The sequence below is a fragment of the Morone saxatilis genome, unplaced genomic scaffold (assembly GCF_004916995.1).
Source record: "Morone saxatilis isolate NCDOM2014 unplaced genomic scaffold, NCSU_SB_2.0 Contig2, whole genome shotgun sequence".
Taxonomy (NCBI): domain Eukaryota; kingdom Metazoa; phylum Chordata; class Actinopteri; family Moronidae; genus Morone; species Morone saxatilis.
The window spans coordinates 12343574-12401719 of record NW_023339762.1 but is presented as its reverse complement, the minus strand read 5'-3'; the positions used below and the strand labels follow the sequence as shown (position 1 = coordinate 12401719).

At 39.5% G+C, this 58146-nt stretch overlaps 4 protein-coding genes across 5 annotated transcripts; 1 reads left to right on the top strand and 3 right to left on the bottom strand.

The window, feature by feature from the left end:
* Positions 1–470: 470 nt before the first annotated feature.
* taf3 (TAF3 RNA polymerase II, TATA box binding protein (TBP)-associated facto) lies at positions 471–9207 on the bottom strand. The gene is made up of 7 exons (XM_035664743.1): positions 8838–9207; positions 8135–8377; positions 5802–7624; positions 5633–5715; positions 4633–4906; positions 4321–4427; positions 471–1586 (listed from the first exon to the last, which is right to left on the bottom strand). Exons 1-7 carry the CDS (start codon positions 9001–9003, stop codon positions 1472–1474), a joined length of 2811 nt encoding a protein of 936 aa, XP_035520636.1. The 5' UTR covers positions 9004–9207; the 3' UTR covers positions 471–1471.
* A 1460-nt stretch (positions 9208–10667) lies between these two features.
* tasor2 (transcription activation suppressor family member 2) lies at positions 10668–29537 on the bottom strand. Of its 2 annotated transcripts, none has more exons than XM_035665214.1 (22): positions 28983–29537; positions 28519–28667; positions 28080–28175; positions 27914–27986; positions 26466–26557; positions 26227–26364; positions 25796–25929; positions 25644–25660; positions 25362–25461; positions 25163–25257; positions 24936–25042; positions 24263–24335; positions 24096–24167; positions 21822–23933; positions 20669–21401; positions 20015–20471; positions 14275–19158; positions 12634–12756; positions 12401–12554; positions 12195–12300; positions 11571–11752; positions 10668–11445 (listed from the first exon to the last, which is right to left on the bottom strand). In XM_035665214.1, the coding sequence occupies exons 1-22, from the start codon at positions 29014–29016 to the stop codon at positions 11348–11350; spliced, it is 10029 nt and encodes a 3342-aa protein (XP_035521107.1). In that variant the 5' UTR covers positions 29017–29537; the 3' UTR covers positions 10668–11347. The 2 variants fall into 2 exon arrangements, with proteins under 2 accessions (XP_035521107.1, XP_035521108.1); XM_035665215.1 differs by having other exon boundaries at positions 20669–20969; positions 28983–29536.
* A 3192-nt stretch (positions 29538–32729) lies between these two features.
* On the top strand, positions 32730–40190 carry LOC118330601 (ankyrin repeat and SOCS box protein 13-like). Its single transcript, XM_035665213.1, is given in 6 exon segments — positions 32730–32925; positions 33867–34066; positions 34147–34297; positions 35042–35176; positions 35559–35750; positions 35853–40190. Coding segments are annotated over 6 exon segments (870 nt in total). The 5' UTR covers positions 32730–32882; the 3' UTR covers positions 36002–40190.
* Positions 40191–40323: 133 nt separating this feature from the next.
* On the bottom strand, positions 40324–49486 carry LOC118330600 (neuroepithelial cell-transforming gene 1 protein-like). The gene is made up of 12 exons (XM_035665212.1): positions 49183–49486; positions 46506–46572; positions 46188–46247; positions 44789–44896; positions 44518–44685; positions 44356–44418; positions 44169–44265; positions 43993–44069; positions 43587–43844; positions 42894–43064; positions 42600–42786; positions 40324–41644 (listed from the first exon to the last, which is right to left on the bottom strand). The coding sequence occupies exons 1-12, from the start codon at positions 49326–49328 to the stop codon at positions 41313–41315; spliced, it is 1734 nt and encodes a 577-aa protein (XP_035521105.1). The 5' UTR covers positions 49329–49486; the 3' UTR covers positions 40324–41312.
* Between the last annotated feature and the right edge of the window lie 8660 nt (positions 49487–58146).

Sequence of the window (58146 nt, the reverse complement as noted above, 5' to 3'; positions counted from 1 at the left end):
TATTATATTCTATTTCTGCCAATAGATCCTCCTAAATGTTACACACTGGACCTTTAAGACGTAAGCAATCATCACAAATCCACAATAAAACTTCCCTGTGCACTGTTACTCTGTGTCAAGCACTCTCCCACATCTTATGTAGGTGAAGTACTGAATGACAACTCAGCAGAATAGCTCCAAATCTAGGCTAATGCATTGCACAGACTGCTGCAAGGGAGGATCCTAAACTTGATCTGCATCCAACTGCACACTGCTTAGACAAAATCAACTGATGAAAAATTGTTTTGTCATCAAGTCTAAAATGAGCAGGAAAAAAATTCAACATATGAAACTGAGTTTGTTAAAATATCTCCAAGCTACTCTATTCGTTAAACAAATGCAAACAAACAAGCTACTGAAATGTGGATAAATGCAGAGATGTATGTCCAGGTTGAAAGTAAAATTAGGAAATGTGGGTACAATTTTGATGGTAATGAGCTTTACATCTTAAAGTCTGTGAGTACACAGACTGTTCATCTTTAATATTGAAATATCAGAGAAATGAATTACATTACAAGCACAGCTACAGTATACCTCCAGGACAAATCCATATGAAGAAAAAATAAAAATACAAACTTTTAAATTTAAAAAATATACAGAAATTACAGAAAATCATTTGAGTTAAAAACCAATATCTGAAAATGGATTTAACAATTTAGAATCCTAAGAACAAAATGCACTTGGCTTGGAAGTTGATATTGACACATTTATACACACCTGATGCCATCATCATTATATACATGACATTTCAATGACACTGCAGAAAACTGGGGAAAGGTTAGAGGTAATTCAAGAAGGAAACAGAAATAAGGACGATGGATGTTAGTTGTTCTCTGGTTCTGCTTTGTTGAGCTCTCATCTTTGACAACTTGTCATGATCATCTTATATAAGATAATAGACCCTTTTCACAGCAGCCATTCTGACATGAAAATAGTTGGGTAAACACGGATGTTACCAATGATACTAACTGAGGTTCAATTCCATTTAGTGTAGCAGAGCCTTTTCCAGTGAAGCAGCATGCACAACAGCAGCACCCTGACTCTGTTTGACCTGAATGGAACGAAACCATGAGTAGTATCATTGGTAACGCCTGTGTTTACCCTACTATTTAATGTCAAAATGGCTGCTGTAAAACAGGTCTATTGTCACGATCTCCTGTGACTGGACATCCAAAACAACAAGCAAACAATTTACAGGTGAAAAGGGAAATCCACAGAGCCCACATGAGAACTAAGGCTGGACATGTGCTGGTTAAAGCCTTTTTTCTTACCAACTCACAAAGCATCATGGCTGACATCATTAAAAAAATCATCAGGTGTTAGTATCAGCCATAGTTTTAAACGTTGTTTTTTTATTTTACAGCAGTGCCACGAGTGTTCAGTGATGGCTTTAAGTCCAAAAAAGTCCAAAATATGTGCTTTTTGCATAGTCTCAATGCAGTTTGTGTTTCCTTTTCTTGTGTTTTTTGTCCTTCTTCTTGCTGGAACATTTAACACAGAACCACTGCTGGTCCTCGGGAGGGGCTGTAAGGATCCCAACACAAGGCCTGGACAGACAAGAAAAGAAGTTCAGGTGAGTAAAAAAAAAGATGAAGAGGAGGCAGGTATTTTTCTAACACCACATGTATTAATCAGTTTGGTATGCTTAAAACAATTACTAATTTAATAAGATTAATACTTAAACGGAACAAACTGAAGCATCAACTGTTAATCAGTGCCTGAGGAGCCTGTTAAGTGGTCTAGCCATGGAAAAGCTGACATAAATAAAGGCCACATATTCTAAAATATGTATGCATTACTTAGAGATAGGGCTAGGATTTCACCATTATAATACTGTCAAATTTATATGTAACTTTTTCTCCTTTTTGGCAAATGAATTACACTCAAAATACGAGTGTAGGGAACTGGAGAGAGAAAGAGTATGTAACCAACTGTAGCTGAACCAATTGTACAAAAGCATACATAAAGAACAATTACTCCCAGTGTGCGAGAACAGAAAGAAACTGAAAGGATTTAAGAGGTGCTGGATTATTTATACAATATCATCATGTGTGTATTATTAACATGTTATCAATATTTCTTCTTTTAATTCCAGGATATTGTTTGGATTTTTTCCCCCCAGTTATTTATTAATTCATAGTTTTTGTGTGTATATGTATCTGTGTTGTGTAAACATTTTTTTAACCAATACTACAATAAATCAATAGATAGATAAATAATGTTGTCAAATTGAGTTTATGTCTTGGCGAGTGTGGGACATTTCTAAAGTGTGAGAGTTGCATCTGGACAACTTGGGCGATGAGACAATTTATGAGAAATGACAAACAACAAATGAGAAACCAGAGCTGGAGGATGTTGTTTAGATCTATCATTTGGAAGCATTTTGGTTTCCCGGTACAATGACAAAGAGTAGAATGGACAAAAAACTGTGGCAACATGTTGAATCAAAGTTAAATGATGCTATGTCTTTAGAAACATAAACCAAAAAAAGCCATTGCCAACGGCAGCACATGAAGTCATCTATTACAGCGCTTGAGCCTCACTATAATGATCCTTTAGATGTGCATTTCTATCAAAGACAAGCTGTCATCCAGGAATTATCCAGTACCCTAACTCAGATATTCTCATTTCTGATGGACGACCTCTAGGGGCCTCATTTATAGGAGGTTGCAATGCCCAAAAGGTTGCCTAAAGTTATAATTTATAGAGAAATGATATGTAGAAAAAGGTTGCTACTCATCCTTTGAACGCATGCTTAGAAACCTTTTCAGACATGGGAATCAGTGATCGCCAGATCGTGAGATGACGAAACAAAGCTCAGTCCTCAGATGAAATATAAAACGCACATAAACACCACATTCCAGTATATGCCTTACTCTAGAGACCAGACACTGCACCAATAACCACTGTGTCAGTGTCTCAATGATGGCCATTTGTTTTTTGCCTCAACCTTAATACCAACAAAATGTTAGAAAATAAACATAAGAGTTCGAATTACACTAAAGCTCCCTGCGCCTGGGCAAAATATTATGCCAAACAACTCCCTTTAAGAAATTTGACATTTTAACAATTCCTTACGTGTCCATAAAAACATTACTTTAGAAACACAACAGTCTTCTTATCAAGGTGGTATCAATATAATCCATGAAGACAAACTGTATTTGTGTACAAACTTAACATTTAGATTTTTGTAGCCTCAACTTGCTACAAGTCTCTGTTGGCTAGCTGTGGTTTTTTAGTGGGAGAAGACTGTAGGAATGAAAACCTTTTCAAAAATTAAGATTAAGTACTAAAATAAGTGCTGGTTTGTAGATCAGACATATGCAAAATTAAACACAAAACATTTACTGTCTATCGTGTGAGTTTATTCAGCCTTTACCAAAGTAAGTACCCGTTTTCTGCTTCATTTGGTGCTGGTGAGAGCACACTTACTTTCCAATAATATTCAACATTAGCTGCTCTGTCTTTGCCACATTTGATTGTTCCAACAAAGGCTCATTAAGCACATCGGCATATTCATAACCTATTTAGCATTGACCATTTATGGATGATTGTGGGAACACACTGGAGTACACGCACACAAGTGGGTATTTTATAACAAGAAGACAGTCTACAGGTGTGCGTGACACTGTTTTATAGACGTGAATATTTTCTTGCGTGAGTTGATAGTGAGGTTTGTAAGTATGCATTGTTTTAGGAAGGAATCTACGCAGGGTTTTATAAATGAGGCCCCAGGTCTACGGAGAGTAAATGTGTAAAACTAAAAACAGAGTGAATGCAGCCTTGAAACTGTTGAACTGCATGTTAGAAAACTTTAAAGTGTACTGCAGGCTCTAATAGTTGATTTAACTTCATTATAAATACAATAAACGTAAATGAATGAACTTTGAGTGAGTCCTTTGTAATAAGAATGGTGCATTACTGTCATATTGACATATTTATTTTTTCTTACTGTATTTGTCGGTGAAAAATCATTCTTACATTTTTTAAAATAAATAATAGAAATAAATATTTTTTATGTTTTCAGTACAGCAGTGAAAACAAAAAAAATATTCTTTTTATAAACTGGGACTCCAAAACTGAGGTATGTACTACCACACCATAAATTGTGTGTAGCATTACCGGTCGTCCGCACTGAGAACAATAACTAACGATAACGGCGTGTGCATCCACACTGATGAATGAACACAGTAAACCGAGGCTGTAATCGACGGTAATAATTGGAACTAACTTTGCTATAATCTTTTATAAAAAACACAAAAATGAAAATAAGTCTCTTACCAATGATACCAATCATCACAGTCATCGCACCCTATCATGGGACTGCCATCATCGGCTTTGTTGCATCCAGGGCAAATCCAGATCTGGTTTCCCCATTCATCTCGGATCTTGGGTTAATACACATAACAGAAAGCTTCAGCAAAACACCACTCAATAACAAAACAGCTGGTACAGAAACAATCCAGATTAGTGGAAAACGGGGCAGATATAACACGAATAACCAGGTAGCCCTTTTAATCGTAGCTGTAATTTACTTACTGCCCACCTAAACACACTGTACCAGTTATCAATAATCAACAGTAGAGCACTCACCACGTAGGTACTGACGGTCTCAGTCACCACGCTGCGGACCGGTGTTTTGAGGGATGCGGCAGGAGAGAGCAAAGGGCCAGGAGAGAGCAACGCCGAAGGAGCAGGAGCTGGTGGATGTGGAGAGGCGGGTGGGGGCAGAATGGGTACAATTGGGGCGAGTACTGTGGGGGGTGGTGGGGGCGTCCGAGGGCGATTCCCAGGTCCGGACTTCGTGGCGGGCGTCTTGGGTATTGGTGTCTTGGGCTCTGAATTTGGAACCACCTTGCTGATAACACTGATGATGGACAGAGACAAATACATTTTAACACAAACGGGGGACTTTGCTATCTCTGTGGAAGTTATATAGTGCAAAGAATATAAACAAATGTCAGAGTAAATGTAACCACTATGTGAATTAAATATGGAGTAACAACAGCACGGTACCCTTGGGGCACTTTAGGCTTTTAAATCTTACTGTTTTAATATGTACTTGTTTATTTTTTACTTTTTTCATATTTATTAATTAATTTCAGGTTCTGCTTTGTATAATAATTTTTAATATTCAGTATAGTGTATTATTTGTTTTATATGTACTCAGGTAGAGTAACATAAACATGCTTTATCGCACAAAACCTCTTTTTTATGTAACAAAAGAAGCCAAACTTTTTCAAATGTTAAGTTTGAGAACTTTGCCTTAATTAAATTGTCTGGTGACATTCTGACTTTAATTAGGAATCTTATCAAAGCTTGACAATGAATCTGAACAGGCATTCAATTCAAGTTTAAGGTACTGGAAAGTTTGCAATACTGTTATAATAATAATGATAATAATTAAAAGTAGAATTCTACAGACACATTTTAGTCTGCACCAAAAAAAGCACAGAGGTTCGATGCCCTGCCGAGCCCCCCAATACTGCTGCAGTTTATTTTTTTTTAAATAGTACAAGAAAAAGCCTCAAATAGCCTGCAAAGAGTTCATGGAAAGACACATCCCTAGAAACATTCATCATTCCATGCTTACATTTTGTCCTGGCCTGCTCCCACCCTGAGCGTCAGTCTGGGGATGACTGGAGACGGTAAAGCTGCTGGAGTGTCTACTTTCACCTGCGGACACAGGAAGGTAACCAGGTCAATTTGAGTGACGCCTCAAACACAGACACATAGTGACACACCGAACCAAAAAATGATACCTTCTCCAGTCGAATTCTCTCTTTTTCTTTCTCCTTTTCTCGTTTTTCCTTTTCCCGCTCTTTTTCTTTCCTCTTCTCTTCTTTCTCCCTCTCCTTTTCTTTGGCCTTCTCTCGCTCCTTATCCTTCTCCTTATCTTTCTTTTTCTTCTTCTCCTTCTTGTCCTTCTTCTTGTCCTTCTCCTTGCTCTTTATGTCCTTATCCTGGAGGATCGGGGCCAAAGGAGGAAGCATGGAGGGTATGCGCAGGCAGGCAGAGGGGCTGAACAGTGGTGGGACTTCATTCAGAGCGAAGGGGGCTAAGGCAGACTGTTTCTGCCTGTCTTCCTTGCTCCGGTCTTTACCCTTGTCCCTCTTATCTTTGTCCTTTTTACTTTTTTCTTTATCCTTCTTCTTGTCTTTGTGTTTCTCCTTCTCTTTCTTAGGCCCATCTCCATCTCTGGTTTTTATCTTGATGGAGCCCTCAGGCAGAGTAAAGTCTCGCTGAACGAAGAGCTCGTCATCCTTCAGTCCAAAGTCCTTCCAGGCCATCTTGCCATCCTTGGAAAACTCCTTGTTTTTATCCCTGTTCTTATCCTTGTTCTTCTCTTTCACCTTGCCCTTGTCCTTTTCCCGGTCTTTGTCTTTCGGCTTGTCTTTCTCCTTCTTCTTCATTTTGGTTTTGAGCTCCTTCTTCAGCTTTTTCTTTACGTCCACTGATGCCACAATCTTGTTCTTCTCCTCAAACACCTTGAGCAGAGGTTCAGGAGTAGGTGGCGAGGCTGATCCCGAGGACACGTATTCTCCTTGGTTTGGCGGGGGTGCGGATGGACCCCCTTGGTTGACCTTTCGGATCACCTCATTGATTGAGTCATCCATAGTCCAATTTCCTAAGCCTGGGTGTGCCTGTAGGTGAAGTGGTGTAGACGTGTCTTTTATGGAATTGCTGGCACCAATCAGGAGTTTCGGTGTAGACGGCTCCATGATGGTCAGCCTCCTGGGGCTGGAGAACCCATTGCTGTCCGAATCGGAGCCCGAGGAGAAAGCAAAAGGATCAGGCTCCCGCTCGGCACACGCTCTGGCAATCACAGCATCAATGGAGTCATCAATGGCTGTATTATCAGGCTCTAGTTTCTTGAAGGGGCCCTCGGCTAACTCCCTGTCCTCTATATTTAGACGCATATGGATGTTCTCTTTGCCCATCCTCTCACTCAGCGCAGACAGCGGCAGCTTATGCAAAGCTTCTGTCTTGCTCTGGGGTTGGGATGCTTTGGCAGAACCCATCTTTGGGCTCTTAGGGCTTTTAGGACTCTTGGTCCTTCCTGGGGATTTCTTCCTTTCCTTAGACGGTTTTGGAGAATGGATGGGACTACCACCCACCGGAACAGGAATGACCCCTTTAGGGGACTTAGTCCGTTGTCTGCCAGGGGATGAGACCTTGGGCTTTCTTCCTGGAGTGGTGAGGCCCTTTTGATCAGAGTGTTTTGGTACTACCGGCAGAGGTCTGAAGGAAGGCAGGGCTCCAGAGGGTGTTTCAGGTGACAGGGGGTCAAGGCTATCATGAGAAGGCAGCATGCCTGGGGGGACACGTTGAGGGTTGAGAGAGGTGAGGGGCTCCCTGGGCTCAACCCCCCATTCTGGGCTGAGGCCAGGGTACATGCGTGGTCTCTTGGAGGTGGGCATCATGCCCATAGCTGCATCGGGGCTGTCCAGGTGCCTCTTCAGTGGGTGGTTCTCATCGTTGACCGTCTCATCTTCGTCCATTTCTTCCTCATCCTCTTCCAGCGCCACCTGCATTGCTTCGGCTGAGGTGCCCATGTCAGCAAGGACCTCCTCCTCTTCCTCTTCTAGAAAGCAAAGGTACACAAATTTAGTTAAGCTCTGTTTTCAATGAATCCCCAAAGATTTTCACAACCACAACACATCTTTTAACACACAAACACACACACACACACACACAGGTTAGTATGGTGGCACATTCATAAGATAAAGTTTTATACTCTCAGTTAGCTAAAGCTAAAACCACAGTCTAATACGATCTTACTTTCATGAAGGTTATAATGTTCCGGCTATGTTGATTCAACTTTTTGTGTTGCTATTAAATTGTATTTGTTATGCTGAGAGGTGTTTCTGATATTTAGTCCACCCTCGTTGATATAAATATAAGAAAACAACAACAAAATAAACCCTTATGAATATAGGATCAATTGCAGGGTTGCTTTGGACTGCATTATGTATACTCCATCAACTTTGGATTAGTTGAGAACATGTTGTGCACCAAAAAATAAACTCTCTACCTGTGGGAAACACACACGCTGACACACTAAAATGTGCACATAGCCATCACATGTACTGACCTTCTTGTAAGGAGACCAGGGGCGGCAGGTAATCTGGAATGTAATCCTTCCTTTCCTCTGCATCTCTTGCTCCAGGCTGGGGAAACTGCAGGACATTGTTTTTGCTAACAGGAAAGAGCGGCGTCTGACTGACGAAGGGCACAGGCTCCAGGTTGTGGACGTAGTCCTCCAGTTCGCTCAGACTGACCCCCAGCAGCCTGAAGGCCTGGCTGACATCATCCAGCACTGGATCCGTTCTTCCATCTAAAACGAGCATCAAAACAAGACATTAAACCCCGACACACACTCTGCACGCCTCTCATTCACTCAACTACACTGCTAGGGTTGGGACTGAAGTTTTGAGGACATGCTAGTGATTGTGCTGCACATGCAAGGAGGTTCTCTGACTGATGTTGACACTCAACCTGGAGCAAGAAGTAGTACTCAACAGGTACCAGAGAGACTGAATCTCTCCACAGATACTGCAACACTTAGGTGCTCAAGCATGTGACATCACTGCTCACGATGTGATGATCACAGCTGGAAAGCATCATAGCCACAATAACGATAACACAAGGAAGCAGCTTCGCTCTGGACTCTACTTTTTTGACACATCAACCTTTGCTAGGGGGCGCCAGCCACAGAGCCCGTCAACAACAACGTGATCGACTACTTCAGGTTAACGGCTTAAAAAAGTAATCGGGGTCCTAAACAAAGCACTTACAGAGCTCAGAGTACCGATGGCAGGCCCTGGCTAACTGCTGGATGTACCGATGCAGCACATCGGACAGCAGATCGCACGCAGTGAGCTGAACCGCATCCCAGCCCAGAGCCTGGCAGATCTGCGCCACCGAAACACGCAGCAGCGAGCGGGCATAGCTCTCGCACATCTCGCTGACTTTGTTACGGTATTAATCCCGGTCACTTCCTCTTCCAAAACATGCTCCCGGTCTTCATGATTCACGGAACCCCCGAGGGGCTTGAGAAGAGCCGCTACCGCGGTTAATTTCGGACATCTACTTCAGTAAATATATTGGCGCTTTCGACCGGAGTCGCCATCTTGATTCCATCGATAGACCCATCCCCGAAATCTCGCTCGCACATGCGCACAAGCCGCCGTCTGACTACACAGCGCCGTTGTGTTCGAGCGGGTCATCACCGCCCGACGACGCGCAGCAGCTGCGTTTGTTAAAGTGGTTTAATCATTTAATTAATGTCGCTATAAAGTGCACAGACAGCAGGACGAACATGTCGGATGTGTAATGTGTTCACTGTATTTATCAGGTACTTTAATGGCGTTAACAGCGACTCACTCAGGAGGATTTAACATACAGAGCTCACCGGTGCAAAGTTCACTACCGGTGTGTCGCGGTGCAGCTGTCACTATTTCTCTCGCCACCGCAAAACTGTTTTAATTCAAGTGAAACAGCCTTTATTTGAGGATTAATGTTGCGCAGTGCGTTAAGAGAAGCTGATCTTAATTAAACAAATTTAAATTCTTTTTTTTATCAAGAACGGCAACACAGTGGGTTCAGTTTCATTTCCTGTGGTGTTGTTTTCGATATCAAGCAGGCAGGAATGTGGACACATTATTGCATTTGGAAAGGCAATTCATTTGCCGGGTTGCTAAAAATGTCAGTTGATCTAATTTAGTGTCTCATCATGGTCGCAGATTACCAAGCAGTGTAAAATAATATCAATAAACCTTCAGCAAAGTCTCCAGGTCTCAACTATAAGGTTCATTATAGAAGTCAGTAGAGCTGCACAAAATTATGTAACAAAGTCAACAAACATCATGTAAAGTGTGTAAAACATTACTGGAAGATTTGTATTCATTATTATTTTATATTTTCTGTAATAAATGTTTTGTTAGGGTTAAAATCCTTTCATAACCTGTATATGTTTTCATATATATGTTAGGTCACAGTATATTTACTGTTATTGTATACATGTTATATTATCTTTCTGATCACATCTGCTCTTCAAAAGATAATTCATTGTGAGTCTGACCTTTTAATGTTTTGTAACCTGTTTTATCCAGCTCATCCCTTAGGTTGTTGTTCTCAGTGAGGCCCTCTCCTGGTTAAGGGAAGTTCTTAACTTTTACATTTCATGCATCATTTTACACACACACACACACACACACACACACAGCTTTAACATTAACATTTAACTGGATTTACAGAAAACTACTGTTGTGCAGATTTCACATTGTTTTCATTCATTCACTCTTAGTTTTAATTTCTGGAATACAGTGCTGTTGCAAATCCATAACAGGAAATACCATTATGTATAGAGTAGTTTAAGATGATGGATTTAAAGTTGACCTTGATTTTCCTTGCCAGAAATAAAATCTACAAGTCTTTTTTCTTCAGTTTAATAAAGAATGCTATTTGAAACAGTTTGATTTAAAGAGCAGACCAGGTCATTCTTTTATCTTAAACGATGTCCCAGGCCTCGAAGGATGTGTGAAATAACATAATGTAGTGAGTAGAAACAGTAACAGTGCAGCTTTTTCAACCAGTATGGATGGGTTTTTTTTAAAGCAAAACAATAAAATAAACTGCTTTATTCTCAGTCATTTTGTCATACAGTCATGAAAAATATACATATTTAGCACTTAGTGATAATGTTAAATTGTTGTGCTCTTACAACTTAACACTCAAGAGTTAAGAATCACTGTCAGTAACAGTGTACATTAGTATATATCAATAAGTAAAATACACACGGCTTGAAAACAACCTAATTTAGCTTTGTTGCAAGGCTTGGGCAAACTACTAAAATCAATATGTACTAAAGAAAAAAAGAAAATCTTTGAACTGTCTTTTGTGACCACAAACAAAGAATCAATAAAACACTAATAACGATTGTACTGCAAATATATAAAGTCAGGATTGTAATGAAAAAGGCCAAATATACACATATGATACACATTTGAACAAGTTTACAATACAATTTACAATAAAACTATAATACGATGCAAAATGCATACAGTATATACAATAGACTTGCCTAAATACACTATTAACTGAATGATAACTTAGTTTACAAATTTACAACATAAATCAATAATTATTGCTTGAGAAGAAGCTAAAGTGATGTCCCAAAGAAAATAATCAAATGTAGTATTTTTGAAATCACCATTCCTGGTGAATTACAGGTTTCTCCTCACATCCAGTTTCTGTTTGCTGTGTACTTGAATCAGCACAACTTTGTCCATCTGACGTTTTCAGGTCAGGCTGTAAATGTTTCGCTTGGAGAACACGTCAGGAAAGAGTTGAAATTCATAGTTAAAATTCCATTCGTTCCAAAGGCAATGTCTGTTGTAGTATCTGTAAGAATAAGAAAAACATTAATTTTTCACTGTACAATAAGTACAACCTTTACAGATTAACCCACAATAGCACAACCGCATGTGCAAAAGTAAAATTAATGTATTTGTGCTTTAGTGTCTCACCGGTTATAAAAATAGGGTAGCGGGCAGATATATTCTGGACCTGCAAACGGACCAAACATGTGAGATAGTCCGGCTGATCTCTTGACATGAGGTCACACTCATGGTAAGGTAAGGCCTCCAATATTCCAACTTCTTGACACCAGTTTATGAAGTGCTTCTTCTCTTTTGCCTCTGCACTCAACCTGGATATGGGTGGAGAAACATAATGTTCAGATAGGCAAAATCTTAACAGAGAGGCTTTTATAAAGTGCACACTCAGCAACAGTCTTATTTAAATTATGGCAAATATACAATATATTTTAAAAAAACATGGTGGATGATGCCAGGAGGTCAGTTAGAGATGCAGTGGACTCATGAATGATAATCACCAATAGAAGTGTCAAATTAAGCATCTACTTCTCTTCATTTAAAGGAGCAGTAAGTTGTGGGCGTAACATAGTAACATTATACCCTTTTTCTCTACATTCACTGATTTGTCTTATTTCACTTGTATTAGTTCCCTCTGTATGCCCAAATTTGTTTTGCTATGTTTGTTTTGTTACCTGTTCTGTATTGTTTAGAACACCTGTTATCTGCCTTAGAGGGAAGTGAGAATGTTTTTTTTCCCCCAAAGTTGACCCTTACCTTGCATTTTCTTTCAGCCGACGGCTGTCTCTGTAGTGCAACATCCACTTCCACTTCCCTGTTCGGCTTAGGTCTTGCAAGATTTCTGCCATTTTTTTCATGTTGCCTTGAAAATTCATTCAAAGTTGGCATTGTGAGTTAAACAATTATAAGCTGCAAAACAATCAAGTAACAAAAAGTGGGTATTTAGTTAAAAGTGCACATACATAGGCTGAGGGACTCCAGCGCTGCTCTGTCGAACATTATAAAACCACCCCTCATAAAGAGCTCCTGGTGGGTGAGATTCACAACATCATCTGGTTCATCAATTCCAGCAAACTGCACACTTGGTGACTTCTTCAGCTCGAGCAAATGGGGGACCTGAGATCAGAGAACAGTCATTAATTTGTGATTATCTATTGCAAAAGTCCTGTCGTTTTTTCAAAGGCTGATCAATTACCTCACAAATGTGCTCTGCAATGTCTTCATTCTTGAGGATTATAAGTAGAGATGAAGAGCTATCATCACCAAGGAAGAAGTCAGATGGTTGTACAGCAGTATGGCCCTCTGCCTCTAACTGTGCCTTTAGAGAAATCAAGGAGAAATTACCCAAACTTTAAAAGCCATTTCCATTTAGCAGGTCTCACACTGCTTTGACATTAAAAAATAAGTCCCTTGTCTTGACTTGCTATCATATATGATACCCCTGAATTCAGCAGGACTTTAATATGATCTTCAAGTGATATGTTAACCTAACTATGGCTACTGCTTTTGTGTTTATGCACAAAAGAAGAAAGCAGGTGCATGCATTAGAGCATTTTGTTATCCTGTTTTGCAGTCCAAAATAATGTCAGTGTTTTTTTTTTAATTTACTGCCAAAAGTTCAACTTGACACGTTGATATCTATATGTGATTAACAGCAGATGCCTGGCAGGCTGAGCCCCGGCAGGGGAATAAGAGGCAAAGTAAGCAAACTTGCGCTACAGCTTACATATTATTGAATAGTAAGGATCAAACCAGCATCAAAACAGATATTAGTAATATTTGCAGGTACATTTACATGTTGTTTGATTTATTACAGCTGGCTGATGAAAATATTACAGTGGGAACATACTGATCATACAGATAGACAGCAGTGAAATTCATTGTTCTACATGGTGGATCACAGTTTAGCTCGTAACTAATCATGGATGTATGCACCCGCTACATTAATGAACGTGACTACGTAGTGGGCTGATATCAAAACAAAAAAATCACAGGAAATGCAAAAAATATTTTCAATTATATTTAAGTGATTTCATAGTATTTTAATTCAAATTTGTTTAGTATTTTGGTAGTATTAGTATTGTGTTTCTAGATTACTGAATTACATTTTTTCAAAAATATACTTTTTCCTCTGTGTACCACTAGTGGGAGCTTGAGTACAACCATAGTTTGAGAACCAGTGGTATAAATAATCAGTGCCTGAACTGGACCAAAAAGGTGTCAGTACCCTAATTCAACACAACCCTAACCCTCAAAGGTCACAAAGCTTCCATGAACACTTTTGTACACTAATATGTTTCACTGAAGAGCACTGGCTGTCATTAATAAGAGTTTAGTTTTTAATGGTCAGGCTCATCATTTGTAGATTTTTAGGATATAATTCTAATTGATTTTGGTCTCATCTGCCTTCTGAATGCTTGATAATTGATCACCTGACTGAAATTCAAAATTTAAGATCTGATACTCAAATGATAGACAGCAGTGCCACCTATGGATGTCCAAGATTTGGATTCATACGATACACTTAAACATCCAAGCTACCATTGACACTCAGCAGAAAGTAAATTTTTTGAAGGATTCCAAGTTGGATAATCTGGTACATTCACAATTTGAAAAACCCACACGTATTCTGCTAAACCCCGCCTGTGCAATTAAGAGTGCGTACCTAGACCCACCAGGAGGTGGCAATACACAATAAGAAGTAAGGGTACTCATGAACAAAAATCAGAAGTGCTGGTACTCAGTACTGGTGAGTACTGGCCCATTTTAGGAACTGTGAATAGTACATAGCTAATAAAAATATTTTATTGGAAGTTTCTTAAAAAACGTATCTTACCTTGGTTTCCTCAAAGAAGGCATCATCTGACGTCACCAATATGTAGAATCTGTACTTTGTTTTACAGGATTTCTTCACGACAGAATTCAGACTATTGCGAAAACTTTCATCCATCTCTCTCTTCATTTGACCACAGAAGTCAAAATGGTTGCTTTGTTCAGTCTTTGAGTACCTTCGATCCATTCTAAAGTGCTTAGGTCTAGATGGGACCTTTTTCACAGCACAAACATCATTCATCATTGCTGTGTACTGTCTGGCATATTCTGCAGTCAGACCAGAAACTCCAGCATTTTCCATTTGGTTGCCTGTTCCTTCGGATAAGTTTTGAGGATGCAAAGCATTTCCTTCATCTGCGGTATCTGCCAGATCTTTCCTGTCAGACATGTCTACCTTAATTTTCTGTCCTACAAGTGACGGTGCATCCAAGTGATCAACTGAATCTTCCTGCTCTTCTAGACTGGAAAAGTGCACAGTCACAGGACTAGAGCAAGACAAATTCAATTTGTCATGTTCATCCAGTTGGTGGACGGGTCCCCTCTTACTCCTTTTCAAAAGCTGCTCCATTTGTTGTGAGAAGATAAGGCACTCCTGTTCCATTGATGCCTGAGTGAGGTCATCTTGTAGGCACCTCTGAGAAAGCTGCTCCAGAAAAGAATAACATCTACCCTGGCCAGTGTTATAGACTGTACATGTGAGTGAGCTTTCAGGTCCCAGGAAGAGACTGTCGTCTATTGTGCTATCATCTTTGTAATCCACAACTGAAGTTGATGTGCCTGGGCAGTTATTCTGATCCATCTCAATGCTCTCTTTAGCCATTTGCCCAACTTTCCCATCAAAACTCTTTGTCAAGAAAATTTGGTTTTGAACAACAAGTTTAGAGGACGTTTTTGCATATTCAAAAGACTGCATGGGGAGAAATGATGAGGGAATGTCCCTTCCTTTGTATGAAGGATCTTGAACACCAAATTTAGATAGGTCTGAGTTAGACAGCTCACTGGCCTCTTGCTGGCTGTCATCAAGTCCTTCAGAATTTCCCTCAAGACTTTCTGTCTTTTTCTTCAAGAGCACGGGAGCTGGTGTGGTGTAGGGGACTACGGGGCTTTTAGTCGGTTTATCTTTAGAAAAAATTGACATGACAGAGTTTTCACTTTCTCTGTCTTTCGAGATGCAATCTCCTTGAACTTCATCGCTCTTAGATGGTTTCACAGCCATGACAGGACGCTGACTGTATGAACGTGGTTCATGACTTAAGTTGGTCTGTAAAGTTGTTTTATGCCTTTCTTGGTCAACATTTGGTTTGATGGCTTGCAAACAGTCAATAGAGGAAAAAGATCTTTGTGGATGACAAATGTCTTGCCCTACAGAGGTTTCTTCATCCAGTTTACGTTTGAGTCTAGATGATTCTGTTTGCAGTTCTTGTGAGGTACAGGCTGACACGACCACTGACTTTGTATTGCTTATTTTCTTGCCCTTAAAGTCAGCAAAGATGTGGCTCGGGGTTAGGCAAGTGGGGATATACTTGCTGCTGGTGTTAGGGATTTGATCAAGAGAGTGTCTCACATCACCAGTTTTAATCTGGCTGGCATTGTCAGTGTGGCTTGATTTGAACAGGAACTTGTCTATACTTTGTAGAACTCTTAGAGTTCTTAGTTCAAGATCAGGGTGAAGACCATAATGAAGGTTGGGATCACTGTTAACTGTAGACTTGTACTTTTGCTCGAGAGGCATCTTATCCTTCAAAAATGCTGAGCTTCTGCCAAGACATTTCTGAGTCATGTTTTTGCCAGTTTTACTACCACTAAAGACAGAACTACTACTATGGCCAGAACAAGCTACATACTGATATGGCTTCTCATCCATAGTTGGGGTAGGGCACCGGTCATCAGACTCACTTCCCGAGACCTCTGGCTGGTTGGTTTCACTTACATCAAGAAGTTTTAGTGATATTTTGCCATCAAACAGTTCTGAATTTTTACTGTACAGTTGAGATGTACTGCATATCTCTGTGGGTAGCACAGTTTCAGGGTAAGTAGTGTCACTGATAAATGGTATTCCTTTTTGGCCTTGAAATTCTTCAACCATGCATTCTGAGTGTGAGTCATGTGGTTGTACTGCATCTTCTCCACAAGTGTCTATTCCAATAAATGGAATTACAACCCGACTATGGATCTTTTCCAATCCTTTGTTTATTGTATCACTTTTGAGAGCCATTTCTTTAGGCAAAGCCACTTCAGCTTCATATTTTGTTACACCCTTACACTCAGGTAAATGAGACTCTTCCTCAACTGATTTAGCATCACGATCTTCATGATCAGCACTACATAGGCTAAAGTTTGCCATTACTTTGTTTGGGCTTCCTGTTTCAGCACTGTCATTTATCTGAGGAATAGACCCATCAGCAGAAGACCCATCTAATGAACAGGTTCTCTCATCAGACGTGGGTAATGCTGCCTTCTGATAATGTGCCTTATCTGCCAAAAAAATACCGTTTTCTGAATTTTCATCAGCTACAGTTTCATTATAAATTTCTGATTGAGTGTGAGGCGTTTTTTCGGAAATAGTATGTTCATCTGTCAATGCACTGCCATTTCCACACAGCTTTCTCAACTCTACATCATGGCAGGCGTGTTCTTCATTGTCTGCTTGAGGTGGTTGCTCATCCAATGGTTCTTGGTGATTACACTCTGTGATGCAATCCTTCTTTACTGAGTCTGGGCTATCACACATCATAGGTATTGGTTGATCATTCAAGTCTGCCAAACAAATACCATTTTCTGGATTTTCCTCAACTGCAGGCTTATTATGAACAGGCTCCATTTCTGATGGAGTGTTTTCTGAAATGGCATTTTCTTCTGTCAATGCACTGCCATTTGCACACTGTGTTCTCAACTGCAAATCATAGTAGGCATCTTCTTTGTTGTCTGTTTTAGGTGGTTGCTCATTCAATGGTGCTTGGCGATTACACTCTGTAATGTAGTCCTTCTTTACGGAATCTGGGCCATCACAAATCATAGGTAATGGTTGATCATTCAAATCTGCCAAACTAATTCCATTTTCTTGATTTTCCTCAACTGCAGGCTTATTATGAACAGGCTCTATTGCTGATGGAGCGTTTTCTGAAATGGTATTTTCTTCTGTCAATTCACTGCCATTTGCACACTGTGTTCTCAACTGCAAATCATGGGGGGAATCTTCTTTGTTGTCTGCTTGAGAAGGTTGCTTATCCAATGGTGCTTTGAGATTACACTCTGTGACGCAATCCTTTACAGAGTCTGGGCCATCACACATCATAGGTAATGGTTGATTGTTTAAATCTGCCAAACAAATACCATTTTCTGGATTTTCCTCACTTGCAGGCTTATTATGAATAGGCTCCATTCCTGTTGGAGCTTTTTCTGAAATTGCATTTTCTTCTGTCAATACACTGCCATCGGCACACTGTATTCTCAACTGCAAATCATAGCGGGCATCTTCTTTGTTGTCTTCTTTAGGTAGTTGTTTATCCAATGGTGCTTTGCGATTACACTCTGTGATGCAATCCTTTACTGTGTCTGGGCCATCACTCATCATTGGTAATTGGTGATCGTTCAAATCTGCCAAACAAATACCATTTTCTGGATTTTCCTCAACTGTAGGTTCATTATGAACAGGCTTCATTCCTGATGGAGCGTTTTCAGAAATGGCATTTTCTTCTGTCAATTCACTTCCATTTGCACACTGTGTTCTCAACTGTAAATCATGGGGGGTATCTTCTTTGTTGTCTGCTTGAGCAGGTTGCTTATCCAATGGTGCTTTGAGATTACACTCTGTGACGCAATCCTCCTTTGCTGAGTCTTGGCAATCACTCATAGGTAATGGCTGAATATTCAAATCTGCCAAACAAATACCATTTTCTGGATTTTCCTCAACTGCAGGTTCATTATGAATAGGCTCCATTCCTGGTGGAGCTTTTTCTGAAATGACATTTTCTTCTGTCAATGTACTGCCGTTTGCACACTGTGTTCTCAACTGCAAATCATGGGGGGCATCTTCTTTGTTGTCTACTTTAGAAGGATGCTCATCCAATGGTGCTTTGCGACTACACTCTGTGATGCAATCCTCTTTAACAGAGTCTGGGCCATCACTCATAGGTAATGGTTGATTATTCAAATCACTGTGAGCTTCTACATCTGAAATGCAACAATCTTTCCTATCAAGTCCATCTTCTCTTCCAAAGTGATCATCTTCTATCACTTTACCTTTATGTACTGTAAAGCAATCCACATCTTCATTAACATTTTCAGTCATGTCTGGTGAGACTGATTTAGGTTCCTCCCTAGATGACTGCATCTCATTCTCCAAAATATTTCCATTGCAGACCAAAACTGGTTCTTTGTTCGTTGACTCATCACCTATATGAATAATTTTTTGAGAAAGTTTCATAGTGCCTTCTCGGTATGGCTTCTCTTTCACTTCCCTGTTTTCCCCATCTTTAGATACAATTTCATCAGGCTCAGTTACATGAACCACATCACCTGCTTTTTTGTTGGAGTCTTTGTCCGTCACAGGTTTTAAAGAATCCCATCCCTGTTTTTGCACTAAAATCATCTCTTTAGCTTGTGAATTTTCAATGCCATCTTTCATATCAGTTTTCTCATTGTTGCATCCATCTAACACATGGCCAATTCCTGAAGCAGTCTGATGGTTTCCTGGCTGACCTGATACATTTTCCATATCTTCCTGAACAGAAATAAATACCCCACCACCTTTAAATGGTGGTACATAAGTGTGCTCCAGGCGGCCAACTTTTTGCAAAAGGGTACAAGTCCTCTTATTTGCAGTGGTGCTTCTGACATTATTCATCTCATTGATACTCTCAGTGGCATGTTCACTCTTTCTGTAGCACTGAAAAAAGAAAGATAAAACACAATATAAGAAATACATAATAAATTAAATTAAAACCTGTGACTTTTGTTTTTCTCTGGCAATTTATCTTTTGCCATGATTCTTCAAGGTTACTTTTGCTATTGATGCACCAACAATTCAATGAATGCTATAAATCACAATTAAAGGTAACTACAGATGTTTTATATTAAGTTCAATACTAACTAGAAATGTGTGTCAACATTAACAGGAGTATAAGTCCAAATAGTTGCTGCCTGACATGCAACTATTTGCCCTAATACAATAAATAGGATGTATGAAGGCATTTCCTCTCAGTCCCTGCAGCCATCATACAGTACATCAGCAGCAGTATGTGCAGTCCATCTGGTTGAAGTGCATTACACGTCAGTACAAATTATATGTAGTTGGGATCACATCTGTGCCCCTGGCTAGAAGCTGGACTCCTTTTCTGTAGTCATCCAGGGTACTCGCCTTGTGGGTGTGAGGATACTCCCAAGTACTAGTTGTATACTAACGTGTTTGGTGTTTCCCCTGGACAATAGAAGGGTAACATAAATGTGACTGCATGTTGCAAACTTAAGGTTCCCCATGTTTTTTTTGTGCCTATGTGCCAAATAGCATTTCAGATTCCTGGTATTAGATGGTGGTGAAAACTGGTAGATTGTCAGAAATGTCACTTCCAACTAACCCTATTTTCTTCAATACTTCTTAATAAGTAGTACCTTAATTTTGCCAATGATTTTATGCCTATTATTTCATCACAAGTTCACAAACCTTGTCCCTAAATTATCCTATATTCCAAAGACTATCAGAAAATCATGACAAAAACAGCGTAACAATAACATTAGACCCAAACCTGAAATGTGCTTGCGTTCTGTGGGTCCATGGATGACTTGAGTGAGTTCAATGTGTCACCAGCTTCTTTCTGTTCAGACACAAAAGTCTTTTTTTTGTTGACTTGTGGATCTGAAGTGACGATCTCTGCATTGGAGTTTCTCAGTGACAAGTCCAAAATCACAGATCCTTGGTCCAAGACAGAGTATTTTTTTTTGCTGAGGTCCAGAGCTTTTGAAATCAAAGTGTCTGTAGTATCTGTCACATTCTGGAAAGGAGCAAATGGATCAGCTTTGAACTCAGTCTGAGCTGGGGCTGACATCATTCCATGTGACTTTTCCAAAGAATCACTTTCTTCTGAAGAGTTTGAGTCAACATGAAAGAACCTGGCTGTTGACCGGCTGTAGAAAAGACCTATCCACATGTGGACAATGAGCCGCACCTCTTCATTGGTATCTTGAACGGTGTAATCCCATGGGCTATAGAAGGGGTAAAGTAAAACGTGAGCTCTTTCAGTTAAATATTTAATGTTCATATTATCTGAACTAAAAGTCAACTTACTGCATATTGCCCACCACTAGATACAAACAAGTACAGCACTGACATTATGTGAAAAGATACATTTTTACTTTTATGTTGAGGTTCCTTGTATAAATACGTAACACAATGTACATACCCATGTAAGGCTCGGATGATAGCTTTATCCTTTGAGTCACAAGTAAACTTGCTGTCTAGATTGAAGTCATAGTTTTCTTTCCATTGCCTTGTGACTTGGATAGATCCATCCTTGTTAACAAAGGTACGTGAGTGCCTGAATTTTCTTAGGCGCACCATGTGTTTTTTGAGCCTGTTGTGTTCACTTCCGTCTTCCTGATCGACACAGGGATGTAGTGTTTTAATTCCATCTCCATACATTGTCTGGTGATGGTGCAGCAGCCTGGTAGAACCACTTAAAGGGGATACCTGGAAGGGTGTACCTGACAAACCCAACAGTAGAGAGGAAGACGGGGGCAATGAGTAAGCATGTTCTTTAGATACCAAACCAACCAATTCACTGCCTCCCACAAGATGGCTTGGTGAAGGAGACTCATGAGGCTGAATGGGTCTAGCAGCAGGCTGTCTAAGCAGAGCATGAAGAACTGACTCTTTTTCAGCACTGGTAAGCGTAAGGTCACACTTCTTCAAACTTGTCTCAGGTTCTCTCTCAAGTGCTGGCTCTGGTTGTGGTGGAACCTGGTCATTACTGGCACTGAGTGCCAAGTCAGCAAGTAAGTTCAAAGCATCTGTAGATGAGCAAGCACTGCTACTTTTTTCCTTAACAGTCTTCCTGACAGAATTATCCCTAGTACACTCTTTGTATTTGAGTTTTTCACTGGCAAAACAAGCTGGGGTTTGAAAATGCAACCACCCTGTGAAGACAAAACAGAGGAGAAAAAAGAGAAACTGCATGAAAATAGAAAGTTGCACATTGAAAGCATTTGAAATGTACCAATGTATTGCTATTAGGAACTTGTCACCAACATAGAAACTATGTGTTTCAAAAGGATTGGTTTATTAATAATTCCAATAATTTCAAGTTTTGTTCAGATGCATAGGACTGGCAAAAACGCAAGCAAGAGAAGAGCAAAAGCAAACTAAGAACTTGCAAATACTTAGCAAAGTGCAGTGATAGCATGCTGAGGGCAGTTGCAGAAGTGACAGAGCCAAGAAAAGGGTTAGTCGGTTTCAATGCCATCCACAATACAATCATGCACAATAGTGAAGAGATTATATAAAATTTATACAAAAAACAAGCATTCCAAATCTCAGATTTTTTAAATATGACTTACATTTCTTTCGAACATGTTCTGCAGATACGCCTTGATGCTTTTTGAGTGTTTTAATCCTACTCCTTCTTGGGAAAATTGATAGAGGCCTTTGTATGATTTGAGGTTGTTTATCTAAAATGGTTTGTTCTTGTGTCTCTGATGAGTCTTTCCTTTGTTGAGTATCCTGGCCCTGAGATTTCTGAATCGTATCTGCTGTCTCCCTAGGAGTCAGGCCTAGAGCAAATGCAAAAAGAGGGTCAACTGAAACAGTCTTTGAAACTTCCTGGACGCTGGGGTTAATTGCTTCATTACTCTTCAGCGTCCCAGAGTCTGAGTCAACTTTGCCCTTCTTGAGACAAGGCTGAGTGTCTTGGGCAGTATCTGCAGTTGTTTCCTCTGACACAATGATACTTGTTTTTCTCTTTCCCCTGAGAAGAACTGATTTTAGTTTACTCAACAGAAATTCACCCTTTGCTGCACACTTTCCAGAGGAAGGGGTATCAGTGTGTTTTTCTTGAACTGTTTTGAAAGGAGTGTTTATGCCATCATTCTTTGAATAATGCTCACTACTCTCCGAATTCAAAGTTAACGAACCACTACCATCTTCCGACTGTCTCAAAATGCTGTGTTCAGGACTAACGTTACTGACATCAACGTTTTGAGGATGGTTCCCTTCACCCTTGGATGTTGTGGCCTCTGTTTTGTCCACTGCTGTCTCCAGAGCAGTGCTAGACTCTTTCTCCGCTTTGACTCGGTCCTCAGCATTCACAGGGTCATCAACCAACATTTTTTCAGGGCACTGTTTATCTTTTGTAGATTGACTCTTATCTTTCAAAGTTTTAATCTGATCACCAATATCTACATATCCATGAGGTACCAAGATTCTTCCACATGTGCTGATAACTGGCTTTAAGTCCCAGCGCTCAGTTTTCTTTCTCAGAGGACAAGGATCAAGTTCCATTACAATAGTGCTTTTAAAGCTCTGCTGTCCGGGGTCTGATTTTTTCTTCTCTGCTACTGCTGCAATAATAGCAGATTTCACTTTTTTATTTTTTGCTGACAGTTTTCCAAATATGCGCTTTCGCCTTCGCACTTTCCTCCAGTCAATATTTGAAGGATTACTCAACTGTGGGTGGCCTGATGATACCTTGGCCTGGTCTTCCTTCTGACTCTTCAAGTTGTCATCTTCTACTTGCATATTAACTGTTATTAGCCTTGTTGTTAAACTGGGAGTCTCATCGCAAGCTTTAGATACATGGTTCTGACCTTTGGAATGTTCCTTGTGTAGTTTCCTACCATTTGTTTTGGTGAGATTGGTGACCTCAGAACAATCAAAAACCTCTTTGGTTTTAACAGTCTCATCAGCAGACTCAGTACTGATCACACTCTTAGCAGTGAGAGTTCGCTCTGCTGAAGTGATGCTGACAATTAGCTCTGCAGGGAGGTCATCTGATGTAGAGGGAGTCAGGGAATTTTTTGTCCCCATATCATCAGCTTTGATCAGCACTGGCAGGTCAGACTTTCCAGTGTCTTTGGTGGCATTGCCAGCTTGCAGATCATCTGGTACAGCATTTTGAGAAACAGCTGTTAAGTCCACTTGTGCTTCAGCACTTGTTATAGAACTGTCCACAGATGTCTCAACATTTACACCATATTTCTGGTCTGTCAACTGGTCTTCTGAACCCATGCTAACATGATTGGCTGGCACCTCCTCAGGAGATGACAGACAAAAGTAGACATCATCATCAAGGTCTTCTATTCGCTCCTGCTGTCCAGCTGCCAGGATTTCTGAAGCCTTGGACACTGGCAGTTGAAAAGAGTCTGGTTTGCTCAGGTATGACCTAAAGCTCTGCCATGCCCTGTTATTCCACTCTGGAGATGAGTAAAGGTGCTTGTGGGCATCTGGTACATCATACTGGTCTGGAAAGATGCTGATGTCCCTAGAGGGACTTAATGCCAACCCAGGATTTATCAGTGCTGCGTAACTCTGCATATGCTGTGCAAATGCCTCACACAGTTCTTCACTTGGGTCAATGGGTGTTTTCTCAACTTCGCCCTCTGCATAACTTAGTACTGGCAAAACCCGCAGGATTTCCGATGACAAGGCAGGCTTTCTCTGTCCACCTTTTGTGCCTGTGATAAATCGAGAAATAGTATTTGTTTAATACTCTGCTTTGTATTCATAAAATGTCATTAACGCTAAACAAGCACAAACTATTAGTGCCCCTGAGCAGAGCCAATGTCATTTTATTTAAGTAATGGGAGAAACGTGTCAAATGAAAATAATGTAATCACCTCTATATATAACTCGTGATTCTGGAAACACAAACATGCCTTGCAGGACCTCAGCTGCACTGGACCCAGAATCTGGAAAAATCACAAAGATATATGGCTCATATGAAGCTGAATTACAGTTTTTAACAAAGATTTTGTTGACTGACAACATAGTTTTCTTATCTTACCATCATATGTGAGGAAATGGGAGGAGTGCAATAGGATAAGAAAACCACCATCATTCAGCGGAACAATGAGAGCCTGTACACAAATTAGCAAGTTTGTCAGGTATGGATTTCGGACATTGGACAGCAAGTTCAACAACACATTACAATTTTTAGTAGTTTCCCCTACATGCACAGCTGCTGCAGATTTTTTGTATCAGTAGGCTGCACATGATTTTCACACAATATCACCCTATGGTTGGCTAGCTCCCTCTCCTCATTTTTCAAAGGTCCTTAAAAGTTCCAGTGTGTAGGATTTAGTGGCATCTTGCAGTGTAATTGCAGATTGCAACTCCCTCGCTTCACCTTCCCCTTCCAAGCTCAAAGGAATCAGTGAAGTTGCTCACATGCTTATGGACATTTGGCACACACAACAGCACCACTGCTGAAAAACATTCTAGGGGAAACACTATTATCGTGCATTGTAAAGAGATATACAAAGGAAGAAATGTTGTAATGCATAGGAAATTTCCAATGCTGAAACTATTAGCTGATCAATTGACCAAATGTTTCTGACTGACAATGAATAAACCACCACTTTGGGCTCTGATTAATTGTGATGGGTGTGGTCATTTTTGACATTTAAAAGAAGTAAATGACAAAGCCCTTGAAAAGTTGATAATAACCCAAAACTCACAACATCTTTCTCCTTGATCTCCCACAGAAGCAGAGAGAGTGAGCTGGTTTCTTCCGCCTCAGAAGAAACCATCTCATACAGACTGCAGTGTAAACCATCCAGAAAGACTGAAAGACAGAAAAAAAAGCCCAATTCATCAATGATAGGTTCAATAAATCCAGGAATTGTGATTAAATGTAACTCCTGCATAATAAAGCAGTTTTTTGTAACATTTTCTAACAGCACACCTTCACCAGAGAGGCAGGTTTCAAAGACCGTCCTGGGCAACAGCTGTCTCAGATCTAACATGGAAATGGCTCTGTCAACTTTAACCACTGGTGGCCTTAAATGTTAAAATAAGACAAAGCACAGAAAATAGGTTATATAATCAAAATTAACAGTCATTTTAGAATATAGTATATATTTCATTGTATACATTTAACTTACAATTCTGCAGGGATCAAAGCCCCTGCAGTAGACCTCAGTCCAACATCATAGCTATGCGTGCCTATTTGAAGTTGACCACTCCACGGAAAGTAATGACAAACTGGGAAAAAAGTAATACAATAAAACAATTATTCTTAAAAATGAGGGGCATATTCATAACAGTAAATTTTCAGTACATTAAATATGATTCTTGCTAATAAATCATTTAAATATAGGTCAATGACTCCTTTATTAGTATAATGCCGTGTATTTGTCTCGTACTATTAATTACATGTTACTTACCTAGTTTTTTCTCCTCACTAAAAAGAGAAATCAGGGAACATTACGTGTTATTCAATATGACTTTAATATTTTCATTTTAAAATAGTTTTATTTCAAATACATCATATACCAATCAGGGCAGGGCCTGGGTGGCAGTAGTGATGACACCATACCTTTTCTCCTGTGGTGCTACAAATGTTGCTTTGGTATCCGTGTATGAAAATGGCACAATGGCAAAAGGACAGGCACCACTGGGAGATAGAGCAGTCTCATTGCTTCCATCATCTGGCAGCTCATACATGTAATACTGCAGGATCAAAACAATAGGCATTTGCCATTTTTTTCTTTCTTAACATGTATTCAAGCATTGACAGTATTCTGCTCAAAAGGATGCATCTACACAGAGACAGATAAAAGACACAGACCCACCACAAAATCTGGGCATTACAACAAGTGATATGTGTAACCTTTCAGTGAAATCAGTATAGCGTGCTATGTGTTAATAGTGTAACTTACTTGCACCTACATTTTCTGTGCATTGGTAGCTCTATATATAAGTGGGGTAGAGAGTGGGAAAACTGTGCTGTAACATGCCTCTTCTTACCTGGGTTCTCTCAAAGGCAAGAAAGGAGCTGGTTTTAGAGGATACTGAAGGCAACTGTTCTGACACATGACAGTCAAACCCCTCAGTGGGCGCAGTGAAATTCTGTGTGTAGTTCTCTAAAACCCTTTTAACTCTTCCCTGTTGGCAACAACAAAGGACAAATGATTTTGTTTACAGATGATTTTCTTTGAATGAACACACAATGATCCAGACAAATATTTCTCTACTTTTGTCAGTACCTTTGTCAGCCTGATGATGGCAATGTATCCAGATTTTCCATGATACCAGCGATTTTGATCCAAACAGTCGGAGTACATGGATATGTAAACACCTGAGTAAACACAGAAAAGTTCACTTTGTGCGTGGTCAGTTCAAAATAAATACAGGGAGGGTCATTTATTAAGACTTGACGTCATCATAAAAAACCTACAATGTTTACCTCATAACTTTGATACGTCTTTTGAAAGACAACTGACACACCTAAAGCAGCAAGGCCACACCTTAACAGATGAATGTGTCAAGGACACACCACACGTTTAATGACTATCTGAATGACCTCACCCACTGCAGCTAAACGTGTACTTGAAACACCAACAAGCAATAAAAAAAACAAAAAAAAAACAGCAAGATCCGCAAAGCTGTAGATCATAAAAAAAGCACTGAAATATGATGAGCATAGGACAATGAGTTACATTCAGGTAAGCTCTCTCAGGCATTGAAAACAAAAAGTTGGGAATCTGAATGTAGGAGGCCAAACAAAGAGCCAATAACTGGTTTGGCAGGTTTGGTGTGTCTTTTATACTCCCTCACGAGCAGTGTTCTCTCAAAGTAATATATACGTATATGTATATGTATGCATGTATAAAATACAGTATAGCTTTTAAGAACGTCTATGTAAGCCATAAAGAACTGCCATCGTAGTAGTGGTTATAATAAATGTTTCTGTTATGAGAAGGCATTTCTGGAAATCTGTTACAGAGCCTCTGCAATTGCACAAGAACGGAAACAGATCAAAACAAGCACAGATGTGAAGACAGACACAGGTTATTCCCCCTGCAACAGTGCTACATTCAATTACATGTGACAGTGGAGCTCTTGTTTTCATGTGCTACCTCAGTGTTTCATACTACTGTTCTAAAGAAACAGATAAATGAGAAACACTGAGCATTACAGTGGACAGTGAAACAGCCAATAAGTGCTGGACTTATTGTCTAAATCATTTTACTTACAGTTTCTGTTTCACAACAGACATTCTTCCACTTTCATTTGTTAGATTGATATATTCAGCCTGCTTTCACTTTCAAAAGGCAGGGAAGCACCAGACACTCAGTCGCACTATTCCTTCACTTAATCTGCACTACATATATTTTGGACAGACTGGCTGCATGGACAGTGTTTCCCGGATATGACCATCAAGGTAATAACTTGGAACAAAATACTTTGAATTAATGAGAAAAGGCTTTATGTAATTCTTTGCTAATTTTGTTTTAAATCAAGTAACCAGTAAGTAAATCTAAGTCATATGTTACAGCAACAAAAATCTTAACTGGGTGTTTTTTTGCACAGAAATATGACCTCTTGTTTGTTCATGGCAGAACTACTAAAATGTCACCGTGATCTAACTACTGGTTGGCATAGTAGCAGTATGGGGGAAGGGGGGGGTTAATCATAAATCATCATAATTTACCTTTCGAGGGATCTCCCAGAGTTGTGCACGTGCTGTTTCCAGCCAGCACACCGGTTTCTCCAAGTGCATTAGCCTTTAAACACATATCAAATATCGATATCAGCAAAATCTTAAGATTTGTTCGAACATGTATTTTATTAGGTGTGCCTGTGTTTTAAGCCTTCACCTTGTTGACATCATCAAACAGCAAAAACCCATACGATTCCTTCAGATCCTCCTCTGAATATCCTTCTTCTCTTCTTTTGGCTCGGAAAGCATCATACTGACGTACAAAATGAAAAAGAAGAAATCGGTCTGAAAGCTGTAAAATGTCATTTTGATTTCAGGTTTTGAGGTTCCTCTCACGACATTAAAGGGCAGTTCCTACTTACAGGCTTTATTCTCTGCCCAGGTATTAATATTAAAGATATAAAAATAAATCTGTGCGTATTCACTGCTAAAGATTAAAAATATAACAGCATTCAAAAGAAAGGGAGCACAAAATATTTCTAATGATATCATCCTATGTGCTGTTATTGATTAAATGTGAACTAACTTGAGTTTAACCATTAAAATGTGGCCTTAATGACATCTAAATGGTGGGCCCAAATATGATTTAGACTGACCTTTTTTTCCAGCGCCGGGTTCTTTATTAGGACAGCGGATTTATATCTGAAGGACTGCTTGGACTCCTCGTACAAATACGCACTTTTCAGTGGAGCCAACACATTGTTTTTAAAGTCCTCAGAACTGGCTGACACTTGTGCTAAAACACCTAAAAAGTGGACAAAAACACAAACATGAGCACAACACAGCAGAAAATCTGGCGAAATCACATTACAAACTGCGTCTTTAGAAAAAAAAAGTTTTCCGAGTTATTCCCCCTCTGTACTGAGAGACGACACCTAATCCACGCGTCCTTTCCAGTCCAACCACACAAGCAGCAGCTCGGTTCAGACCACTACAGTCTTAATACTTGAACTATGGTGGGCGATAAAGCCACGCTTTCTGGTTTAAATCTTAAAAGCGAAAGTTACATGAGACAAGCAGGATGTGTTGGTGGTGGTGGGGGAGAAAGAGAGATAATCACCTTTACTCGAGACACCACCATTTGCACTTTCCATTGCTGGACTCTTACGAAATCTGTCGTTCTCCTTTTGCCCTTCGTTGAAAACAGCCGTCTCTGGTTTTAAACATCACAACTGAATTATAAAGTCTCATGTATCCCGTGTCCGACGAGCATTTACAAGTAACTTGAGCTTTCGCCGCAGTTTCAACAGACATATTCATGCGACAACCAGGAAGTTAAAAAATAACTGGCTGGTAGCAAACGCGTAGGAAACAAACCCCCCCTCAAAAAAAACATCCACCGGGATCCACTTTTATCGTTTCAAGGGTGATACATTCGTTTAATTATGATATGTAGTCAGTCCTCCACGCCGCGTTGACCCACGCATGTACAGTCCGGTGTGAAAAAGAAACAGAAACCTATCGAGGGGAAAGCATCCATTTTGAAAGTCTACACCAAACTGTGGCGGTGGTGAGGCAGTCGAGCTCAGAGGCTTGTTTGCGCCTGCGGTTCACTTCTATTTCCTGCTTCCAGTGAAATATTAATGATTGCTAACTGTAAGCAACCGGGCAAAATAAAATAAAATAAAAATAAAACCAACGCTGTGTTTTATAAACCCTTCTTGTTGTCCACGATGCAGCCTCTCGGAGGGGTGTATAATGTGGATTGATACTATTCAGAGGAGTAGTGGTGTAGTTTGAGTGTAACTGGAGGCTTGTGAGGGGAAGGGAAGTTAGGAGCAGTGCTACCACATATTTACTATATTATACCCACATGAATGAACTGAAGAACTTTTATTGTCACAGTGAGGCAGCAACAAAACCTAAGGTTAAAGCTTAAAGATTCAGTTGTTGCTGGTAATGTGTTTTAAGGTAGTTATTAGTAATCATACAAAGTGATTATTAACCTGGTGTGAGGTTAATGATCCTTTAAATCTTAATTAAATATAATATATATAATAATAATAGTCATTTTTTTGTTGCCTTTATAATTAATTTATTTAATCTACATAGGCAGTGGGTTGCCACCATGTTGAGCAGCCATGTTTCTACAGTAGCCCAGAAGGGACAAACCCATCAGTGGCTGTAGACAGGGCCTTTTCGTGAGATTCAAAGTTTCTCTTACATGTTTTCATTCCCCAGATACTGTCAGATACAGATGCGAGTGGCGTTCAGTTAGTTGTAATCTACAGGGTTACCACTAGATGTCACTAAATCCTACACACCGGTTCTTTAAACAATTGTTTATGTTGACTTGACACTTATATTTGTGAGTGATATGAAATGTTTATTGTGGCTGAGTCGTGTGTCTTACTTACTGAGAAACATGGGCTGGTGTTTTGTGAGGTTTTACTTCATTTGACAGTTTATGGCATTGAAAATAGAAATATTGAATATAAGTTGTGGTTTATCAAACTTTAGATTTTTTATTTAACATATAATCATTTTAAGTATTAATGCATGACTGATATTTTTTGTAATGATCACGCACACCCCTCGCAGTACTCCAAAGTACCCCTAGGGGTAAGCAAACCCCCACTTGAGAAACATTGCTACATATTCAGGATTTCCGATTGAAAGTAGTTTCAAAGTTAAATTAGTTTTTTTTTATTATCAAGAATTAGATTTAAATCCAGTAAGCCTCATGTTACGAATGACACACCCACTAAAAATGGTTCTTTTGATCAACCACTCTGCGCAGGAATACTCTTCAAGTTTTAGCTGTTGTCTTTACTTGTCGCTAAAGTAATCACTAACTTTTAGCTCAGTTAGCAGTGCAGTTAGCTAGCTGACTCTGCCCAGACCAGGAGCCCGGTGCAACAGCGGCGTGTTGGTGTAACACTGCTAGCACAAGAGCTTCTGACTACCGAGAGGACGAGTTTTGTCTGTTTATCACCTCGGTATTGGTATTGTATTCCCTGTCCTGTTCCCTGGCCTCTGTCTTCCATTGCCCTCTTGCCCTGGGTTCTGGTGCCCGTTCAGGTGCCGCCCCCACAAGCATTAAATCCTAAGACAAAAGTCTTTTCCCTCTTGGCATTTCAATGGTGTGCTGTGACGTAACTTCTCCCACCTCCTTCCTACTCCCGCTACCCACTGGCGATTGCCTATTGGTCTATAGGCGAGTAAACACCATTGGACAGTATGAATATAGACGAGTGAAAGAAGGCTGTAAGACGCTGGCTCACCGTTGGGGGTGCGCCTGAACGTGGGAGACGTGACCCACACCATCATAGCGACGTTTCATAGCAGAAACAAGCATATATAATGAGGATCTATATCTGTCTGTCACTAACAGAGACTCCAGTCTGTAAATCCATACACTTCACTATAGGGGAGTGTAGAGTAACATTAGGCCTCATGAGCCCACTGCTCTCAGCTGTTTTTCCGAGAAGGGGCCCTCAGCTGTGGGAACAGACCACGTGTTCCTGCCTCCCTCTGGTTCTCCAGCAGAGTATCAGGGGTGAAGGATAGGCAAGACAGAGCCCTGCATGGGCCTGCTGGAGGTCGTTGGAGGCTGAGAGCCGGCCATGGAGACTGTGCCGGTGGTACCTCGTTAATTCAGAAAAACAGATCAGATTCTTTTTTTTATAAGGAGCAATTGTTTCAGCTATGCCCCGGTATGGCAGTATATGAAATGTTCATACCATACGTTAATTTAAACTGGTTTAGCGGTTCATATGGCATAGAACTGTTCCTATTAACATTATCCAAGAGTGCATCTTTAAGCTACAAGGAATTTGAACCTGCTGTGCTTTTATCAGATACGACAGATGTGTTATCAATACACCACAGGAAGGAGTTCAGGAAGACACTGGCTTCACTACAACACGACACAGCCATGTCAGTTCACTGCACACACACACAGACACACACACACACACACAACTCCCGCAATGTTAGCCTAAAGGTTTTATTCACTGTAAACCTGGCAACTCCTATTCACCTTTATCTAATCATGGTCACAAAATATTGTGACACTTCCCCAATTTGAAAATGAACGCGTAATACGCCGCTGTTGAAATGCAAATGTTTGAACCACAGCCAATCTAAATCTATACAAGTGTAATGCTAGCTAGCCATAGCGTTTAAAAACATGAAAAACACTCATTATCCATGCAGCTTTCTTTTAATGGGTGAACTCGTTAGCGTAAAAAAAAGCCCTATTGCTAAAGATCTCCTCCAGACATGTATTAAGACATATAGTAAAAAAAAAAAAAAAGTATAATTTCCATATTAAAATCCTTTAAAGGGCTTCTACTCCTTCGACCTCATTAAAAGCTGCAGGATCTACGAATATGTAGAGTTTTCCTGCCGGACACAGGACGTCTCCTCCTCCATTATAAAGTCCATTCTCAGTTTATGTGCACTGGGCCAAAACTATTAATGATGTCACAAATCATGCTGGTAGGCCCCGCCCTTTAAAATCTGATTTCTAATGAGTTTCATCTTTCAGTAAATGAAAGTGAAACATCCCACAGGTGTCCACCTCTGCACATACACAAGAAGAAAACCATCTTTCTGAGTGGAGGAGCCCTTTAATGACTGTGTTAGCTAACACCAGCTAGCCTGAGGTCCATCTCCAGTCACCCTGGGAACCACAAGAAACAGGCACGTAAGCAAATAGTAACTCGTTTTATTTCCAAAGCCTTGCTAAATAATAATATCAGCACAAATCTATCACCCGGTTTGTAGCAGCTGCTATTTTTACCGGCCTCCTGGTTTGTAGGTCAGCCGCCTACATATCCCAGCATGCCAAGCCATTGTTTATTTGGACTGAACCGCGGCGGCTCCCACCGAGCACTCGGCGCTGTGTTATCACAGTATAATGCATCTCTCTCAGCCTTCACTGCCTCGATTCAAAAACAAGTACATGTTCGGCTGAATGTGAAGGAGTGTGCGCGGGAGAAGACGGTAACATGAGATGGAGATCACTCGGACCAGACCGTCCTTGTATGGAGAAATCGGTAAGTAGCTTAGAGTCGATGAGCAGCAAGACAACTTCAGATAAAAACCGAGTTAGCGACGCGAGGGATCGGATGTGTCCGGTAGTTAGAATGATTAGCTTTCATTACCTTTCATCTCAAGGTGACTAGCTTTCAGTGTCTGTCAGACGTATAGCCACTGAGCTAGGTCAACGTTAGCTAGCAGGCTCTCTTAAAGAGGCTGACGCCAGTTTTGAGAGCAGACTGTAAGCTCGTTAGAGAGGACAGCAGACTGTAGTGCAGGTTGTGCGACTGGTTCTTCAAACCACTGAAGGGGCACTAAACCTAGACCTACTCTGTAACAGGAAATGTGACATACTTAAAGATATATATATATACTGTTAAACAACTGTGTGAATGTGCTGGTTAACACATATAACAACACACCTTACAATCCAGTACAGTAGTGTTAGTGTGGTGGATCATACTGTCCATATTGTGCCACTTCATGTAGATGATTGTGTCAGACTTTACAGCAGTCTGTACCAGGGCTGCACGAGATGGTAAAAACATAATCTTGCGATAATATATAATCAGATATTGCACTTGTATGATTGTTTTTCATAACTTTTGCATCACAGTTTTTATTTTCACTGGAGCATCTCTGCAACACTGCTACTAATGTTTGTCACACATTTTACCACAGCTTCTGCAATTTGAAGTTTGCACTTGGCCATATTTCGATTTGGATAATATTTTGAATAATTGTGCAGCCTTAGTTTATACACCGCTCTCTGTGGTTCTTTCCCCCCCCAACTTTGTGGTTGCAGCTAAACAAACAACATTTCAGCCTGTCAGCATGTTTGTATTGAAAGAACGACTAAATAAACTTGAAGACAGATTGTTGTTTATCGTAAGTCAACACCCAGGAAACGTAACCAGAATAGAGAGGCTCAGTCTTGTTTGGCTTCACGTATTTGCAGCTCATGGTCTTGGATTCTGGACCGACCGGTCAGCAGTGCACGAGGCCGCCGCACAGGGCAGGGCCCTATAGCTGCAGAAGTTGATCGAGGCAGGGGCCGCAGTTAACATCGTGGCAGTCGACTCCATCACCCCCCTTCATGAGGCATGTATCCAGGGGCAGACCCAGTGTGTCAGACTGCTGCTGAACGCTGGTGCGCAGGTGAGATTTCTTCACAGGAGATTTAAGTTGATGGGTTTTCTTGATCGGTTCACGACTGACTGTGGCTCCGTGTCCTCCAGGTGGATGCTCGTAACATAGACGGCAGCACGCCGCTGTGTGACGCCTGCGCCGCCGGTAGCCTGGAATGTGTGAAGCTGCTGCTGGAGTATGGAGCAACAGTTAATCCTCCGCTGTTTACCTTCTCACCTCTACACGAGGCTTGCATGGGAGGTGCGTTACAGACATCATACGGGAATGTATTTTGAGCTTTGTAGCTGTACATAAAGATGTCTTTGGTTCATCAGTCTTGCAGTGACACAGCATTTTGTGTGAATGTAGGAGGAGAGTTATCTTTCTGAGAAACAGTGAAGGATTGAGTCATCACGGCCGGCCTCAAGTACACCAAGTTCCTCAGTAATTTTCTTAAATAGGGCTGAGATAACATTCTGCGTTCTGAGTTCTTGGAAGACAAAAAAGGGAGGGAGAGCAGAACTGTTGACTACTGAGCTCTTTTATTATTATTATTATTTATTTATTACATAAAACTCTGTCATGATATAACACAAAAACCTAATTATACCATTACTAGTTAGACTATGGGACACAAGTCTACCGGCTATGCTCGCTAACACTGGAATATATCAAGAATTGCAGTATTGATTTGAAAAACAGCACTGATTGGTGAGGGGAAAGCTGTAAAGTGAAACTCCAGCCAAAATCTATTCAAGCTGCACAACAGCTTCTGTACTCTCTGAGGGGTGAAGGTACACACATTTTACAGCCTCCTCTAAAGCCCACAGGATGTGAGTGTTGGATACTAAAAAGACACAATCTGGGGTTGAGGATCTCTAATAAGTTCTCAGTTTTACTGTTATGTGACTCCTGCCTCTTGGTATTTATTTCTCAGCTGTGCTAAGAGCATTCTGTTTTATTAAAGTATTATCTAAATCGACGTTATTTTGCCCTCCACAATAGGTAACTCAGATTGTGTTCAGCTCATGATTGATCAAGGAGCTTTCATGGAGGCCCATGATTGCCACTATGGGACACCGCTTCATGTAGCCTGCGCAAGGCAGCATTATGACTGCGCCAAAGTTCTCCTCAATGCAGGTGAGTTCATGTTTTCTGTTCATGTCTTCTGCACACCAGAGCTGGGTAAAATCAATTATCACAATATTTTGGGTCAAAACCTGTTTATGGAGTTAGACAGTTACACAGAGGAAGCTGTCTTTGTGCTTTTACTTTACCAAGACCCGAAAAATGTTTTTAATGCTGTGACTATGGAGTTAACAATTGACGCCAAGTGTTACTAGTGTTACATTACACTGACTTATCTTACAGCTACGGAACTGCAAACGTTTGTGCCTATCTATTTAGCAGCTAACTGCTGGTTCGTTTCCATGCTTACTGCTAATGATTATCCTTCCTTTCCAAATGCTGCAGACAAGAGAAGTATTTTGCTCTCTTACAGTTTTGTATGTCTTTCCTTAAGGGGCAAATGTAAATGCTGCCAAGCTACATGAGACAGCACTTCATCATGCAGCCAAAACAAAAAATGTTGGCTTGATTGAGCTACTGGTGGAGTTTGGGGGGAACGTGTACTCAAGAGATAACCTGAACAAGAAACCCATCCACTACACCAGTCTTGGATCTCCCTCTTATCTCTGCCTTGAGTTCTATGAGAGTAAGTTTGTTTATTTAAAGTGTGTGTCGTGTCACTGGCAGTATATATAGAGCAGCCACAAGCACAGATAAAATGTCACCTCTGTTGTTTTCTCTTCCTTAGATACCCCCCTCAATCTACAGCAGATCAGCAGAGTCGCTCTGAGAGGGGCTCTCGGCATGAGAGCACATGAAGTTGTGTCCCAGCTAGGCTTGCCCAAACGCATTATAAGTTTTCTTTTTTACACGCCACCTCCAGTTATTGAAATTTAATCACCTATGGGAAACTGAAGATGCAGCTCTTAGAAGTCTAATTCTAGACCAGTGATGTCTGCTTGCTCTCTGCTGGTGTGCTCACATGACAGGATGTTGAAGTTGGCAGAAATGCAGCACAGATGTAATGGCTTAACAATGCCAGAGTAATAGGCTGCACAGAGATTTCATAACTTCAAGAAACCAGTGAGTAGGATTTAGTGGCGTCTAGCAGTGAAGTTGCCGATCGCAACCAACTGAATACTGCTCATCATCTAAGTGTGAAGGAGAAATTATGGTGGCAGTGAAACATGCGAAATGCCCTATCTAGAGACAGCTTTTGGTTTGTCTGTTCTGGGCTACTGTAGAAACGTGGCGGTTTAAAATGGTGTCCTCTGTAGAAGAGGACCCTCTGGTCCCTCTGTAGATAAAAACAACTCATTCTAAATTAACAAAACATACATGAATATTTTATTCCTTTTCTGCTAATAGAACCTCCTTAATGTTACACACTGGTACTTTTTAAATAGACTCTTTACCCAACCAAATTAAAATGGGATAAATTGCATTTACTAGTTTGGTACATCAGCTCTGCTGCTTCATGGTCTGCAGGTAGTGCACAGCTGGATTTTCCTTTTTGTCTTTAACTTGTTTGTGAGAAACAAGGCTGCTCATGGAGGTTAAGAGAGGTGAGACTCAAGCATACAGTTTATGTGAAGGCCAAAATAATAAGTATTAAAGGTATTAAAGGCCATGCACACCCATGGTAAACTTACACAGGTGTAATTATTTTGTCTGATCAGACCTGCTTTCAGGACTGAGTGGGCACGTACAGACTGTCGATCAAGCACAGGTCTTCTGTTAGCTTTTTGAACTTGTTACAGCAGTATTACTACAGGGATTTAGATTACCTCACATAACTTCCCGCATAGCTCAGCCCACCTGCAACCCGAGCAGAGATCACATCAGCCTGAGCACTACACGCCCTGTGTGGGTGTGTAGGGCCTTAACAAAGAATCCCCAGAGGGTTGGGCAACACTACTGACCATGTCACATAACTTGGAAACATTTGAGTCAGTGGTAACTTGTAAAAGTATTACTTAATGGAGATTGAAATATATAAATATGAACTTGGCTTGCTTGTCATGACCAAATAAATGTGAATGTAAGTGTGATTTTATCATAGATGCTGTACTACCTTATTGAACCCAGAGGGAACATGAAGTAGTTTGATTACTAGGATAATATCACTGTTTGTGTTTGTATATATTCTGTAACTATTTATTTTTAATGTAAATTTGTAAATAATACAAATGGTTCTACCTCTATTCATTTTATGTAAATAAATAGACCACTACCGGACTCTTTTTAAAAACAATTCTTCAGTGTGTCTTCGATTGTCACCGATCTTCAATTATCAAAATTCATGTTTCTTTCAGGAAACTGTTGCTTCACAGGGTCAAAAGTACATTAAGAGGTAATTCAATTAAACCAATCTGCATGAAAATGATTGCATTACCACCCGTGATAATGTAACATTGTCAAAACTTATTGCAGACTCATTGTGCTGGATTAGACTTGAGCAAGTTTCAAGAGACTGCTAATTTACGCATGTAAGTTAATGGACACTGCCCTTGAACATTAGGAAAAATACACCCCATATATTTAAAATAATATGGAAAAAAAGTACATAAAAATACTTTATTTGTAGTTTGGAAGTTTAACCAGCTTGCAATGCTCAATAGGCCTCAAACTAAGGTCAACGTGTCAAAAGGAAATTATTCATCAAAATATGCATGACAGTGGAGGAACTCATGTATATCACAGATATGATTGATTTCAGAGAAACAGACTTAGGAATTATTGTCAGTAAACTATACAAGTCCAATTACTGCTGTAATGTTCTTGGGGATAACAGCGGTTGAACACTTTACAGTTATTGAGACCTCGCCAGAAACCTGGTTAATAAACAACAGGACATCTGACATTGTGAATCTGACGAAGCAACATGCAAAACCCTTAGTTTGCTTCTTTTTAATTTTGTTTTTAATATATTAAAACAGTGTCAACCCTAGTATCCTGGAGTGCGCTGGAATATATATTTTTGTTGTTTGGTTTAACTTGGTTTGCTCTGCAGAAGAGAGGCACTGTTGTGCAACAGAGTATTTTCAACTTTCTAATCACTACTGTCATTATCAAGATTGTCACAGGGCTGACACCAAGAGCAGAGATATGATGTTCAGTTAGAGACAAACCTGAAGATTAGATGAGAGCAATGTGCAGCCACAACCTTCAGTGACAACGAGACGCTCCCATGAGCAGATAATAAGTGCTTCCATTTACAAAAACACGTCTGAACAAGAACTGCTGCTACAGAGCCTAACCGCTATTGGGTGAAAAATGTCTGAGAAAGATGTTAATTACATGAACAGCAGCAACGTTTTACCAGATATGTGATCTCAGAGTGAAAAGAAGTGGCCAGAAAAGATCAGGTCATATCCTCTTTTATTTCTTATTTGCACAACCTGGGGGAGTTCACAGTCTCTCGTTAATAACTTCTGGTGGGGATTTCACAGGATGATTCAAGTATATTTCTTTTTCTTTCTATTGTAAGAATGTAAGCGTTTCTCCAGTATTTTGAGAGCTCGTCTAACACCGCAGCTGCTAGCCGTTACTAGGCGCTAATTCCTGTTTAACCGGACTAACTACAACAACGTGTTACAACAGTTCCTAGGAACACAATGATTACTTTATTGTGAAGTAAGGTTTTATATTTATTTATACAGCACAAATGATCAAAAAATACTCTTGATAACATCCCGTAGCTAACTGGTAGAACAGGACATACAACAGCAGAAACAATGCCAGGACTTGTGCAGACTAACTCTAAAGCTAACCAAATAGTAGTAAACAGGACAGTGGACAGTAAACAGTAAACTAGAACGATATTTTTAAAGCAATGTGGCACGAGATTATGGAAAGAAGCCACAAAAAGATGAGTCAAATTGAGTCTTAGAGGTAACATTTTCTTGAATTGGTATAAAGTTCATAAAATGTACTTATTGTCACCGTCATCTGAATCCACACATTACAAACACGCCAAGATATCGTTCCTGATTTCTATACCTGGTCCATTTATATGTATATTTCTTATGGTTTTAAAAGATAGTGTCAGACCAAAAAAGGGAAATAGAAAATAGAAGTGATTTCATTTGAGACTAATTAATTGATGTGTAAGTGATAAAGATGGTTAAAGGTGAGGGATTAATTGGTGAAAATGAAAACGGCCACATTCTCTGAAGGTCGATGTCATTTGATCATTACCAGAACAACAGCGGCCCTGTCAGCTGTCTGCACTGATCAGCTCCAGGGAGAGCAGGTGTTAAGTTTGCAGGGCATCAGGATACTAAGAGATGTTTTTCCTTGGGGAACCGTTGAGCTGCTTTTTACTACAAAGAATAATCAGGGGCGATGGTGAATGAGACAGAGGAGACAGACACCCAACAGTTTCCCACTTAAGCATAAAAATTTGTTGTTAGGAAGCTGGTTTCAGCAAGGTTGTTGAGAAGCTGCTGGTGTTAGTGGTTCACCATCAACTATAAATACTGCAGGTTCAACGGCTTACACTGCACGAGAGGCCCCTGTAATAAAATGGGTAAGTGATTTGGCTTGCAGCTGTAGTTGTGGTAGGACATCAAATGGCACAGGTTGCCGTGGACATGTTGGTTTTTACTTTATGATCTTGTCAGCCCATATGATAAGCCAGCCCATGTATTTACACTTAGCTATTCATGCAGGAGGAAGTCATTATGACTGACATCTGTCCCAGTCCAGGAGAGAATTCATTTTAAATGATACTTCCTCTTTATGCAGTTTCATTTTTGATTCCTCAGGTCCTCTTATTTCCTAATGAAACTCTGCTGCCATTTTGTTGTCTGTAGGAATTTTTTAGACATTATTGCTGTATTTTTTTCTGCATAAACATGTCACGTTTAGTAATACAAGTTGAGTATAGTAAAGTATATATCTGTTTCGTATCCAGTGCGCTAGAGTTTCACTCAGATTCACAAACATGGATTATAATCAGCTTTACAGTGAAACACACACCAGGCAAATACAAGCATAACAGCAAAATATTATCTAGTTTACCTACATGTAAATCTACCATGGCAGGAACAATGCTAATGCAAATTATTTTATATTCAAAGTCTTTGAGGCCAAAAAGAAGCTTGGTTGGAGGGCAGACCAAGGTCTCACAAAGCACTCATCAGCATTTGATAGTAAGTTAGAAGATAAAAAAAATCAAACATGCTTCTAAACTGAAAAAAGTTTACCATTAAAAGTGATTTTCAGTGGGTTTTTAATGTTTTGAGACAGTATATGACATGTAAATCTCAATCAAGACCCTTTTAAGAGCATTGTATCATCCTGAAATACAAAAATTCACAAAACTGCATTAAAAAGGATACATTTTCAACACAGTAACTGGAAAAGTGGAAGATTTCCCTCAGCTTCTGTTTGCCTAACAAATGTTGCGACACACTGTTGAACAGCTCTGTCAACAGTAAAAGGAAGTGACTAAGTGGTCAAAGTCCAACCTCCCTTGAGGACGTTGGTGTGTTGTAACATAATCTCGCAGTCAAACAAGTACAAACTAAATGTTTTATTTTTTTTCTTATTAACAACTTATCACTGAATACATCTAGTTTTTTTTTCCCCCAAGAAATGTTTTTGTTTTTTTTAACCTCATCGTATCCATGGTAAATGTTCTTACTCGTGTTCTGTTCATTATCTTTCATTTAACCTCAAACATTTTTAGACTCGTGTCACTCAACAGCGTCCTGCAGAGACGGCTGAGGCCATCACAATTTCTTAGTTTCTTGATCCCTTATCTTGGCACAGATAGCACAACGGACAACTGCACACATGATGTCTAACATATAGACATTTTGATTACAGCAAAAAAACCTAAGCAAGTTTAAATGTGTCAACACTGGAATGAATGCTGAAGCTAGATTTCATGAACTACTAGTGGTATAAAGTTGTTTTAACATCCACACACATACAAGCTGGTGTAAACATACATTTCAGTCACACTGTCACGTCACTTTTTTTTCCTTTTTTGTAAACTAATTACACTTTTTAAAGACTACAATTTGATACACATTTGGACGGAAATGATTGGAAAGGATTTTTCAGTGCAGCTACAAAGAAAGCAAAAGCACAACAACCAGTGGTTGTATGAAAATACACCGACAGACATGTTACCAAAGAGGACACATATTGCATACATGCGTCTGTCTTTTAGGAACCATTGGGTCAGGTTAAACTTCTACACTCCAGTCTCCTTCCTCTTTAGTGAGCCTTGTAACTTCCGGTCCAGTCTGGTTTTGGAGAGTGTCTGAGGCCTGAGTTTGGGGCCAGAGACAGGCTGGCAGTTCTCGTCTGTCTCCTCGTCATACACGGTTGGTGAGATGGAGGAGGAGTGACGCTTGGCTCTGACAGTCTCTCCCTGCTGAACTCTGGGTGGAGCCCCCTGTTGTTGGGCCATTGCAGTGCGTAGACAGTTGAGCCACTGCTGCTTGTGGTAAACATCATTGACATGCAGGGTGTGGGACTGACCATGGGATGGATCCAGAGAGCTTACTCGAAAAACGTTCTTAGCTAAAAGAGACACAGAAAGAAAAGACGTACGGTCAACAGGATCTTCTAAGGCAGCGAAGTTTAGGATACAAAAATATCCCCATTGTGAACTCAGCAGAGTGCATTTAATTTAAAGATGATCTAATTCATATTTTCATTATAGCAATGGATTAAATGACAATATATAATAAGTGTTACCAAGCCTATTACCCGAATGTCTGCATCTGGAACGACGAAATAACATTTAATCACCTACAGTTACAACAAACTACATTTACACTAGTTGTAAAGAGTATGTACATATTCTCTTTCTGTGATTCAGGAGCTAAAAATTATCAGGGGCTTTGTACATGGGTCGCCTTGACAACAATTTCAACAACAAGCAATATTAAAACCATATTTATATATGGGGACAGGATCGAGGAGACTTTTGCAGACTCAAATTTTCTCTTTTCTGTAGATTTTTTAGACCATATTTCACATCTGAGTACAAATAGCTAGATGATTATTATTATTATTATGTAAATAAATTATTTTAAAATACAACTGTTAGCATATGTATGTTACATTCTCACTCTGTATGCTACTACGGAGTCTGTGCAGCCTTGTTTGTTCACTGTGTCCATGGAAACCATGATGAATGCATCCATAAAGGTTTCCTTATGCAGGAAAGATTCTCTGTTTACCTTTCTGATCACTACGTCACTGTATAACTCATAAATGATTAAACACACTTAATGTGGACCTTTAAAGAATAATCTGGGAATAATGTTTTTATTAATCCTTTATTCTCTAAAAAGTCAAACCCAGAGCCAAATATAAATTATATAAAAGAGAGAAAAGCAACAAATCTCCACATATGAGAAGATGAAATCAGACATCTCAGCCTGATAAATAAAACAATCAAACACCTCCTCACAAATGAGCCACTGCAGACCGTCTGCCAGCAGGTGAACTGCAACCCAACCCAACCCACCTTTCTCTCCATTGGTGAAAGCCCCTCTGAAAGACCCCCCCATGCGGATCTCTCCATCCAGCAGGTCCTCTAGAGCCAAGTCCTGAACTGGGATGGGCTGTCGATACACCTGGAAGCAGCTCCTGTCGTTCCGGGTCACCGGTCGGGTCAGAACCAAGAGTTCGGAGAAGAGGAACACATGCAGCCTCTGTGAAGTAACACAGTTAGTAAAGAATTAAACTTATTTCAATACAAGACAGCATGCAGATAATGAACTTATTGCATGTGGAAGGTAATAATGAGACTAATTCTTACCGAACCACTCTTGTTCCGCAGCTCTCCGTGACAAAGTAGGGTCTTACAGTTGTCTATGAGAGGGTCCCGCTGCTTATCGTCCAGATACTCCAGTTTGTCTATGTAATACTGGCACTCAGACTCCCCTTTTCTCATGTTGATATCAGACAGAATCTCCTGGATTATAGTGATCTGGATAATTAAAGAAAGACTTATGAGTTGTGCTGTTTGACAAAATACACAAGATTAAATAATCAGTGGAATAAAAGCGGTGTTATTTATCAGATTCAACAGCTACAGCTTCCCACATGTTCTGGATATTCCCTGGAAAAATACTAACTTCTCTAAAAATACTCTCTTCTTGAATTTTATCTTTCTGTTGATTTTCTACAGTCTGTAGTAGTACAGCCTGTATATGTTTAATTTCTAAACCCCCTTATTTTATTGACTTTTCGTTAATTTTGGACATTGTATGATGTGCTTCTTTAACATATATGTCTGTAAAATTGTTGCAATCTTTTGCACAGTCTACATATTTGTGTGTAATGTATAAACATAATAGGTTTATAATTTTTTTGTAAATCTGTTGTACACTACAAACATCTGAATATTTTATTTGTTTAAAATTGAATAAAAATATTCTTAATAAAAACCTCGTAATAAAAGCTACAACACTGTCTGAGATTGCAAAAGTAAGTAATGTGGATAACTTACAGCTCTCTCCAGACTGGCTACGTCTGGGTGATCAGGAGGAGTGTGTCTGAGGATCTCTCGCAGCAGCAGTGGGTATTTCACCAGGCGTGACCGTGGGATATCCAGGAAGCTCCAGAGGTCCAGCTTCCTGCTGAAGGGCGACTCCAGGCAGCGCTGCAGGAAGTCCTGCACCCGCCTGTCCTGCTTTTTCTGGTCCAGCAGGGCTTTGGCTGCAAGTTGATTGCTGCAGTAGTTTTTGTAAGCGTTCAGACCAGGCAGCTGAGAAAATACAACAATTACAATCTTTTTACATGCTGAGATTGATTATATTTTCAGATAATGGGAGTAAGGTAAAAATCAACATACAGTATACGTAAAAAGACATATGTAAGTACAACAATACAATACAATACAATACAATACGTACCCAGTCTATAACGATCTGTCCAATCTGAGCTACTGTTCCATCGGGGCCAGTTCCCTCTGTCAGTTTCATCAATAAGTCTGTAGATAGAAAAACACACACACGGTCAGAAACACTTGTTAGCAAGTAAAGTAATCGATTAATGCAGTTCAGTCCGAGAATGGTTAGAGCTAACTTACCCTCATGTAGGGGAATGTATGCATCCAGATCCCCAAAAATGTGAGCTAGTTCCTCCTCTGTTATAATGGAGAGTTTCAGCATCGGATCGTGGTATGCCTAAACGTATGAAAAAGCAACAGTGTGAGCACAAAGGCAATATGTAAACAATAGATGTTTTGATTTCTTAATAAAGAACAATGTTCAAACCTTTCGTGCAAGTTGGAGATCCTCGATGAGATCCTGCTCTCCCCTGTAAAGCTCATGAATTGCCTGGAGAAGAAACACAAGAGAAACCAGAGTTAATATTTCTGCTTCTATTCTTCTAAGATGGCCGCGCTCTGGACTGTAAAAAGGCTGAAACTGCAGAACCTCTTGTCTCTTGATCTCTTTGGTGGAGAATGTGCTCTTCTGATGGACGTCCAACGTCTCCGACCACAGCGTGCTGTTTCTGCGTTTAGTGGGAGTGGGACCTGCAGTTCTGCTGCTTGCTTTGAGGGACATCCCTGGTGACTTACTATCACCACGTAATGACATTGACTAAGAAGAAGAAGAAAAAGAAGAAGTCAAACACAATTTCTACTCATTTGAATTTCTACCGGGTAAATTTGTAGAGTGAGTCTGACAAGAGTATGACGCTTACCTGAATGGTCTGGCCAAAGCGCCGAACTGCTCCATTCTTTGAAGGAGATATCAAGCTGACGAGGGATGAAACTTTGGCCAGGGGTCGCACCCGCTTGTTACTGGGTTCCTGGGAGTCAAGGAAATAAACTGTCTTCAGTTAAAGTCGTTTGTATAGAGGTTGTAGATCAGTGGTTACCAACATTTTTCCTTAAGGGACCCCTTTTCTATCAATGAGTAAACAGACGACCACTGACCGAGATATTGTATGGATAGTATGCATAGTTAGTGCATAACAATAGACATTACTGTAGGGAACAACTGATAAACTGTACAATGAACCATAATAGTGAACACAATAACTGCAGGAAGTTTGTGTAAAATTAGTGATTTGGATGATTTTTGAGCAGATTATTTCCCTGTGATTATTGATACAGAGTTTTCCTGATATTTCTATTAACTTTTTATATAATTCTCATTGTTCTATTAGGTCTTTGGCTGTGAAAAATAACAAATTCATTTCGTTTTCTTCAAAGAAATGCTGATGGCTATTTTCTTACAAATCAGGAAGGCTTTGCAACCACCGATGACGCTTTGGCGACCCCTAGAGTTGGGAACCACTGGTGTGGAGAATAGTGGTGTAACAACACCTTCAATAATGCGGTATTGTTTAATACAATGAATAAAACTTTTAAAACTCATGTAGGCTGTAGTTGCAGTCTTGCAAGTGCAAAGTGCAAAGGAGAAACTACGGTGGCTGCAAAACACACAGAACATCTGAATACCCCTCTCGATAATAAAGGCTCATTCTAAGGTAACAAAAACCAAAAGATTCCTATATTCAGGTGATTTTACACAAATGAAAACATATCTATGAATATTATATTCCAGTTCTGCAAATAGATCCTAATAAATGTTACACACTGGACCTTTAACACAGCTGAAGAAATTAGATATTTCCCATTTCTGTCACATCTACTTTCCTTTTTTACTTACAATATAATACTTGATATAGTATAAGGAAGTGTGAGAACCATAAAAAGTGCCATTGTTTCATTCTGTTCTCAAATATTAAAGCTGGTTTTTATTAAAGTTTATTGTGATACTATCAAAATGGAAACACAAGTTGGTGATATAGTGTAAAAAGTGTAAAAAAATAACACTTTCACAGAGACTGTGATCATGCTGAGGGACAGTGTGGCTCAGGTTTTCTTCCCACATTATCATTTCCTCAGATAGACACTTGTGCCAGAAGGGACAGCGGGATTATCCTGAGCTCATAACGCACAAGAGCACTCATGTCTGTCTTTGACGTGTACCTGAGTCATGCAGAAGGATTAAAATTTGTTGCGATGAGGACACGTTCAAGGGTGCAACACTGGACTCGCATCCAGCACACATGAAGCTGCCCTGACTCTCACCTTGAGGTCGAAGCTGGACAGGCTGACTGTGTCATCCTCCTTCTCTTTGCGCTTCCTCTTCTGCAGCAGCACAAGAATATAAACAGGTTACTTTCAAATGTCTCGTTAAATTTCAAACAACACCTTTGCAGCAAACATACAATAAATGTAAGAAACAGAAACCCAGAATACTCAGAACAGTGTGGAATTATTACTAGTGATACATGTAGGACATATGAATAATGTATGGTCATGCTTTTATTTGAACAGATCATAGGTGGGAGGACGGGATCACTGCAATCCAACATAATGGTGTTGTGTTTTTTAACATTTACTCACTAGACTGAAGTCCCACGGAGTCCCAGGAGTGAGAAAGGTGAAGGAGCTTCCTCTCTGCAGTGGAGGTCTAAAGGAAATGAGACAAATAAGCAATGGTCAAGCACAATAAAAGATATAAAAGTTATATAAGTTTATATCTACTTTGTTGCAGAGTGACAGCTTGGCTTATCTTTTTACTCTTTATGTGGTAACAAATACTGTGCTGAGGATGTTTCTTTGTCTCCTTTTGACAAAGAGGGACCGAATGTAATAATACATGCAGACTCTGGCGGCTGAAACACACCTCGAACAGCCAGTTAAGGAATGCAAACATGACTGAACCTCAATTTAACAAACAGCTTGGTTTATTTTACTTAGCAAGCTCATGAAAGTGGTCAATCTGATTTATCCAGGAGAAGACAGAGACAGAGAAAGTATCCTCGTTCACTAATATATGTGTAGAAATGTTCTTGCTGTGCGTACAACAGCCTATTTTGTTCTTACCACCGTGCGTATGTTAGTGAATCATTCTGATTCAGCCTTATTTTCAATTAGCAATTGTCTCGAAGTGTATCTTCTCCTACGGGGATCAATAAAAGAACATCTTATCTTATCATAGATAAAGCGGTGAATCAATCAAACCTATTTTTAAAGCACCTTTCACATGATTCAAATGCAATTCAGAAAGTGACTTACTAGCAACTGACCTGACGTAGATTGTTTTTAAAAGATGGGGGTAGTTATTATAAAAGATAGAAATAAGATTTTGAAATACTACACAAAATAAATATAGTAAAGGAGGAAAATGTTCACAAACAAAAAATAATACATAACTAATAATGTTAATAAAAAATAAGTATAAATATTAAAACCATAAAACAAAAAAGCTAAATAATTTCACTACTGGAGAACTTAAAACAATTGTTTCCAAGGGGAAAGCCAGAAAAGGCTGATGGAGATCCAGTAATAAAGAATATATTATAAAAATGGTACACTTTTCTGAAAAGTTTCCTCAGGAACTTGGGCTACATATCTGCAATTTCATGGCACTAGAAATTGATTGGAGTATCCAATCATTATAGGCAAGTCAACATAAACAAATATAAAATATTTAAAAATGGACACTTCATTGTAAGCTGGACTGGGACACTTTTACAGGCCTAGTAAAATATTGTAATAATGACAATAACTGATGAGGATGAAAATATCATGTTAATATCATAGTTATTGAATAAAGCTGCTCAGTGCTGGCAACAGTTTTAAATGTTGTTGTCTATTAAAGCCATTTTATTGAGCTGTGTTTACATCGTCAGACAAATTAAGGTAAGAAAATATTGATGAATCCCGGATGTGTAAAGCGTTCATACACATAAAGCACAGACGTGTGCATACAGACTGTTTGTGAATGAGGCCATGAAGCATTCGAGCTTTGTTAATATGACGGATGCCTTTTGTTTGCCATTTTTTGTTCCAGTCACTCTTATGTTTCAAATATGTCAAACTCTGTGGATGATGACTGAGCGATGTTCATATTTTAAACCATATAAGGAGCTGGATTGCTCTCCGCTGCTGTAGAAAAGTCTGTTGTGGTGACAAAAAGAATATGCAGCTACAGAGAGTTACAATGTCTTCTTCTCGGTGAGTGAGACCCTGAGGGGGCCATCGAGGCCAAGGTCAGCTGAACACACTGCTACACAATCTACTTCTTGTAATCCTGCTTTCAGGTCATGTTAGAAATAAGGGAGTTATGATTGGAGAGGGAAAAATCCAAGAAAATAATGAATCTGAAGTCATTTTGATACGATTTGTAGGAAGCAAAAAGCTTTTCAACATGTAAACTGAAAAAATATTTTAGCTTATAACTATGGATTAAAATATTATATTATTATATATTCAGTATTTTCTTCACCCTACAGTATCTGCAGTTTACATTTTCACAAGCCTGCTTGAACAAATATACAGGTCTAAGACAGGTACATCCACTGTTGTATCAGCAGTGTAAACAATAGAAAACTGATAAAAATGATATCTGCAGATATTAGAAGCATGCTGGTATAACTTATTGGTGCGTCTAACTTACACTACCATTGTGTCTAGTGCTCAGGTTATTACTGTAATAAATCTATTAGTCAAAAAACAGAAACATGACTGATATTTTTAAAGTAAATTATCAAGACAAAAAAGCCAAACATTAGCTATGTTTTCTGTTTTGGAGTTTTAGTCAAACAAAACAAGCAATATCTTTCTCAATTTGTCTTTATTTTATAGACTAAAAAATAATTCAAAATGCACTATATCAATCGAGCAACTAATATATTTATCAATAATAAAATAAATATAATCTTTAGTTGCAGCCATAATGGATCATATATTCACTTAGTTTTTAATAATAAATTGAGATAAAAGATTACATGCTTTTCTCTGCATAACTGTAAACAGAAACAGGCAGACCTTTATTATACATTTAGTTAATTTGTTGTACATGCAGTCGTGCATTATTGTGGCCACAACATGCGAACTTGTGACTTCCGAGCTGCACTTGAAAGCATCGTTTGCCAGTTACAATACCAGCCCGTCTCAGATGGTAAAGTTAGCTCGAAGTGTGCTAAAAGACGCTTTACATTTCAAACACGGCGTCAAAATAAATAATTAACGTTACACACAATTATATCCCATGTTTGTGACTCGATAAACTTACTTCTTGGAGTTGTTCCTCCGCAGGGTTTGAGGAGAGGGCTCCGCAGCGCTGAGGACCCGAGTAGTGGACGTCCTGGATGACATACGACGCAGTTTAGGCTTTTTGTTTCCCGCCGTGCTCCCGCTAACTTCCTCATTTTCTTCCATTTTGCAGGAGGCTTCGTTTTGAAATCGGTTTTATCGAGACGTACTTTAGGCTGAGCGCACTAACGACAAAGTCTGGACGGGTGAAAACTGGCCCGATGTGTACAAAGAAAGCAAGAAGATCGATGACAACAGAACACACACCACGGCGGAAGTTTGAATATGGCGGATTCTTGGAAATGGACCAATCAGGAAAGGGCTCAGAGCTCCGCTGCTAGGATACCGTGAGGTGGGAGGGGCTAGGGAGACTAATCTAAAAGGACCTTGAACGTAGCTTGATGTGTTTAACCAGCGGGGAATAATAGAGAACAATATCAATATCATGATTTATAAACACATTATATGATAGCCGGTGCTATTCATTTAATGTGGAAGCTGCGCAGAAATATGTAAAGTTGTCCCACTTTCAATTGATAATTAGGTTTTATCAGATTTTCAGAAAAAGAATCAGAAATAATTTATTGATCCCCAGATGGAAATTAATTTAATCTCTTGGTCGTATTTCCTTGCCCCCCAAAAGTTTTAGAACACAATAGAGGTGATATAAGCCATGTAACAATGACATTTATGTTCTCACCACTTCTCCAAAACAACATGTAGGCCTACATTTTCACACAGAAAGTGTGCAGCAGTGCTAAAACAATCAATTGATACAGCCACAGAACAGAAAATTAAATTAAATCAAATAATTTATCAGGTATTCTTCTGGTTTCAGCTCCTACATAATCTCAAATTGAATATCTTTGAGTTTTGTGACCATGATACACTATTGTCTTACCTTTCACAGACCAAATTTTTATAAAATAATAGACAGATTTAACTGATATTAAAAATAATAATGTTTGTGGTTGGTTGCAGCCCTATGCATAGAAATATTTGACTGAAAATAGTGAAAACTAACTTTTAAATACTATCCTAACTGTCATATCAGTTATAGTTTCTGGGATAATGACAGTACTAAACGTGTCCCCAAGCGTTTCACTTGTAACTACTTGAGGAGGCACACTGGATTGTGGCTTCTGGGGCCCAAGGTGAAACATATATAATACTGTACATATACTGTATCAACCAATAAATGCACATACCACCTCTGTATACAGATTCATTTATTCCAGTCGTGGTTGCTCTGCTATACACTCTTACACCACTTGGAGGCCTACAGCACAATAACAACAACCCTGTATAAATAATATACAGTAACCATTAGGCCTGTATATAACATGTATATAATGTGTTTGTTGCCCAAATGTTGTTTATACATGTATCTATTTTCATACCTGCTTGTACATAGCAGCTTTATGTTTGCTCACCTTTGTTGAGCTGTGTTGTCTTTGTTTCACTGTATGTGTATATTGTAATGTGTAATCACATTTCTGCTTTGTATATTTATTTTTGTATATATCTGATCATACATTTGTAGTCTGCACTGTAGTAGATGAGCTCCTAAAGGTGACATAGTGAGTGAGAAAGGGGGTCAATAGGGCCCACATCCTTTTGATAATAATATCATAGATATAAAGACAATGGCTGTAAAATGTAAAATACTGAATGAAACTATGATGGCGATGACCACCACATTTCTTGGCTTTACACCAAAATAATATATAACATTGAGGTATGACTGGTGATGTGCAATAAACCCTTTTCTTACCTCTATGGATCAGGATTAGACTGTATAGCTACTCTGTGAGCCTGTTTGAACGTCCCCTAAAGGACGACCCGGACATCAGTCAAACACGACTTGATGAGCTCCGTGGACCCTATAGCTCAGTCCTTCAAGAGCACATCATCACCACAATGGGGCCATCCATTTCACTTTAATCAACATACCTGAAGGTTACATGAAGGTACGTGACATCACTGCTGTAGGGAGTAGTCATAAAGTCAGGGCAGAGAGGCCATTTTGAAATTGCTCCTTATGGACAAGAAGACATTTACTGGACCTTCATACATCTACAGTTCCGTGAGATCTCAATCTCTATCTTTAGGGAGATTAGTGCAAAAGCTCCATGACAGCTACTAAATTGACTTTGTGGTGAGATTGTATCGTCAACCACCGTTTCCAAGGCCAATAAGGAACTTTCACTCTCAATTTGAAGGTATTTTCAATATTATTTATTGATTCTATTAAATCCAGCAGGTTTTAACTTTGAACTATATTTTCAATCTGCCTTATTAGAGTAAATGAGGCAAACGGATCAATATTCAAGGGAAGAAAAATAAATAAAAAAAAAACTAAATAATAACTATATGAGAGCCAATTGTAATTTTATAGCTTAAAAGAACTAAGAACTCAAGTTGCTGGGAAAGAGGGTCAAAAGGACAGATGGGTGGGAGGGGTAAAGAGTAGTTTAAGCCAAAATCTGGATAATAGGAAGTTCAAACAGAGGTTGAAATTATTTATTATTAATTATTTATAATAAACTGCTATTGAATTTCATTTAAAGGTTTTGACTCATGGTACATCAATGTGATTATCTTTGATTCTCATGTATGTATTTTTTTTATTATCAACAAGATTTATTTTTACATTTAATTTAATATTGCTATGTGAATGTAAATTGATGTACAATGCATATGGGGTCTTCTCCATAATGAATGCAAATATTAAGTCAAACCAATAAAAAGACAGACAGATAAAATCCAGCCCTTTTAATTTCTGCTGAAGCTAGAAAACGTAGACACAACAGACAACCATTAACTAAAGATTTATCTAACAAAATATAAAGAAAATGAACACAAAGAAAAACCTAACCCAGACAACAAATCGTATATTATATGCTCAAGGAGAGACAGAAACTGACTGAATCCATCAGTTTATATAGATGAGGAGCAGCAAGTGATAATCCTGCTTCTTGCTTCTCTCCTAAAAGAAAAAGACAACCCACACATGAAATCAAGAGGGCTGTCACATCTCCATTTAACAAAGGAGACTAAGGACATGTAAGATAACTGCAATGAAACACTTTATTGATATTTTATGTGGTGCTGTGACATTTATAAAGGACACAACCAACACCTATTATATAATTTCACACTTTTAATACCACAAAATACAGGTGTATGTATAGCAACCTTTAATTTCCTCAAAACTGTATAAAGTATCTGGCACTTACACTGATTTTTTAATAAAATCTAAATAGTACATTTCATAATCGGTAGAAAAAAAACATATAGAGAAAACTGTAATGATGGGGGATGAAAAGCATGCTACTACCAGACTTCAATCAGAGAATGAGCCTTTAAAGTAAGACTATTTAAAGTAAGAAAAACAGTTCTTCCTCTTCAAATGAAAAGTTGGATTCAAAGGCAATCCAATGCTGTGTAGCTCAGTTCACTACCAGCTGCTACAGCCTCACTTGGTCTGCTATGACCTGTAACCTGTGGCTAATGTTAATGTTAACAAACTATAGAAAAATATTGTTGTATAAAGGACATTACTGCATTTACATTTATCTCTTTATTGCCAGTTAAGCCACTGTTCGGGAAAAGTTAGATAGTTTAGCATAAATATCCAAAATGCATTAAAAAACCAAATTAATTCACGATAAAGGTATGTTTGAAGGGAGACACAGAAAGGGAAAAAAAAACAAGATTTAACAAGAAGCAGGACAGCAGCTGCGACCAGTTAGTGAATGGATGAAGCAGCAAGTACAGTAATTTATACAAATGTGACCTACTTTTTGGCATTACAAAAACATCTCAAATTTCAGTTTATCCATGTACAACGTCTGTACATGCTGATAGTCCAGCTCCCAGAACACTGATTTCATATGGTGCTAGAGACAGCGTACAAACATCTACGCCACCAAATGAAATCAGTTTCTGAGTGCAGTCAACTCAACAAGTCTTCGGATTCACTAGACAGTCCGTTACGCTTGAAACATGCAATGCAAGACATGTTGGGATACAGAAAAAGAGGTCTTTGATATAGTTTAAAATGGACGGGTGAGCATCCTTTTGCTAATTTGGTGCATATGTAGGTCAAATGTGTTGTTTGAAGAGGGAAGCTGTCCTGTGTTTGCTCCCCTCACTGCAGCCAGTTCTATAAACGAACAGCAGAGGGTGTGGTTATACTGAAAGCCAAAGCCAAATCAGTGATGGAAGAAGGGGATATTTTTGTAGAGACAGTGTCAGCAAAGCTTGGAGGAAACCCCCCTGGGTGGCACGCCACCAACTTGGGTCAGCATTCAGCACCAGAGTCCACCACTTATATCAGGTTTCAGACTACATCAGGATACGTCTGGAGAAAAAAAGCTGTTATTTTTTGATCAAGATGACATTTAAAGGATCGGTGAGGGTGTTTCAAAGGAATAGTTTGACAGTTTGGGAAATATGCGTATTCGCTTTCTTGGTTAAAATTAGATGAGAACATTGGTTCTACTCTCATGCCTCTTTGCTATATAAAGTTACAGCCAGCAGCAGGCTATCTTAGCTTAGCATTAAGATAGGAATGAGGGGGAAACGACTCGCCTGGCTCTCTCTGAAGCTAAACAAAATCACCAGCCAGTTCTCTTACATTCACTGATTAATACACTACTACTTATTTTTTTAATTTGTACAAAAACTAAAGAGTAAAAATGACAAGTTGTGGTTTTATGGGTCACTGTGCCCAGAAATAAATAAATCATGACTTGTAATTTTTACAGTTTAATTTCTGTACAGATTAAACAAACAAGTGTTGATTATTAAGCTTTAGGCTATCTGCTGGTAGGTACCTTTGAATAGAACCAGGCTAGCAGTTTCCCCCTACTTCCAGTCTTTATGCTAAGCTAAGCTAACTGGCAGATTATGGGGGATACAGCAAGCCTGGGTCTGTGCAAATGTAACAATATCCACCAGATTCTCTAAAGCTCACTACAACGACAACATGTTATTTTAAAACTTTGGGTTTTTTACTATTAAACCACGAGATATAACATGTTAATTAATGAGCTTTAGAGGTGCTGGAAGGGGGACATTATTACCTTTTGACAGAACCAGGCATCCACTCTAAGGTTTCTGGCTGTGGCTTCATATTTAGCAGACAGGTATAGTGATGAGTGATGTCAATCTTAGCTCTAACTCAAAAAAGCAAACAAGCCTGTTTCTAAAAATGTCAAACTGTTTCTCGAAAGGTCCAGTGTGTAGGATTTAGTGACATCTAGCAGTTTGGTTGCAGATTGCAACTTTCTCACTTCACCCTCCTCTTTTAAGTGCAAAGGAGAACCAGGAAACGTATCTAGAGCCAGCAGCATCTACCCATACAGTGAACCTTAGAGGAGGAAGGTGCTGGTGAAAAGGACAAACTGAGTATGAGTTACTGCAGAAGCTGGGTGGACGTCTCACCGCTGCCCCTCTCGTGTGCAGTATCAGTCATCATCTTACAAGGACACTCCTCCTTTCCGGTTGTCTGCGGGTTAAAAAGGGTGTTGTGATGTTGCTTGCAGATATTAATTACTGTGAAAATGTGACAGAGAACAATATAGCAAAGACAGAGCGGCAAGTGGACTGGAAGAGGAGCTACGAGTGGATAAAAACATGCATTACGGTTGAATAATCAGGTCTGAGCTGACTGTGAGACTGTTGATATTAGATGTGCAATAAAGGTATCAGGTCTAGCAGGTCTAATCCACCATAGGAGCTATGACTCATGTTTGTTCCCAGATGGCTTCATTTGAACAGGAGCTGAAGGGCTGAAGGTTTATCATATGACACACTGTTTATAACACCTCCTCTTCCCCTTCCTTTCTACCACATTCTCAGGCCAAATCTAATCTAAATAAATATAAATACATCATGCACAGACAAAAAGGATAAAGGATAATACGTTTCCATTCAAGGGAAAGATCTGTCAAACTGCAATGTTGCGACATCACACAAAAACCCTGGATGAGTTAAGAGAAAGGAAATTAAATTCTACCCTCCTCTGGGTTTGACGGTAAGCACTCTGCATCAACAAACTGGGATGATGACTGAGCCACAGCTAAATGAGTGAGACCCCGGGAGGCATCCAAAGAAACAGTAGTCATCAATTTGACTCTCATCACTCCTATATTTTTGTCTGGAGTCATCAAGCACCCAAGAAGTCAGAGCAGGAGTGAGTCAGTTAGTGATCACTTGGGTATGCAGAAGTCAGTGGAGACTCTGCTTCATGGAGGAGGAGGAGGATATAATGGTTGTAATGTATCGTTCCCCTGAGCTCTTCCTCAAGGTGGTGCGTGTGTCTCTCGTTGCAGCTTCGTCTTCGTATCAGACTGAACGCTCCTCAGCCTGCTTAAGTGAGTTCACACCTAGGGCAACCAGAGCAATTATCCTTAATGGCGGAGGGTATAACCCCATGAATGTGGGCAATCATGTGCTCGTGAGGCAGAGAGATGGGGGAAGGAAGTGAATCTAGTAGAAAGGTTTCCTACTCATCATGACATGAACAGAGGCTTGTTGACCCAAGCGAAGCAGAATTGACATTTAGTTTCCTGAAGTATTGACTGATAAATTGGATCAGTTTGAAGTTCAGCAGATGAGGGGAACATGAATCAGCCACACCTTGGGGTGATTGAAACTGATTATTTGAAGCATTTACCATCGAAAACAGCACTTTTACTTTGATAAAAAGCAGAATTACTGGTGGATCATTCTCAGATGATTTTTGCTCATGTGACACACAGTCACATATTAGCATCATCAAAGAAGTCTAGGTTGAAGGAGTAGTTCAGTATTTTTAGAAAATTATTCGCACTGATTCGCTTTCCTCCTGTGAGTTATACAAGAAGTTTGTTATTGTAAATATGAGGCCAACAACCAGTTACCTTAGAGACGGGGAGATGTAATGCCACTCCAGAGGAGAACAGACTTTGTTTGTTATGTGATCTAGGTGAAACTGAGAATGAGGCTCATTTTTTCATGTTTTGCTGCTCTGTCGACGAAGACATAAGGGATGTTCTTTTTAATAAAATGTCTTTAATTTATGAGGATTTCTTTTGGCTGGATGATCATGAAAAACTTGAATTTTGCTTTAGGATGGAAAGCTTTTTTTTGAGCAAATTTTATATGTCAAGTTTGGAAGAGAAGGCAGAATATTTTGTTTTAAACCAAGCTGTATAATAATCTGTAATTTTGTAATGAAATGTAATGTTAGACTGCTGCAACTGTATTTGTGGTGTGTTGTAAACCCGTGAGGGTTGGACACAAAAATGAAATCCATCTTGGCTGAAACTGGATGTATGTTATATATGTTTGTTTAATCTATACACACCCAAAGTTGTGGTTTTAGTGAGCTTAAGAGGTGCTGGTTGGTGGATTTTGTTGTGTTTGGACGGAGTTTCCAGTATTTATGCTTAGCTAAGCTTACCGACTGTTGGCTCTATATATTAAATGGACAGATCTCTAACTGTTGCTTCAAGAGAGGTTTGATAGGAATATACAGGACGGGATAAGGATAAGCGACCCAGTAAGGCTCTAGACATTTGGCCAGATGGAGGAAACCCATCCCCAACTGTCTTAAACTACAAGACACTGAACTGAAGATCCATCTTCATGTACATATACCATCTATGATGTCAACACTTAAAATGAGATGAGCATCACGTGCCAAGACAGCAACTCATCCTTTGCTTTAAGCAACAATCAACCATGTGAGAGATGAGTCATAAAAAATATTTTCTGAGCTTTTCATTTTGAATAAGCAGCTAACACAAACACCGGCAGACAGGCTCCTGTTTATGACAACATACTGTATGTACTGCTGACGAGCGCATAAGAGAATTTAAATACTTTTGTCAAAATGGGGAAATAAATGTCACTGTATTTGATGCTGCAGGATGAGTTACCAGGGGATTTTACAGACTTGCCAGTCTGTCGTTAATTAGCCTGGACCTTTATCGCCTTGCCTGAGATCAGTGACTGTGCATACAAAAGAAGACTTCATCACACGAAAGGATTTAAATGACAGAATGAGGTTTGCATGGAATGTGTTGTGTATCTATATATACCCGCACCAATGTAGGACAGGATCCAGGTGTGGTCACCTGGCACTCACATAATGCAACATTTAGGTATGAGAGCAAGAGAGCAAAATAAAGACAGGAAGTGCTGTATGGACACACATATATATCCAAGATCATTTAGTATAAAGGAAGAATGTTGAGCCATGAAAATCAATCTCACAGACTCATCACATTTACAGCACAGGCAGAGAGAAAGAGGGCTGCACAGGAGGACTGAATCTGATGCTTTTATCACTGCTGGATGTCCTCCTGGAAAGATTGTTGATTAATGTCCTCCATCAGCACAAACTGGTTCATCTTGTCTATGGCAGAGTTGTTTACTTTTCCAGTAAATAATACTCAGGTAAAAATACATTTTACAAACAAGCTTTGACAGCAACTTTTTCAAGACATGATAGAAATCAGTCACTTGACATGGCTACAGGTGACTGGCTGAGGTTCAGAAGTAAACTGAAAATGAATCACTCACATAACTTTCCGTAACACCCCATAAAATTATGCAATTTGACACAAGTTGTGAAGCAGTCTGTAATTAAAACAGCATGTCTGTCTTTATAACATGGAATAACCAAATGAAATGAACATATACAGGAGTACGGTGATAAAACACTAACCTGTTGCAAATGATCGGTCACCTACCACATTATTTCCTCCCTGGAGGCACTTGCAGCTCCGACTGAAAGCCAGACCCGTCCTGTACTGTACTGAAGAGTGCTGTATTATGCTGTAGGTGCTCAAGTCCTCAGGGTTGTCTCCTCTCTGTATGTGTGTTTGTGAGTGTGTGAACGCACTGAGCAGGAGATGAGTTATGAGATGGAGATTCCAGGGAGAGCACA

Bases quoted from the DNA above. Each gene is read 5' to 3' on its own strand.
- taf3 (XM_035664743.1), bottom strand. From the start codon at position 9,003: ATGTGCGAGAGCTATGCCCGCTCGCTGCTGCGTGTTTCGGTGGCGCAG. The intron at 8,378-8,837 runs GTAAGTGCTTTG...TGCTCGTTTTAG, and splicing joins CCATCGGTACTCTGAGCTCT to ATGGAAGAACGGATCCAGTG. The intron at 4,428-4,632 runs GTGAGTGCTCTA...TATTAACCCAAG, and splicing joins AGACCGTCAGTACCTACGTG to ATCCGAGATGAATGGGGAAA.
- tasor2 (XM_035665214.1), bottom strand. From the start codon at position 29,016: ATGGAAAGTGCAAATGGTGGTGTCTCGAGTAAAG. The intron at 20,472-20,668 runs GTATGTACATTG...CCCCTTCTATAG, and splicing joins ATCATCCGAGCCTTACATGG to CCCATGGGATTACACCGTTC. The intron at 12,757-14,274 runs GTAAGATACGTT...ATTTCTCTAAAG, and splicing joins CCTTCTTTGAGGAAACCAAG to GCACAGTTAGAGGCAGAGGG.
- LOC118330600 (XM_035665212.1), bottom strand. From the start codon at position 49,328: ATGGAAGAAAATGAGGAAGTTAGCGGGAGCACGGCGGGAAACAAAAAG. The intron at 44,070-44,168 runs GTAAGTTAGCTC...TTCTATCTACAG, and splicing joins ATACATTCCCCTACATGAGG to ACTTATTGATGAAACTGACA. The intron at 42,787-42,893 runs GTAAGAATTAGT...GTTACTTCACAG, and splicing joins TGCGGAACAAGAGTGGTTCG to AGGCTGCATGTGTTCCTCTT.